Below are 71,916 nucleotides of genomic sequence, written 5' to 3'. Positions count from 1 at the left end.
CTTCAAAAACAAGCAAACCCACTGGACTTAAAACAAAACATCTACTGCTCCAGAATGCCTGTCTTTCCCTGAACAGTGTGTTCTCTGGGAAGGAGTGACTCCCTCTCTGTAACCCCAGTGATCATGGCTGATGATGGTGGCTGTGCACCCCACCGCTGAGGCTGGGGATGCTGAAACATGGGTGTAACGGGGACGTGTGGGGGTGAGCAGAGCTGTGTAGCTGGTGGCAGTTCCGTGGTGGGGGCTGTAGGGACCTCCTTGGGGAAGGACCGGCGCTCTCCTGGCTTTTACCCCAGCTCCATGCCCTGCGGTTTCACCCCTTGCAGGGGAAATGAGTGCAGCCCTGCCGGTCACCGCACGTCCCACCTCTCGCTGGGCACAGGTCACCCCCTTGACGAACTGGCTGCTCCAGAGTTGCTCCTGCTTTATTTATGTGGTCATTAAGCTTTAAGGCAACTAATGCTAACCACCCGCTGACCCACACTAACCCTTCAATTCATTCTTCAGTCACTTCCTCTGGCTGTGAATCAGCGTCTGAGCTCGGGCACTTTTGGAGGCATGGGGGACACTGCCTGTCCCTCTGCCCAGGTGGGACAGGGACACACAGCTTTTCACAGGGCTGGAGAAATCAGCTGAGCTGTGTGCTGCTGGTCATAGGACTTTGCCCCATGATTAGGGATCTGATTGTGCAGGCAGGGGTCGAGGCTCTGGTCCGGAGCTCAGCAAAGCCAAGGTGCTGGGGTATGGGGTGTCCCCCTCACCTGGCTGATGGCTGGGACTGAGGGCTGGGAAGCTGAAGGAGATGGCTTGTGCTGGCACCAAAGCCCCTCTCCTCTGGAGCTGTGCTTTGGGGATGGCTGTCTGCAAGGAGGATCTTTCCCTGCTGTGGTCTGGGCTGCCCAAAAAGGTCTGGCTTTAGCAGGGCCATCCCTTCTCCTCTTCCAGGCTGTCCAGTTATAAGGACTTTTGAGATTTCTCTAAGGTTTTGGAGTAGCTCTGTGTGTTTCTAAGCTATTTTTGGGTGCATGAGTAGAAAATGTGTGTCATGGACTCACACCTGTGTGCACCCATACCCTGTGGGCACAAGCGTTTAGGCAAGCAGGTTCAAAGCTCTGCAAAGGAATTTTCTTCCCTTTACTGAAGCAAAATAGGCCACAACCAAGCGCAGGGCTTTGCCTTGCGGGACTGTGGTGCCCCAAGCTGAGCACGGGTGGCGTTGGAACAGGAAAAGTCTCTCGGGAGCCGTCTGTGAGCTGTCAAAATATATTATAAGCTGCAGTTGAGGTTTAAAAAGCTTCGCACTGATGCACAATTTAGGGGAAGCATCTTGCGTTTCCATAGCTGTACAACAAGATTTTCTGAAATTGCAATGATATGAGAAAATGTCTTTTAAAGTGGCACCCAGATGGCAGGGGGAAATTGTGCTGTTTGAATTCTCTTCAGATAAATTGAAGCTAAAGGGATGTTAAATATTTTATAGGGTGTTTTTTTCCCCCCCTCCTTCCACCACCTGCTACTGAAACTATGCAAGAGTCATCAAACAGAGGAAGTGAGATCCTTACGGTGCATCGCGTAGGAAATGGCCTCATCCCAACCCTGCATTTGATGGCAATTAACACTGAGAGACCCTGAACCTGGCAGGGTCAGGTCTGGGCTCCTCGCCTGCTCCTCCACAGAGGTTGGGATGTTCATGAGGAGCAGGAGGACCTGCAGGATCTGAGTTCCTGGGGACCTTTCTGTGAGCCCGGAGCGATGGGCAGAGCCTGCTGGACCTTGTGGGTAAGGTGCTGCTCCTTGGAGCTGTATTTCTCCTTGGAAAGCCACCTGCCATGGGATGCATAGACCCCCAAATGCAAGAATGAAGCATTTGGCTACAAACCACCCTAACACCAGCCATCCCCAGAGCGGTGCTGCTTGAGGGACATGCTCTGTCCCCTGGATTCGAGATGCGCTGTGGAGCCTCCCCAGCATCGCCCTGCGGGGCAGCAGGCACTGCCCTCGCAGGTTTGGGGTTTTTTTTCTTTTTCCCCCTCCTTGGCATTCACAAGCGAGGAGCATTTTTGCTCCTGAGCTGGATATGTCACTTTGTCTTGTAGCAGTTGCCAGGTTTTAAAATGCTGGCAACTTGCAAACGCGCTGAGAGGACAAATGCCAATAGTCACACAGCCCTCTTTACTCAAGGAGGAGGAACTGGGCTTTGTGGCTTTTGGCTTTTTGTTTTTGTTTTGAAAGTAAAATTAGCATGTTTACCCGGTCGTTTACTTAAGCTGTTAGTCATGGCAAAAGAAACGTGCACCGGCTGGTTTGTCTCCTCTGACGGGTCTCGCTTCCCTGGGGTGGGCTGGGGTGCTCAAGGTGAGCAATAGCAGCAAATATGCAAGCCTTGGTGCTGTTGCTCCCTGGGAAGGTGAGCCAGGGATGATGGAAGAGCAGCCCCAGGGCTCCTGGGAAGCCTTTCCCTTGTCTGTACCTCCTTCCCCACTCGTGCCGGTGAACACCGATGGGGCGAGCAGCTGTGGTGCCCGGGCAGGATCTGCACCCAGGGTCCTCCGACCCTCTGCTGGGTCAGAAACTGCTGCTTCCAGCCCCATCCAAGCCTGGGCCGTGTGGGGCAGCTGCCCCTTCAGCCTGCCTCCGGGCAAGCTTTTTATACATACACTTTTTATTACTATTTCTAGTGTTAGGTTCATTACAGCAGATGGGTCTATCCAGCAGGACGGTGATGCTCCCAATGGGTGGTGAGATGTCTTTGTGCCTAACACGAAATGGAGGTTGCTGCTGGGGCGCGTTGCTGTTTTTTCCAGGGCAGCAGAGCACTTCCCAGCTGGGATCTGGCTTAAGTTTTGGGAGAAAAGATCCTGGGCAAGATCCCAGCAGTTATTTCAGTGGACTGAGCCCGCAGGGAGCACCTGCTCACCAGCAGCGTGGGCTTTCCGACACCCAGCAGAGCTGCAGAAAGCCATGAGGGCTGGGGCTAGGTATTTTTAAACAACCTTGGCCGGGCAGGCTTTGCCAGAGCGCTGCCTTTTCTTGTTATCTCTTCCTGCAATTACGGAAGGATTCAGTGACAGCTTTCCTGCGGTTAAATGCAAGAAGCTTCCTGCAGGTACGGTGTGTGTAACACACAGCGATGGTTTCTGCTACGACACGGCACCGTCTCGTGTTATCACAGCTTGAGATGTTCAGCAAATAATCTGAATCTTTCCTCCGAGCGCCGGGTTATTTTGGAGGGGGGTAGTCATGTTATCTATTATACCCGCGAAAACAGATAATAATAGTAATACCATTCGGTGGAGCGCTGTTAATGCAACAAGGCTGTCACTTGTCACCAAGAATGCTGTGTGTGGCAGCCTGTTAAGAAGAAAAGTCAAAACAAGGCTGGCAGCAGCCAGCCCGAGCGCATCGCCGTTGCTGCCGGGCTCTGCGAGCGCGATCGTGTTTCCCCCCACCGCGCTGGAGCCAGCCAGGATGTTCTGTACTGCTGAGCTATGCTGGCTTGGCCGCTGCAGCCCATGACGTGCTCGCCGGCAGGGCAGCGGCGACGTCCCAGCGTGCTGTGGCTTGTAGGGACACTGACAGCACTGCCCCGGGTCTCATGGTCATGACTTGTCTTGTTTTTGGCAGAGATGCTGGCCCCAAGCTGGGCTGAGCATGCCCTTGCTGCCTGCCTGCCTTGCTGCCTGAGCTCCCCCTTTCCCAAGTCCATGCGCTGCTGGTCTTGGCCAATGGACCCCCAATTTCTGTTGGGGTCAGTGGATGCTAAATCCATCCCATGGGAAGTGCAGGATGCAGGAGGAGTGGTGGGGACGTGAGCCCCTCGGCTGTTCACCCCCTGGGATGGGCAGATGCTGCATCGCCCTGATTCCTGGTCACAGACGAGCTCCCAGACCGGGTAGCATCATCTTGTGGCTGGTGGTACCAGGCACACATCTTTCTCCTCCCTCTTTCCTTTAAAAGAGTTATTTCTAATATAAAAGCAACGTGAAGACAGGCAGCTACACCTCTGGAAATGCATCACGAAAGTAATAAAGGGTGTAAGGAGGTTTCTGTAGGAATTTCTCTCCGCTGTATTTGCTCCACAGCCAGCCACAAACTTGCCAGGGTGACAAAAGTCTCTCTTATTTTTTTCTCTTGAGGAATTTCAGCACTAACTCGGTGCACACTTCCCTCAGCTGCCACCCCGTGCGTAAGCAGAGCCTGCTGCGGGCAGGAAGATGCTCGCTGCATCCCCAAGGAGAGCCACAGCAAACCTCCCCTCCCCGAGCCTCAACAACTTCAGCACTTTCTTTTCATAATGGAATAGAGAACAGAAAGCTCTGCAGAAGTGAAATGTCTCTCTCTGAAATCATCAGGTTATTTTTATGTGCATCTATATTTTCTTATGTGTGTGTAAATACCTCCCCCACACACATAGTTTTATCTCAAGAAGTGACATAAAAATAGCTGAGGATTGAAAGGGGAGCAGGCGAGGGGGTGGTTGTGCTTTTCGGAAGAATCTCTTCAAGGTTTGGAGACAGCGAAGCCGTGGTGATAACGTGATCTGACAAAACCTCAGCTTCTCCAGGCCTGCGAGGAACGGTGTTAATGAAAGAGATCTTAATGACTTCCCCCTCTACGTTTCAATTTATTCCAGCAAGCCGCAGCCAGGAGCGCAGACTCAGTGTGGCACTTGGGGAAGTTCTGACAAGCTCCAAGGAGCTGGTCGTGTACGTGCTGGGAATTGCTGCTTGGAAAAATGCCCCCCATCCCACAGACCCTGGGATGGCACTGAGGGATCCCCTGCCTCTCCGGGCTGATGGCAGTGTCCCTTTTGCCCAGTTTCCCTGTTTTCCATGCCAAGCCCTGGCCCTGCTGTGCTCTCCAGCCCTCCTGCTCTGCACACCCAGGCTGGGTGAGTGATGGGGGAGATGCTGCGTGACATCGGAGAAGAGGAACATGCTGCAGCTTGATACAGATGTTGTATAGGCTCTTATTTCCTTTTTTTTCCTCCCCCTCTAAGTAGGACAGCAGCATGGAGAGATTTCTAAGGGCTCAAGCTCTGCAAAAAGGGGAGGAAATTTCCCCAGGGAATGTGAAACGAGGAAGGTTATGTGATATAGCAAAGCTGGTGCTACATAACCGGGAGCCCTGCGTGCCCTGGCTTAGGATCATTTATTGTCATGGCTTTTCTCTCTCTCTCTTTTTTTTTTTTTTTTGTTTGTTATGATAACAAAAGGAGGATTATGAAATAGTTTGCTGCAGGAAGCCTCATGGCTGGATGGTGGCGTGTGTGGGACACGGGCTGGGCCCCTCTGACCCTCGGTACCGAAGGACCAGAGCGTGTCTGGCAGGACGGGAGGGATGTATCCCGTGCCCATTGGGGTGTCAGGGCTCAAACTGCACCAGCTGAACTTTGGCCTAAGCACTGCCCTCAAAAATAAAACCATCGTGTCTAATAATACCCGGGCTGCGACCCGCTCCTGGGGAGCCTCTGCCAGCTGCCATGGCCATGGCTGGATGGTGGCGTGTGTGGGACACGGGCTGGGCCCCTCTGACCCTCGGTACCGAAGGACCAGAGCATGTCTGGCAGGACGGGAGGGATGTATCCCGTGCCCATTGGGGTGTCAGGGCTCAAACTGCACCAGCTGAACTTTGGCCTAAGCACTGCCCTCAAAAATAAAACCATCATGTCTAATAATACCCGGGCTGTGACCTGCTCCTGGGGAGCCTCTGCCAGCTGCCATGGCCGCTGGGGTGGAGCGGCGTCACGAGTCACCAGCACACAGCGTCGTGCAAAGTCACCGTCCCTGTCCCGAGCACGGGGCACACAGGTCCCCTCTCCCAGTCGCTCCCTCAGGGGCTTTACGGGGCTGGGATTAACCAGACTGGGCACAGGCAAAGCCGCCTCCTCCTCCTCCACTTTGGGGAATTGCCTGGAGGATTTCCAAATGCCTCCCCTTGGCAGCTAATCCTCGCCGTTCCAGTAACGTGCTGGAAGCCGATCCGAAGAAAGTTCAAGGCTTGTGTCCCTATAAATTGCTGGTTGCTTTCCTTCTGTACAGCATCTCCCGGCTGCTGACGGTGCCTGATCTGTTAATTCCCAGCAAGGCTGGCACTGGATGAGGGTGGGAGATGCTGCATTGAGAACAGCTGAGTAAATTATCATTATTTCTTCCCTGTAACCTTCCCGGCTCCCATGACGCTGTGACCTGCCATGGTTGGAACAGGGACTTGGGCAACCCCCCAAATGGCCTCTGCAAATATTTGTGCCTTTGGTGCTCCTGCACGGGCCTGTGCACTGGGGCATTTTAAAGGTAACGTCTGGCAAAGGCACGTTGCTTTTTAAAGCCAGCTCCAGGAGGGTTGGCAGTGTCCCACAAACTTCTTGCTGAGCAAGTTCCTGGCAGCCACGGAGGCGGGACGGCACGGTGAGGGGCAGCGTGGCCTTTGGTAGCAGAGCATTGCTCTGCTCCGTGTTTTGGGCGCAGATTTGCTTGGTGCCGGAGCTGCTTTGGTTGCTGTTACTGGGGTCAGACCATGCCCAAGCTGCTGGGTGCAGTTTTGGTGATGGGCTCTCCCCATGGGTGGTCAGAGCCCTTCCCTCTGCAGCAAAGCTGTTGGCAGTGCAAATTTAAGCAATTTGGGTTAAAAAAAAAACAACCCTGCTTTCTCGGCAGCATGTTCTTCTGGGCAGAAAGTGAAGCCCTTGAGGGGATGGGAAGCAGGAGCTGGGCAGGTTTCGGTGGGTGGCAGCCAGCCCCTCTCCCCTCCTCACCCACGTGGCATCAGCGGCGTTAAGACACTTCTCACCGAGATGGTGCGTGCCCACAGCTCCCCTGAGTCACGCTGTTAGCAGAGAGAGCTCAGAATTCTTCACTTCTTCAAGTACAAACGTCTTTGGAAAAGGGCATTAAATACAACACTTGACTGAGGTCCCGGCGGTGACTAATTCCCGTGGTACGCCCCGCTCCAGTGTGAATCTTGCTGAGCTCACTGGTGCTTTTTTTTCATGGCTTTTCTCCCTCTTTCTTTTTTTTTTTTTTTTGTTTGTTATGATAACAAAAGGAGGATTATGAAATAGTTTGCTGCAGGAAGCCTCATGGCTGGATGGTGGCGTGTGTGGGACACGGGCTGGGCCCCTCTGACCCTCGGTACCGAAGGACCAGAGCATGTCTGGCAGGACGGGAGGGATGTATCCCGTGCCCATTGGGGTGTCAGGGCTCAAACTGCACCAGCTGAACTTTGGCCTAAGCACTGCCCTCAAAAATAAAACCATCATGTCTAATAATACCCGGGCTGTGACCTGCTCCTGGGGAGCCTCTGCCAGCTGCCATGGCCGCTGGGGTGGAGCGGCGTCACGAGTCACCAGCACACAGCGTCGTGCAAAGTCACCGTCCCTGTCCCGAGCACGGGGCACACAGGTCCCCTCTCCCAGTCGCTCCCTCAGGGGCTTTACGGGGCTGGGATTAACCAGACTGGGCACAGGCAAAGCCGCCTCCTCCTCCTCCACTTTGGGGAATTGCCTGGAGGATTTCCAAATGCCTCCCCTTGGCAGCTAATCCTCGCCGTTCCAGTAACGTGCTGGAAGCCGATCCGAAGAAAGTTCAAGGCTTGTGTCCCTATAAATTGCTGGTTGCTTTCCTTCTGTACAGCATCTCCCGGCTGCTGACGGTGCCTGATCTGTTAATTCCCAGCAAGGCTGGCACTGGATGAGGGTGGGAGATGCTGCATTGAGAACAGCTGAGTAAATTATCATTATTTCTTCCCTGTAACCTTCCCGGCTCCCATGACGCTGTGACCTGCCATGGTTGGAACAGGGACTTGGGCAACCCCCCAAATGGCCTCTGCAAATATTTGTGCCTTTGGTGCTCCTGCACGGGCCTGTGCACTGGGGCATTTTAAAGGTAACGTCTGGCAAAGGCACGTTGCTTTTTAAAGCCAGCTCCAGGAGGGTTGGCAGTGTCCCACAAACTTCTTGCTGAGCAAGTTCCTGGCAGCCACGGAGGCGGGACGGCACGGTGAGGGGCAGCGTGGCCTTTGGTAGCAGAGCATTGCTCTGCTCCGTGTTTTGGGCGCAGATTTGCTTGGTGCCGGAGCTGCTTTGGTTGCTGTTACTGGGGTCAGACCATGCCCAAGCTGCTGGGTGCAGTTTTGGTGATGGGCTCTCCCCATGGGTGGTCAGAGCCCTTCCCTCTGCAGCAAAGCTGTTGGCAGTGCAAATTTAAGCAATTTGGGTTAAAAAAAAAACAACCCTGCTTTCTCGGCAGCATGTTCTTCTGGGCAGAAGGTGAAGCCCTTGAGGGGATGGGAAGCAGGAGCTGGGCAGGTTTCGGTGGGTGGCAGCCAGCCCCTCTCCCCTCCTCACCCACGTGGCATCAGCGGCGTTAAGACACTTCTCACCGAGATGGTGCGTGCCCACAGCTCCCCTGAGTCACGCTGTTAGCAGAGAGAGCTCAGAATTCTTCACTTCTTCAAGTACAAACGTCTTTGGAAAAGGGCATTAAATACAACACTTGACTGAGGTCCCGGCGGTGACTAATTCCCGTGGTACGCCCCGCTCCAGTGTGAATCTTGCTGAGCTCACTGGTGCTGGGGGGGCTCACACGGATCCTTGCAGACAGTGGAGCAAAGAAAAAGCTGAAAGTTGCAAGAAAACAGCTCAAATTAGGGGCAGGCACGGGCTGTGGTGATGGCACGGTGGGGACAAACCCCAGTGTGTTCCCTCTGGGTGTCAGCGTTCCCTGGGGTCACTTCAGTGTGAGCCCTGCCCTTGGTCCAAAGCAGGGATACAGCCCAAAGCGTATCAAAACCTAAAGCTTCTGCCCCGAAGTTGCTGGAAGGGTTTGAGGAGGATCACTTTCCATGGAAGAGCTGGGAGGAGATTTTTTTTCTGCCCTAGCTGGGGTGTTCCCTATTGAGGAGGTGGCAGCTCGGAGGACTCAAACAAGGCGACTGTGAATCTGTGTATTTGTAAACATGCTGCCTCCCACCAAGTAAAAGCTGGCAAAGCCAGAGCTCTGCTGAAGGATTAACCCCCCAAGCACACCTCCCAGGCACACTGGGAATACTGTACACCCAAACCATGTGAAACCCCTGGGATGTGGCAGCAATGCTGGGGAGAACCCATACCCCCCCACCCCAGGACCACAGCCCCCAGAAAACCTTCCCCATGAGTCCCTCTGGGCTTGGAGGAGATGGATAAGTGCTAAGTCGGTCTCTTCTCCCAAGTAACAAGCGATAGGAGAAGAGGAAATAGCTTCATGTTGAACCAGGTTTAGGATGGATATTAGGAAAAATTTCTACACTGAAAGAGTTATCAAGCATTGGAACAGGCTGCCCAGGGAAGTGATGGAATTGCCATCCCTGGAGGTATCTAAAAGCTGGGTAGACCTGGTGCTGAGGGACATGGTTTAGCAATGGGTTTTTGTCAGTGTTGGATTGACAGTTGGACTTGATGATTGGAAAGGTCCCTTCCACCTAGAAAATTCTATGATTCTATGATGTCCCCAGGACTAGAACGGGACACCGACCTTGCCGTGCAGCCGGTGCTGAGCTCTGTGCTGGATGGTTCTGCCACAAACAACCCCAATGGCTTTGTTTGCTGCTTTGTTGTGCTGGAGCAGATGCAGAGGAGGGCAACGAAGCTGGTGAAGGGCCTGGAAAGAAGACGGTTGAAGGAGCTGGGACTGTTTAGTTTGAGGAAGAGGAGGCTGAGGGGAGACCTCATCACTCTCTACAACTACTTGAAAGGACACTGTAGAGAGGTTGGTGCTGGTCTCTTCTCACAGGTACTTATGACAGAACGAGAGGGAACGGCTTCAAGCTCCAACGGGGCAGGTTTAGACTGAACATTAGGAAAGAATTTTTCACAGAGAGAGTGGTCGGGCATTGGAATAGGCTGCCCAGGGAGGGGGTTGAGTCACCATCCCTGGATGCGTTTAAGGGACGTTTAGATGTGGTGTTGGGGGATATGGTGTACGGGAGAACTTTGTAGAGTAGGGTAGATGGTTGGACTCAATGATCCCAAGGGTCTCTTCCAACCTAGACGATTCTATGCTTGGGTACCCCTGAAAACATGACCCTTGGAGGGGACTTTTGCGAGATAAAGCCTCTCTTGCCACCAGCTTTGCTCTCCCCTTCTTTACCTCAAAAGCCCCCGGAGCTGCGGAGCAGGAGGCAGCCTGTGTGCAGCGCCGACGGGAACGGCTGCAGGACTGGGCACAACTAATTAGCGCCTCTACAAAATGACATCTATTTCCGCAGATGGGAAGCTGCTTCCCCCTTTTATGGCTGCTTCAGTTAATTAGTTATCTCGGAGGTTGCATTTGCATTCCCGGCTTGGTTGAAATACCCTTTTGTTAAGTACTTTTCATATACTTTTATGAAGTCGGCCACTGAAACGGGCTCATTTACCTCACCGGTGACAGGCTGAGAGGCTTGCCCAGAGCTGCGTGCCAGATGCTGGGATTGTAAAATAATGTTTGGCTTGTCTGGTGTTTGGAAAGGAGACAGAAGGTGCGGGGCTGCGAGAGGAAAAGTCCCAGGCTGCTAAAGCCAAGGTCTGGATCTCGACAACTTCTCCCCAAAACGTCCAATCTGTTGCTTTTTGGGCAGCTTGCAGGAGCGGGGAGGAGGGGGGAAAGGGTGATGTTCTTGTCGCCATCCTCATCTGATGGGAGCAGGGTGTGAACATCTGATTTTCTGGAGTTTTATCTTCTGCATCCACCCTCCAGAAGTGCTGGGAGGAGTGTGTGTGTCCTTGTGGGCAGGGAGGGCTCCTGGGGACCCCCCCGCTGCGCCAGCCGGCGCAGCGGGGGGGTCCCCAGGAGTCCTCCCTGCCCATGGGAAGCCTGAGGACACCCCAAAGCCACTGCTCCAGCTGAGCCTCCTCCAGCCACGTCGCACATTTCCCCTCCATTAGCCAGATCGTGAGCAACAGCAGCAACAATCGATCGCCGGCGTTACTGCTAGGAAATGTTTGCCAAAATCAATGTTTCCTCTGTCGCATAAGCCAGCAGGGCTTTTGTCGGTCGGCTGTTTGTCAGGCACCATAAAGAGTGGAAAACGCTGGGTAACGGCAAAATAGGATGCAAGAGATTTTTTTTTTCCTTCCTGGTGGCGCCGATGCCTTCTCTCCGTGCAAAGCTTTGCAAAAACTCGAAGTAACTTGGCACATTTTGGGGGGGAAACCTTCTCGGGCCACCTGCATGTGTTTAAGGACCGTGTGAGATGCCCTCGGGTCTAACTACAGGTGGTATTTCCATTTGTCTTCCCTTTGCATCCTTGCTCGGGGCGCCACTCGCCTCCAGGTTGCATCTGCAATGCATAAATGTTGGTAAATGCCCCTAAAATGGGGTAGGGGAATCAGGTGTGCTTTGCCAGATTTGTGCTTTCAGCAGGTTTTGGTCCTTTATGCACTGCAGTGAGCACACTGAGACCACAAAGCCCTGTGCTGGGGGGCTTAGCTGCCCCGGGGCATTTTCCAGGGACCCCAAGGGATGCTACATTGAAAAAGGGGAATCCTGCCATCGGTTCAGCCATCCCTTTGTTCCAGGAGAGGGTTTTTTGGTGATAGGAAACCATAAATTTAAACTCAAATGTTGAAAATTCAGAGCGCAGCCCAATTATTGGGGGGAGGGAGAGAAGAAAGCCCAAAAATACGTAAATCTCTTTATTTTCTGCACCAGTGAGTCTGTATTGGCCTGTTAGTTGACGCCGCTGAAGGTATCCGCTGGGATGCAACTATTATACATCCAAACTGTCACAAATGGAAACGTCGCTTTGAAAGACAAAGGGTAATTTATTGAGAAAAGGGTGTCATTTAGGTGGAAGGATGGAAGGAAGAGAGACAGTCGGTGCAGAACTGCCAAGAGAGAATACCTGATCCACTGATAGTCAGGGAACAGCTTTGAATTTCCAAGGCTGCCCTTGAGGGATAAGAAAATAAAAGCTAAGGACAAAAAAAAAAAAAAAAAAAGAAAAAAAGTCTTAAATAGAGTGACAGCAGAAACTTGAAGGATCGCAGTGAAAAATGGGGCTTTCTCCTCTGTAACAATAACTGAGAAAAAGATAGGAATGTAATTTGTAAAAGCTGTTAAATTGCCACCAAAAATTGTAAGCTGGATGGAGGAATGACACAGAAAGAAAAAAGAAACAAATGCATACTTGTCATTCGTGGAGTATTTGTTGAAAATGGGACTAGGCGATGAAGAGGGTGGAGGAGAAATGGAGCTGAGGAAGGGGACTGGAGCTGGTCACCATAAAAACTTAACCCAGGAACCACTGTGGGTTGAGGAAGGAAAATGGTTTTGTGCATCTCCAAAACCACAAGCCTGTAGATCCATCTTTTTTTGTTTGTTTCTGAATAATACATCCTCCCCTGGTTTGGGGGGAGCCTATTTACATGGAGATGGCAGTAAGGAGCCAGGCACAGGCAGCTTGCACATCTCCAGGCTGGTGGCTTGTTACTCACCACGGCTCTGGAGGGAACTTCTTGCCAGGGAGGAGTTTGTAGGGTGGGCTCCCAGTGACAAACTTTGGGAGAAACAAATTGCAAAAAGCCTGGAGAAAGGCGTGATCATCTCTGCAAAACCTTGCTTGAGGCTGGTGCCCGTGGGGTGCGGGTGCCCGTGCTGGTGAGACAGGGGACCTGGGCACGGACTGCAGGGTAGGGAGATCAGGAGAGATGGGGTAGCTCCAGCAGCAGCAGGACATCACCCCACGCGTGACCTCGTTGCCCTCTACAACTACCTGAAAGGAGGTTGTAGAGAGGTTGGTGTTGGCCTGTTCTCTCAAGTGAATGATGACAGGAGCAGAGGAAATGGTCTGGAGTTGGGACAGGGGAGGTTAGGAAGAATTACTTTCCTGAGAGGGTGGTCAGGCACTGGAACAGCCTGCCCAGGGAGGTGGTGGAGTCACCATCCCTGGAGGTACTTAAGAAACGTGTAGACGTGGCACTTCAGGACATGCTCTAGTACCTGAGATTGTTGGATTTTGTCAGGTCTAGTGCCTGAGATTGTTGGGTTGTGTCTGTCTGTGGGTGGGTGTGAGGTGTGTGTTGGTTTGGTTTGGTTTTGTGTGGGTTTTTTTGGTTTGGATTGGGGGGTTTTTTTGTTTGTTTTTGGGGTGGGTGGTGTGTGTGTGTGTTGGTTTGGGTTGGTTTTGTGGGGGTTTTTTTTTGGTTTGCGTTGGGGGTTTTTTGGGTTTTTGGGGTTTTTTTTTTGTGGTTGGACTCGATGATCTCAAAGGTCCCTTCCAACCACGAATATTCTGTGATTCTATGTCCCCTCCAGGTCCTTCCCAGCCGCGCTGGCCCCTGAGCATCCTGATGAAGCCACGCTTTACTTCGTTTATTTCAGGGCCATTAAAAAATGGATCCGCTGGGGAAGCAGAGTGTGTTTTGGGCACAACTCCAAAGCGTTACAGCATTAAAGCCTGCGGGGTGTGGGTGCGGGACGGCTCTCACGTGCCCACCCCCGTCCCCAGCAGCACTTTGCAGCATCTGGATTCCCTCATGTTAAATAAACTGGGGGTGACGTGGCTCAGCCGGGGTCCTCCCCCTCCAGGACCTGAAGCCCCCGGCGGGTCACAACCTGCGGCAGCTGAAGGTTGAGCTGAGGCTTCTTCCATTGCAAACCAAACAGCAAAACCAACCCAGCACCTTCTTCTGGTGCAAAAGCATCACTCTGTGGATGTAGAAGCACATTTTAGGCTGCTTCAAAATGCCACTTTTATATTTTTCACGTGGTGATTGTTTAGCAGATATTTCCCTTAAGTCCCCCCGGGGCTGAAATCCTGGTGCTAGATGAGATGTCACCATTTCTATTAGGGAAGTCATTGAAACCTGTTCTTTCTCAAATGTTTTAGTTGAAAACACGCTCGTACAGCCAGGTACAACAAAAGCAGGTGCTCAGAGGGTCATCATTACCAAATCATGGTATTTCTCATGGCTGTCTCAAACACTGGGTGTGGGAATATTCCTTTCCAGCTGGATTATTCTATGATTAAGCTGCAGCCAATGAGAAAAGTAGCAGAAATTGCATTTCCATCTCCACAATTCGGCAGATCCGCGTGTGAGGACCTCTGGCCTGGATCAGCACATGGGTGGGAAGTTTTTCCTGGAAACCAAAGCAGTGCAAGACACCAGGTGTGGGGAGCAATTCAGAATATCTGCAGAAGATATAAAGATATAAAGCCAGGAAGGAAAATGAGGTCCCCCGCATCCTCCTGCAGCCTCGGGGCTGTGAAGCCCCACAGCTCCGCTCCTCGGGCCATGGCTCATCGCTTCTGCCCTCTCATGTCTGGTCACGTCACTCTAAATCAAAAGTTGTAACAGCAAAGAAGTGCTGGACAGATTAAAATGCAAGGAAATAATACCAAGAGGGAGGAGGTGTTCCTAGATACCCCATCTCTTTAGAGAGCTCACAGGATTCAAATGGTTGGACAGATCTTGACAGGCTAAAAACGCAATCTGCTGGAAATCATATGCCTCAAATAACGTGCTATTGCTGCTGGTCACCCCTGTATTTTAGGGCTGAATAGATACAGTATTAAATTCATCTTGAGTTCTCATTTGCCACCAGTTACTGCTTGTTTGACAAGGTTTGAGTGAAGTTTGAAAGGCTTTTACTGAAAACAGTTGTAGGAGGAGTGAGACTTGATGGGTTTTCTCCAGGGCTGAACAGCATCTGCCTGCGGCACCTGGACTGGGCACAGGGGGGATGTGTCCCAAAATGCCACCCAGAACAGAAGCCAAGGATTGCACGTCATTAATTGAAATATTGATAAGCATTTAACCACCGAGCCTTCTAACAATTTTGCGAAGCACCAGAGTTTTGTTTACCTGAGGCAAAACACGTTTACAGCCCTGTCCTCCCTCAGCCACAAGTTGTGGTGGCCCTAAGCCTGGGGGGGACACCTTAGCTTGTCCTTCGGTTGGAAGAATGGTGAAAAAATCCAGCTCCATTGGTAACTTCACGCTTGGAGGAACCCTCCCCTACCTGCTGCCTGCTGGTGATCCCCGGGGGCCAGAGGGAGTCACACTCCCCCCGTGGCCAGAGGAACGCTCGTGGGGCACAGACACACAGCCCAGGGCTGAGTAAGGTGCCGTGGGGAGCACACCCCACACAAGGCTCCACAGCCACCTCAAGGGCTCAGTGCTCAGCCCCTTGTGCACAGCCCTGTGCAAGGCCTGGTGATCAGCCCTTGTGTACAGCCCCATGCAAGGCCTCCTGCTCAGCCCTTGTGCACGGCCCCATGCAAGGCCTGGTGCTCAAACACTTGTGCACAGTCCCTGGTGCAAGGCCCAGTGCTCAGCACCTCTGAACACGGCCCTGGTGCTCTGCTCTTGTACATGGCCCTGTGCAAAGCCCAGTGAGCAGCCCTCGTGTACAGCCTCATGCAAGGTCCTGTGCTCAGGCCCTTGTACACGGCGCCGTGCAAGGCCCGGTGCTCAGCACCCTGAACACGGCCCAGTGCTCAGGCCCTTTATGCATGGCCTGGTGCTTAAGCCCTTGTGCAAGGCTCAGTGAGCAGCCCTTGTGTACAGCCCCATGCTGTGTATGGTGCTGTGCAAAGCCTGGTGCTCAGGCCCTTGTGTACAGACCCATGCAGGGCCCTGCACTCAGGCTCTTTTGCACGGCCCCGTGCTCAGGCCCTCGTGGGTACAGCCTCATGCAAGGTCCTGTGCTCAGGCCCTTGTACACGGCGCCGTGCAAGGCCCGGTGCTCAGCACCCTGAACACGGCCCAGTGCTCAGGCCCTTTATGCATGGCCTGGTGCTTAAGCCCTTGTGCAAGGCTCAGTGAGCAGCCCTTGTGTACAGCCCCATGCTGTGTATGGTGCTGTGCAAAGCCTGGTGCTCAGGCCCTTGTGTACAGACCCATGCAGGGCCCTGCACTCAGGCTCTTTTGCATGGCCCCGTGCTCAGGCCCTCGTGGAAGGCTCAGTGAGCAGCCCTTGTGTACAGCCCCATGTGGGGCCCTGTGCTCAGGCCCTTGTGTATGGTGTTGTGCAAGGCCTGGTGCTCAGGCCCTTGCGTACAGCCCCATGCAAGGTCCTGTGCTCAGGCCCTTTTGCACGGCACCGTACTCAGGCCCTTGTGCAAGGCCCTGCACAGGGCCCAGTGCTCAGGACCGTTATGTACAGCCCCATGCAAAGCCTGGTGCTCAGCCCTTGTGCACAGCCCCGTGCAAAACCCATTCCTCAGGCCCTTTATGCACGGCCCAGTGCACAAGCCCTCGTGCAAGGCTCAGTGAGCAGCCCTTGTGTACAGCCCCATGCGGGGCCCCGTGCTCAGGCCCTTGTGCAAGGCCCTGCACAGGCCCCAGTGCTCAGCACCGTTATGTACAGCCCCGTGCAAGACCCGTTCCTCAGGCCCCGATGCGCGGCACCCCCGCGCCACTCCGCTTCCCCCCCCCCCAACTCCCTGCCCCGCGCAGGCGCGCGGAGGGCGGCGCACGTGCGCGGCGCCGCGCGAGGCGGCGGGGGGGGGAGTAGGGGGTGGTTTCCCGGGCAACCGTTAGCCGTTAACGGTCGCGCGGAGCCGCGCGCGCCGTCCTGTGAGGCGGCTGAGGAGAGGGGTCGGTCCTCGCCCCCCGCGGCGCCCTGAGGAAGGAGGTTGGGGGGAGTTTTGGCTTGTCCACAGGGATTTGTTTTATTTTATTTATTTATTTTATTTATTTATTTATTTTTTTTCTGGCTGGTCCCTAGAGTTTGGGAGACGGGAGGACCGTGGGGAGGGGAGGTTGTGCTGTGGTGTAAAGGAAGTTTTGTTTGTAGTAAAACCCCTCGGGGGGCGGGTGGAATGTGTAAGGGGGAGTGGTGGTATTATGGCTCTGAGTGTTCCCCTGGAGACTGGTTAGGTTTTCGCCCCTCAGGATTTATTTCTATTGTTTGGGAGGAGTGAGACTTAACATAGTGTTGGTTTGCAGCAGATTCTTCTGCTGGGCTACCCTTTAGAAAATTAAAAAGACTTGCTGCAGAGTTTGGGCAGCAGTTGTGTGTTTTTATGACTGGAAAACTAGAGTTTTTAATAACTTAGGGAGCAGAAACACCATGGAACAATGCCAGCACCGGGTGCATCTAAAAACCACGGAGTTGAGACACCTGTGGTAGCAGGTGCACGTAGAAGCAGCAGCCTCAAGACACCTGTGGTACCAAGCACACGTAGAAGCAGCAGCCTCAAGACACCTGTGGTACCAAACACACGTAGAAGCAGCAGCCTCAAGACACCTGTGGTACCAAACACACGTAGAAGCAGCAGCCTCAAGACACCTGTGGTACCAAACACACGTAGAAGCAGCAGCCTCAAGACACCTGTGGTACCAAACACACGTAGGAGCAGCAGCCTCAAGACACCTGTGGTACCAAACACACGTAGGAGCAGCAGCCTCAAGACACCTGTGGTACCAAACACACGTAGGAGCAGCAGCCTCAAGACACCTGTGGTACCAAACACACGTAGGAGCAGCAGCCTCAAGACACCTGTGGTACCAAACACACGTAGGAGCAGCAGCCTCAAGACACCTGTGGTACCAAACACACGTAGGAGCAGCAGCCTCAAGGCACCTGTGGTACTAAATACACGTAGAAGCAGCAGACTGAAGGCATTTGTGGTACCAAACACACGTAGAAGCAGCAGACGCAAGGTGCTGGCAGCCACTGAAGTGTTGTATCCTCCAGATTTTGTGTGCATTCAGGCTTTGCCTGTCTTTGCTCAGATGGCAGAAAAGGTCTTGGCCAGAAACAGAACGATTTACAGAAGCAGTGAACCTCCAAGAGATCAAGTGTTCTGGGAGAACTACCATAGGAGGCAAAAGCAAATCACCCAGGGACACTTCAGCCCCAATTGGGAGCCTTATCAGGAGCTTAGAGAGGTTCTTTACAAAGACCTGAAGAAACTCACCCTCTATGCCCTGGGGCGGCTTGCACAGGTAGGCCTGACTTTCCTGGTTCTCCTTTAAATAGAAAAGCAGGGAGGTTTTTCTTCTAAGTAAATTGGAAGCCCCTGTTTCTGGGGAAAAGAATTGTTATTTTTGTTTAAGTAAATGTTTGAAAAAATATTCCATGACTTTCTGTGAATAATCACAATCTGATATGGTAATTTATGATGGTACAGAGTATTTGTAAATAAAGCGGGACTGTTTTGATGTATATATTGTGATTTGGGATCTGGCTTTTGGACTGGTCTTTAAAGTTCTTAATGAGAGCAATTAAAATGGAGCAGAGACAATAGCAGGATAATGAATGAAAATGAATACATGAGATAATGAGAATGTACTTAAGGGAAAATATTGAGGGAAAAGTAACAAGCTCTGAAAGTGGATTGAGATGAACCATACTGAGGGCATGGGGGTAAAGGATGGGTTCAAAAGCAGGAGTGGTAAATGGTGGCAGTTGAGGGGTGGGTAAAAAGCTCAAAAGTTGGTAACAAGAATGGTATAAAAAGTGTTTGTAGTACAACCTACGTAGGTAGGGATGGCTTTGGAGGTAGTGGATTAATTATTTTTTATTTCACTTTGCATCTGTATTTGGGTTTCAGGAAGGTGTAAGAGGATTAGCCAGCTGTGTCTGTGATGTTTTGATTGCTTGTGTGGTTGTTACCTCCTGGTCTCCTTCCTGCTGCATACGCACCAGCATCGGGGGTCTTGTAGTGTCTCAAGTCACTTTTAAGTCAAGCTTGAATCATTAAACCACAGGGACAAGAACTCAGTCACTGGTGCTTGAGATAAGCTTGCAGTCTTCTGCCATTTGTTTTCTTTTCCTCAATGCTGTTGGCTCACACAAGGAGATCTGAAGCTCTCTGAGTTTTCTGTGCTGTTTTTTGTGCAGAGAGCAGTTTTCTTTGTGGAAACAGAGTGAAGTCTCTCCAGCCTACTGTTGTATGTGACTTTGAGCCTACACTTTGCTATGTGCTTTCTAATGGAGTGCCCAAGGGATAGTCTCTGACAGCTGTGGCAGAAGCAGCGTAGTTATTATTCAGGGTAGGCAGAAAAGATTCTGTCCACCCACTACTTAATTTTCTGCTCTTGATTGTGTGTGTTGCATTCAGAGCTTAAAGTTTTAGGTCAAGTGTGTTAGGCTTTAAATGGACAATGGGTGGCATTCGCTTTATTTTTACATTCTACCTAAAGCAGCATCTTGCTGGCTGTTTTCTTTCAGAATCTTTTTTCCATAAATTAGTGAACATCCAGCAAGTGTTGCTAGTGTTCTTGTTTTAACCCTTAACTTCTAAAACATCTTTCCTTCTGAATATTAGAAGTTGCTTTAAAGATTTTTCAATTGCAGATAAACTCTTTAAAATTCTGATAATGCTGAATTCTTAGTTAATTTGTGGTAGGTTGTTGTTGTTTTGGTATTGACAATTAATGTCACGATTTGATCCTTAAGGGTACTCTGAAACCCAGTTGGTACTCAGCTACTTAACTTGACCAAATTAGTATGGTAAAACTATACAATTTGTACAGAAAATAAACTATATGTAGGTCACTAAATGTGTGGTTGTGGCTTATGCTTTAGATTTATGAAGGTATCAGAGGGGATATAGTCATACCCATTGTTCCTTTTTGTGCAGAGCACAGTTAAAAGCACTAGATAGTCTTGAAAATCTCTGACTAGTCTTTCCCCCCCAGCCCTTTTCCAACAAGGTAATCGTTACTAAGTTGAAAAACTACATAAAAATTTCCTGGCAGTGAATCTGACCCCCTGCTTCCCTCCATCCACAATTGGGAAAGACCCAGGAATTCATGATGCTCATGCACCAACTCTCACTATTTAAGCTGCCAGTGTGCTCTGCAAAAATCTATTTATGGTTTTTTTCAGAGATACTAAAACGGAAATGTATTTCCATTACCTAATTTAAAGAATACTTTGTATTACCTGTATTTTTGCTTTATATGAGTTATTTATCCCCATTTCCACCCAGACCTAGCAGTCCTCATAATATTGGATAACTGAGAAGATGATAGATACTGTGTATGTCTAATTACAGGTGTTGTGAGAGCGTAACATTCCTGGTAGGAAAAATCATGATCTCTGATTAATGCATTTGCACTCATCTCTACCTTCTGAGTTACCATTTTTTCAGCCACAAGTACATCTGATGATTTGCAATGATGAATGGCAGTAAAATTTGTAAACAACAAGATGATAAAAGCCCTGTGAATTCAACAGGACTGGAGTCTGCTAATATCTGTTGGCAAACGCTACTTGTATGTGCATGGGTGCTTTTTATATATTTATTAAGTAGATTTGGTATCTGAAAATGTAGAGCTGATGTTTGACTATTCTAACTGGTGCATTGGAAACTCCACTGTTCTGTAGTCACACAGAGAATGTGGCGTCTGGCTAACAGTGAAAACACTAAGTGAAGCTGGATCAATGCAGTGGAAGGATTGCATTCCACTGCAACCCATGGGAGCAAAATAAACCCCTTCCAAACTACTAGCAATACTGGTGAGGGAAGCTTAGGAAGTGTGGCATTTGTGTTTAAAAAAAAAAAACCACCTGCCAACCAAACAATTCCCTCCCACCCCAAACCCTACAAAAAAAACAAAACACAAAACTCCACAACAAGGAGGCTTATTTTACCCATTCTGTATGGTGTTAACCAAATATAATTGAGTGGCCAGCTTTCACAATGAGGTGGATTTTGCAACCCTTATGGCTTTAGATTGCCAGTTATCCCAACTTTTATCCCCAGTAGTGTCTCAGTGTTCTCAGATGTGCTTTATATGTGGTTGCTTTCTATATGTGCTGTCTGCTCCCTGCCACTGTCTTTACATAGAATGGTTAGAGTTGAACAGGACATTAAGGATCATCTGGTTCCAACCCCCCTGCCCTGGGCAGGGACACCTCCCACTAGACCAGGTTGTTCAAAGCCCCATTGGGAAGTTCAGAAGAATCCTGATACGTTGAATGGGCCATGTATTTTAACCAGGGCGGCTACACCAATCTTCTTTCCAATGGATTTCAAGCTCTTGCCTTTTCAAAATATGTTGGGGGAGCAGGGGAGGAGTCTGCCTGTGGGGCTGCCTGATTCTGCATTGTGTTAATATGAGTCCATACCCATAATGTGAGTTGGAACTCTTTGAGCTTCCATTACAAATAATTGGAAGCTACTTCATTTGGTTTGAGGTTTTTTCCCCCTTCTCTCACAGGTCAGGTGCGTGTTGCAGACAGCACTGATTCATTGAAAGTCAAAGAATGTAGCTATCCAGACAGTATTTTTGATTTCCTAAGTGTTCAGAGCAATGTGTTAAAGGTCTCTTTCTTATTGCTTAATGTAACGGTGCATAGTGATGTTAGTCACCTTTTATCATGTTTATATAGCTTCTTTCCCTTAATTGCTATGACAAATTCATTTGCAAAACCTTGGAGGTGGCTTGTTGACTTTTTACATGAAAGAAAGGTGGCCTTTCTGACCAAGCCCTAAAAACAATTCAGGTCTACAAAATCTTGAGTAGTATTAGTGTCAAAGCCTGCTCCGTACTCTTCAAATTCCGATCAGTAATTCTGTGCTTGAGGTCACTAGATAAGATTGACAACAGCATCAGCAATGAAAGGTTTTAAGCTCAAAACTGGAGAAGAATAGGGAGCAATTTCTTTCAAGAGAAATTACACTGATATTATTTGTTATTGCTGCAGTTAAAGATATGTCAGGGTTTCCAATTTAAAACCTTGTTTTCCAGAAAGCTAAAAACATGTATTTCAAGGCAGAACTTACAATGCAAAGAACCACTTTGCTGCCAACTCTCAGATGTGAAGGTCAGTCATAATTCCTTATTGCTCTGGGAAGAGCAGGAAAATGTTAGTGGTGGGTTGTCTTCCCAGTATCTCCAAAATGGAGAAACTGGTCAGGCCATACTATACTGGTGTGTGACGTTCCTAAAGCTTTCCCAATTTAGCAATCAATATTGATCAACCCCATTCTCATAGCTGCATCTAAGAAGTGCTATGCCTGAGTAATTTTTTGAAAAAGAAAAATAAAACAAACAAAAAACCTGAGTAATTTTTTGAAAAAGAAAAATAAACAAAAACCCCCAACAAAACAAATCCCCCTTTATTATAGATTTAGAAGAAGCTTCAGAAGTACTTTGAAACTTCCTATTTGAAGAATGTGAAATTTCAACAAAATGCTAGTAAGAAAGAGGATAGCATAAACCAGAGTTGGAAAACTGCCCTTTATCAGTTGACTCTGGTTTATCACCTTGCTATTGACAAAACATTTATTAAGTATTATAGATTAAGATGTTAAGTACAGATAATGTAAAGCACAAAAAGCAGGTGTGAGCCCAGTGACACTGTGATTACAGTTTCAAAGTTCATTGTGTCGTACTGTAAGAAGGATTCTACTGCTTGTTATGGAAACGAAAGGGTGCATCATTTTATCCTCTGAGAGACTTGGCTCCGTGTACATTAAGGAATGTCTGAAAGACTTTGTCATCAGCATGTGATGCTTCCATTTGAAAGCCTACCCTGCAGTGGGTGTACAGGTATGCCTGACTTGGGTTTCCATGGAGACTTCTTGTACCTAATTAACATAGGTGGATTTCGCAGATAGTTTTTCTGGGGCTAACCTTCTCTAGTTTCTTTTCCTTGTTTTTAATAAGTAAAAGGGTGTGGCTTGTTGTGTTTTTTTTTTTCTTCTTTGGTGTTAACCAGATACAATTTGTGAGATGGTTTTGATTGAAGCTTTTTTCTCTTCTTTCTGGAGCGAACATACAGGGAAGTAGCAGTTCTGGCTGTGTGTGGGGCAGAACTATGGGTGTTAACCCAAAGACTTTCCTACAAGCTTCGTAACCTCTGTCAATAACTCAGCTGTGCAAGCTCTCAGAATGGCAGTCATTAGGCAGGACAGAATTCATGCATGTTATCCATCCGAGGTGACATCTTTGCTTCACTTATCATGATGAAAGCTGATGTACATTTCCAGCTTTCTCCAGGGTCACTGCTAGCAATGAGCAGGTGATACTCTAGTTGTACATGTCTTGTGGATAATGTAAATTTCCAGTAAATAGAATGAGGTGCTCAGGTGTTTTTTAATGGTCTTTTCTTCTATGATCTTTAACTATGTTAGCAAGCATAACACTACACTACTTTTCCTTTTTAAAAATAGTAACAGATGCATTTCTTGTTGCAATAGACAAACTTGGAGAATGTTTGGAAATGAACAGCCTAATGGTGTCTTTCTGTCTCATATATGACTTTCTTCTTACCTGTCTGAGGAGGCATTGACCCACCAGACATTTGCAATGTAATGATAATGTACCATTATATTGCTGCTTTTATGTACACGTTATTAAATGTTAGTAAGCCTGAATGCATAAGATTTCAGGGCATATTAGAAAGTGGTGAATAAGCAGACTGTGCATAATTTGGCTATCGAATAACAGAGAAGGGTATAACTTTAGGTGACTGAATTAGTGGTCTGAAGCAGTTTGGGTATGTGAGAGTGATACTAAAAGGAGAGGTGGAATGAAAGGTAAGCAGAAGCTGTGAGGTGATAGACAATGGTGTTCTCAATGACAGAACCAGAACAGAGCAAATGTTGTAAGAAGGAAAGTTCAATTTTAGACATATTTTATCAAATTTGCATATATGCCTAAATTGCAATAGCAGATAGTTTTCTGCCTTTTTCAACATGTCACATCATATTAGGCTATTAGACTGTACACTGGCTGCTGTTGGTTTTATTAATTAAGCTCATCCTCCTCTGTTAGCCTGAGCCATAAATACGTTTTCTTTAACTTGGATTTAATTCTTAAGAACCCATACTAAAAAGTTGGAAGATGTCAGTTACACCGTTTTTGAGGAAATTAAATTCTTATTTGTTCATGTCCATGGACAAAATGGGGAAATATTGCATCATATTGCAGTAGTTCTAATAAGTGTCTAATGACACTGCCAACCAAGGGTTTGAGAATATTTAGCAGACTTAATGAAGCTGTTGTTGATGCAGAATTTCTGAATTATTTTTTTTTTATCTTGACTTTGATATCTTGACAATGTAGTCACATATCTGTTAGAAATTCTTGGCTATTTTAGAAGAGAAGCAGTCCTTCAGAGGTGAAGTAGTTGGTTTTATTACTGTTAACCGTAACACTTAAGCACTTGTGTGCTGAGAGTTTTGTTGAAATGGTTTTCTTCATGGCCTTATGAGACTGACAGTCATTACCTTTCTTGTACCTTTGGAGAATGTGACATAGAAAAATGAATTATCTTAGCTAATTGCATATGGAAAGTATAAACCCGGTGTTATAGTGAAGAACATTCTGATGCTGAGCTTTTGTTTTTTCCTGCAACTGTTCTTGCTTTGTCTTTTAGAGTGTGAAACAAAAACGGGGATACAGATTAGACTAGAGATAGGGCATAAGCTTATGGAACTATGTTTTTAAGATTGGACTTCTTTTATTTGGTTGAGTGATAGTTTTACTTTCTAACATGAATATTAAACGTTAGGTTGTACTCCTGACCTGATCCTAACTACATGAAAACGTTATGTTCTATAGAAATAAAGGCTTTATCATCACTAAATTAGTTTGACATGTCTCTGGAACAGCAGCTAACTGGTAAGGTCCACACAATCTCCATGCTATTAAGTTCAAAACAGTCTAATCAATTTCAAAAGTTCAATTTCTGTTCCTAAAGGCTGCTTCCATAATGAATTAAGGGAAGCATATCAAATGTAATAATGCATTGTTATTAAGGTTTTCGTAAACTTGCCAAATGTCAGGCTGCTGGTACAGTCATGGTGCATTACACTGCTGTGATTACAGCTCCAGTTGTCATTATAGCGAATTGCATTGCTCACCTAGGTTTGGGAATTGATCTGCGATATCATGCCTGGGGGCAGGAGAGAAGTGCATTACAAAGGTTACATTTTATAGTAAATATTCAAAACATAAGATTTTTAACAGGTTTAATGTCTGCTTCTCTTAAATGGTGCATTCAAATACTGTCTGGGTCACATAATGAAAGAAGTAGACTATTCCTTGTATTTGAAGAACCAGGTGCTCCCCTGGTGGGGAGCAGTGTGGTGGTTAAAAATTACTTTTGATAACTGAAAACGTTTTGTTAAATGGCTACTTTTGGGAGAGAATAGGAAAAAGCATGTTGATATTTGACTAGAATTGCTAGTTAATAAGGAAATGGTTGTTACTGGTTAGGAGTACGATCAGTTTAGAACTTGCACTGGACATGAGTGCTTTTGCAATTCATGGATGAGTTTCTGGTTCCTATTCCTTTGTGTCACTCTGGTGGCACAAAGGAACATTAATGCTGATCTTACCAGTCAGTGGTGGATTTCTCTACTGTCATGTTCAGTGGATTTATGTCAGAAATGAATGTATGCGTACCAGAAATGTAAGAACATGTTTCAGGTGGGAAAGCTGAGCTCTTTTGTGTACATGGAACTTAAGAACCTCTCTGTGAATGCACTTGCTAGTAGAAAGTGGTAGGTGTTTAATTAGGGGCAGGCAAACACGATCAATGTGGAGATTTTTATATTCAGGAGGGGAAAAAAATTAATCAGAACTGATGTAGAAATGCAGGACTAGATTTGTAGATAGGTTGGGTTGTGCTTGTTTCTAGGAAGGATAATATATTTATAGATCAGCTTCGCTTCGATGCCAAAAGCACTTTGCAGACTGAATGTAGAGGTCCTATCAGCCATCCCTGATTTACTGTGGTCAACAGAGCAGGGCAATACTCCCTGAAAGTCAGGATGGAAAGCAATGAGGAATAATGTATCCAGTTGAAAAAGGAGAGGTGAACTTAAGTGAGCAGACAGCAGTTTGAGCAAGCTGAAGTTTAGCCAGGACACCTTGCTAATAACAGTTTCAGGGTAAGTTGATCTGAATGCAAGAATTTTAAAAACAGTTCTTAAATTGGAATATTTCCCTGTACAGGCAAAGTGAATGAAGGCATTCAGCAGTAAGGAGGGAAAGCATAATAATTAAAGCTTGACTTTGGCTTGCAGAGGAAAAACCATTTGTGTAAAATCAGATTGGTGGTGTTTTGATTTCCTTGAGACTGCAGAATGATGTCTCTTAAATTGCAAGTAGTGGAAGGCAGCATTTTCCATGTCTAGAGTACCTTCTCATTATTCATGAAATGCCCATAGAAAAAGTGTTGAATGCACAACAGCAATGGGGGGGGACTGTACGCAGGGAGAGAGGGACATAATGGAATGTCACTACATTCCTTGTAGTATAATGTGACCTTTCCATTAAATTAACATTATGTTATTTGCACAGAAGGAGAGCTAAGATAGAGAGTATTTTTAGGGGACAATAGTCAAGTTAATTAGGCAGCTATATAACTGTCAGTCTTTACATTAAGAGCACTAAAGCAGAGTGTGGGGAATGGAGGTAGTAGCTATAATGTTCCTTTGGATTCTGTTCATTTGGAGAAAGGAGTTACTTTGTGTTATTTGTGAAAACGAGGCTGTGACATTGAGGTATAGTAGACTGGAACCTTTTTTTTCCCTGTGTATTAAGAGGAAGGTTTTAACTTAATTCCTCAATGACTTAGTGCTAAAAGGTTTATGTGTCCTCTCTGCTAATCTAAGCAGGTACAAGAGACAGATTCCACAGTCCTTATTGATGTGGGTGGAATACTTATATTTCATATGCCTGTCTGTCAACCTCAGTGGAGTAATCATGGAGTAAGGCACAGGTCTTCAAGTGAAACACTGCCAGATTTCAGTCTGCAAGCTTACTTTGTATACACCTAAACAATTTCATTTAAGGATCAAAAGATGCTTCATGAAGCTGTTGTGACGTATCTGAATTTGTAGTTGCTCTGCATCTATTACAAATCTTCCCTGTTTAAGAATGACTTTGACTTTTTAGTAAGTTTCATTACTCATAAAAGATAAATTCTAGCTGTATTACATTGGGCTCCAGATAACAATCCATATGCTGAAATAACGAGACTGCAAAGCTGTTAGGGTTATTTGTAATATTTTCTCTGCTGCAATTAAAGTTAGGCTGCAGTAAATTACAGAACCCACTGAAGCCTGTGGCCAATCCCAGTTGCTGTGAGTGCACTCTACTGTGTCTTTGGCCTTGAGCTAATGCCTGTGGCACTTCTGGGAGGGTGAAATCATGTCATTCCTCATCTGTTAGAGCAGTCCTTGGACTGCAGTGCTTCAATCTGAAATATATTTATTTCACTAGTTTGGGCTTCAGTGCTTCATTTCTCTCCTGCAGGTACAGCCATTGGTTACTGGTGATCAGATAGCCTTGTTTGTCTTCCACACTGAGGATCCTGATCTGGCCAGGATTCCTAGGTGGCATCATTTGGTCCCACTGTGTATCAATGTTTCCTTCCTTCTCAGTGCTTCAGGAACCCTGTGTTTTTGAACTCTCCTCTCTCTCAGTTGATTCCTTCCTCTCCCTCTCAAAGCTGTTCTTTAACTGCTTGTACCCCTTGGATCTGTTAGCTCCCCATTCAGATAGAAGAAGACTTACAACAAATGATCCTCATAGTTAACTGTTTGCCCTGCTGTTTGAGGAGCTGTTTAAGAATATATAAAATTAGCTCATAACTATGGCCTAAAAATAAAGGACAAACACTATCTTTTTCACTGGTGAAGTCATGGCAGAAAGTCAAACCTGTCACGTCTGACAGTTTTAGAATAAGACACATATGGTTGAATTCTCTCATGACTAGACTGATACCTTGTGTATTTGTGGTACTGTCTGACCCCAGCTGCCAGGTGCTACTGGTCATCTTGATCTGTGGTCTACTAACTGGCTGTGTTGCATATGGCAGAGAGGCTGTAACAGAGGATTGCATTAAAAAATATTATTGTATGGAGCCAACATGCAAAACATTCCCCACTAAAAATCACACGTGAGATCCCAGCAGAAATGTTCCTCTCCTCTCACCTAACCTCCTGCCAGACACATACACGCCTGAATACGGGGGAATAGGAAATAGTAAAGGTCTGGAAGTCTGGTCATCTGTAACTCTTAGGACTAGTACATTCTTGCAGGTGTAATAATATTGATAAGTTTGTTGGCCGGTGAGGAATGGTGTGACTGCCATTGGTTCACAGTGGTCAAGTGCGACAACCTTAAGCCACAACATAGTGGTGTGCTCAGAATGGACTGAAATGGATTGTGACTCATCTGCAGTGTCATGACAGCATAGTATTAGGACTGAATTTAAAGAGAGTTTATATTCCCCTTGCTAAATGTTTTCTAAAGCTGGTATTTACTGCTCTAATTAGCGTTGATCAGTTATGTCAGAGGCAGAAGTATTTATGACTTTCATACAGTGCATTTATTACATTGACAAAATAATTGAAAATCTATAGCAATTATTTTGTAATTAAAACCCAGACATATTCCAGTCTAATTCCATTGCGATGGTTTTAAAAACTTTAAACGGATCTCCCTCTAGTTCTAAACCTGTTTTCCAAAGTGGGCAGATTGTTCAAATAAAGTATCTGTTCAGTTGTACAAAGAAAACCTTTTCTCTAAGGAGGTTTCTCAAATACATAGGATCAACACAGTATTAGCTTAGTGCAGATGGTTTAAATATTGTCCTTTATGCTGCTTTACCTTGTTGATACTTCATATCTTAGGGTTATGTATCTATGCATTCAAGAAACTGAGAACCTTTGTACTATAACAGAAATACATTTAACTTTTCTGTTAACACCTGCAGAAGGCGATATGTAATCTACAGATATATACCACACACTACTTCAGTTTATTATTTTTTTTATTAGGTTACCCTGAAATGTTAGAAATTAATTCCTGGAGTCAGTGTCAGCTAAACTGACAGTGGATCAAAGCTGTGAGACAAATTGCTCATTACAGTTCAGGGAGTTGAATCCTCTGTGCAGACAGCTGTACTGTCGCTGGAGGGTTCTCGGGCACTTCACCCGCAAGCTCTGCCTCGACAAATGCTGCCATTGTTGGTGAATCTTATAGGTGGATTTCTGTAAAATAAGCTCATTTTAAACACCCATCAGAGGCATTGCTGTGTCTTGGAATTGTTATTTGTTTGGTTGGGTTTGTTTCTTGTCACCCTGTTTAGAGCTTGTGTCACTATGCAACAGCCTGAACTATAAACAATGATGTTAATCCATGAAAAATGAGAAATTAAATCTTGGCAGGATCCTAGTGATCCCTATCCAGGTTCATCAGATGAAAGCTTTATTTTTTACTTTTTTCTCGGTCTTTTTCTAAAAGCTCAGCAGTATGGAATCCATTCAACTTTGCTGTCTGGCAGTCAGAAATTACTCTTGCTGATGGTGAACTCACTTCATCTTTTGGTGAAAGCAGATAAAATCAAATTTTTTAAAAAAACCCCAAACCAACAAACCTTTTCCAAATAGTCACTTTGCCATTTCCATTAGCTCATCAGAAATGTTTGAATCCTTCCCTTTTAAGAAAGCTGCTTTGGTAAAATATTGTGCATGTAAATTTTTTTTCCCTTCAGCTAGTCCACTTTCAACTGTACTCCTGAATTAATATTAGTTTATATTATCTATGTGAGATCTGAATTGGTGCACGGCAATAATTGGTAAGTCACAGCAAGTTAGCTATGTCAGATTGAGGCTTTGGGGTAAGGCTTTCCAGCACCTTTTGGTTGTAACAGCAAGTTCTATCAATGTAAGTCTTTGTGCTTTTTTGCTCTGAGGTCAGCTGGAAGACAATATTGCTTGAAAACAGTGATTTAATGGCAGTATGACATCCAGCCTTAAAACTAATGGAATACAAAATAAGATATCAAAACAAAGACAATGCTTAAGGAGAATGGGCCACAGATGTAATGCAGTCTGTGTGTGCAGCTGGCACAGCTATCACAAAATGCTTCTCAAAATAGCCGTCCTTCGGAAAGTCAAGTTCTGGCGGTTTAGCTGTGGTTTATTCCCTTATTTATGTGTCAGATGTTAGCAGTTTGGACTGAATTTTTCTTATAAGAAGTGTAGAGTTGTTCCTAAATACTAACACTTTTTTTTTAAGTCACAGATAAAATGATATAGGAATTTATTTGCAGATAACTTAGTCAAAGCTATGCCAGAACACTTGTGAACCTGATCTGATGATCCAGCCTATGCTAGGTACGAAAAAGGGGGGGGTATGTGTGCGTGCTTAAGTTTTAGTACAAATTACAAATCGATAATAAAGACAAGGCATTATTAGTTCAGTATGTTACATCTAAAACTCGCACAGAGCTGTTTGCTAGGATCTTAGTATAGATTGAAAGGGTGTTTTAAGGATTAAAGGCTGCTCTGTGATCTTGCATAAAACATAGCTACTAAGATCCTTTTTTTGACATGTTCATCTGTCTCATGTTTATCATGGATGGAGTTGGTGCCAGCCAGTCTGTGGATACATATTCATTCTGCTGTTGCAGTATGGACCATATTTATCCCTGTCAAAATATGGATTGAGTTAGGATCTTTATTCCAGCAGAGAATTTGACCCTTTGACAAAAACATGCTTGAGTGAAATTAAACAGTGGTTCAGAATTTGTTTGGGTTTTTTTGTTTGTAAACTTTGTGTTTTCAGTTTACCCAGGGAGAATGTGCATTTCTATATCAACCATTGTATACTCTTTATTTATTCTCTGTAAAGTGTTACTGGAAAAATATTTTAAGAAATATTTAAACATTTTAATAATCATGGTCTTCAACTTGCATCAAAAAATGCATGTTTGTTTTAGGGAAGCAACAGGAGTGGCTGCCTGGAAAAATAACAATGGAACTGTCAGTCCCATATTGTGACATGCCTGTGGTGAAAAGATGAGGTTTTTTAGGGCTGGCAGATGTACTCAGTTCATTTTACAGGTCATTAAATTTCTCATTATACAAACTCAATCATCTGAGTTTTTAAAATATGATTTAGAATATAAAAAAATTTGACAGTGTGCAAGATAAATGTAGAAGTTTGTTTTGGAAAAAAAAAAGCGTAACTTGAAAGAAAACGGATAAATTCCATAATGATCCTACTGTATTATTCTCACTGTGTAGCTACTCCATGTGGAAGGTTACATTCTGAACTTAGGTATATCACTGCATGCTGAGTAAACCAAACAAAAATTTTGCATTTGCCAATCTGGTTAGAGATTCTGATTAATTGGTCAGCTTTCTTAGAGGAGAGAATCTGTAGCAGTAATTTGTGCGTCAGGATATTATTTATCTTGATGTGGCTAGAAAACAGCATTCCTTTAAAAATACTTTAAAGTGCTGTGATGATGGAAGAGAATTACTATTAGTAAATTTCTCTAACATTCCTTTGCAGGATTTTGTGATTCCTAGTCACTGAGTCTTAGCTGTGTTCAGAAAAAAAAAAAAAAAAAAAACACCTTTTTTCCTTCTCCACCCCCCCCAGGAGGAGCATGGCAGCGGTGCAAAAACAGTGAGGCCTGTTTTCCCGTGCAAGATTTTTCCTCTAGGAACACAGAAGTTTCACAGATTGGTACCTGAAGAGGGTTGTTATTACATGTCTTCCCCTCACTGGGAAGGGCAGGGAGCCACTTCTGATGAGAAGACTCCAATCAGTGCTGCCACTGCTCTGGCTGAGACCCAGCAGGGTCCCAAATGGAGCCACCTGCATCAAGGGCCATCACCTCCCACAGCTGCGAGTTACCACCCCCGATAGAGTGGATACGGTGATTAAAAGTCCCCCAAAATGAATAGATCAAGAGAAATCTGCCATACCCCTGCAGCAAGGGTGAAGTGCTTTTTAATTAAGGACAAAGAGATGCAAATGTCCTGAATCATCACAAGCAAATAGCAAAATAGCACCTGTCAGAATATTAAAAAACAAGCACTCAGCGTTCCCCGTGTGATCAGCTCGAAGGAGGCCTTGAGTTAAAAAAAAAAAAAAAAAAAAAAAAATCACCTTTGTTCCTTCCTCACCCCTCTCTGAACTTGATGTAATGTTTGTTTGCCAAAAGCTCGGGATCTACAGATATCAGCTACCACTTTGGGAAAAAAAAGCAGTGGCTTTTGGTAACTATTTGGCCTAAGTAATAACTCACTTAGATTTCTTACTTGGAAAGCAATCTGTTACAGCTCTCCTCCACACAAGTTTTCTTAGGAAAGCTATAGATGGGAGAAAGCGATGTTTAATCAGCTGAGCTTTCTGTTAATGTTGCCTTTCCATTATTTTCTTCCACAGAAACATGAGTCACTGTGATTTCAGAATAACAACATTTACAGTGCCACTAACGAGCTGGGAAGAATCAAGTGAAACAATTGCTCTAACAAACTCAGGCTTAACCTTTCCCTATACATTTGACATTTTCTTCTCCAGCCACAGTATTGCTGGTCCAGCCTTTCCAACATCTTCAGGCTGCTGTTACATAAGGTTTAGATATTACTCAGCAAAAAACAGAGTGAAATGAAACAGAACACATTAGCTTAAGCATTTATCTAAGACACTGCTATTTCACTAGAATGTGTCCTAGTCCCACAGCTAATCTAAACTATCAATACAGATTGTCCAGAAATTAGACTCTTGACATATCCCTAAGGCTTCCCAGACCTTTAAATAAAGTAAATACAATCTTTCACACTGAATACGACTATGTTAGACTTTATAGCTTCTTATCAAGCTAGGTATGTGGACCAAATAAATTGTATACTGCAAAAGGGCTTTGGTAAGTATGTGTGGTTTTCTTAGCATAGTACTCCAATTATAGATTGTTTGATTTACTCAGAAGTTCAAGATGGATTTCTTCTGCATAATCTTGAATAGGACACTCTCAGTCTTCAGCACAGGAAGAAAGTTCATTACTAAGAGACCTTTTAAAGTTTTACTGTGAAAGGAGTTCAGTAATGTCCAGTCTTTTTATTATGCTAAGGCCAAAGTAAAGCCTCGGATAGAGATGAAGATTATGGGCTTATTTTTGTGTTCTGTGAGTGTACATATGCAAGCAAAAATCACCCTGGCTAATCCAGTTATTCATAGATTTTCTCTGGAAGAATCATTTTAGCATATTCTTTGCAAGCAAATAGGGTCATGCAATCTGAAATGACAATCCCTTGCAGTGTTTTAGATCTCTGGTTATTGTAGTTCTAGCTCTTCAGTTGCCCACACACACCTAAACTTACTCCTCTGTCATCTGAGACTAACCAATTTTAGTTGTGGAAATGACTATGTTTTGTACCACTTTTACTTTGGTATTTCGTAGCAAAATAAATGTTAGTTTGACTGTAAATTTTAAAGTTTTGCAGATGCTGTCTGTGAGCAACCAGTGTCATAAAGCTCTGGAAGCTGAAGCGTTTAAACAAATAAACTTGTGGTTTTCCATGGCATTGCTGTTCCCAGCTTCTGTTGGTCCTGCCCATCCTGGTTAAGACAATGTTTCTGAAAGTCGCCTTGTCCTTAAACACAGGTGTGAACCACTTCTGGGTCTGGCTGCCCAGAGATCAGAGCTTAGCTCACTATAAGGCTTCTGACAAATCATTGTTCCCATTAGAAGGCTTTTAGGCTTTGGCTGACTTACTCTTTGTGAGAAAAAATAAGTATACCTCATCAGATATTCTCGAAATAAGTGCTAGGTAGGCACAAAGCTAGCTCATATAATTAGGAACTCAGCATCCAGTATTTGACTCCTAAGTACCAGGAAAATTCTCTAAGCCCTTTCTCCTTCCCTTTTTTAAATTCAAATACAGGTGGATACAATGAATTCTAATAAACCTTACTAACATAAACTATCAGGTGTTCTGAGACATCAGTAAAGCAAAATCACCCACATAAAGCCGGCAACTTTCAACTCAACTTTCTTGCATGAAAGAGGTTTTTCTAAAAGAAGTTTTGAAAGTAACTGTCTCAGAAGTTGAGACAGAAGTTCTTGGGACTGATGCACTGTGTGTTCTGTTTACAAGGCAAAGCTGACCTTGCTTATGCATCCCCAATTCCTTCCAGAGGTAAATGTATCCATAATTAGTTGTTCTTCTACCAATAGTTTTCCTGTCTCTATGCTAACTGAAAAGACTTCTCTTTCAGAGTTCTGAGATCTAGTTTGTTTGAAATAATGTCCTTTAGAAAACACAGCCAGCTTTTTCTTTCTTGTGAGTCTGGCATACTTGGCCAGATGTTGTTTGAGAAAATTGTGCCAGGAAGCCTGTCATATTGTATTTTTTAATGTGTTTTTCTTTGTTGCTGGCCTTTAAAATTATTTTATATCTTATGAAAAATGCTCGCTTAACAGTCTTTGCAGAATGAGATTTTCTATTTATCGACAAAACCAGCAGAAGTGGTGCATGTTTGCTCCCAGGACCTCTCAGAGAATGCATTTTGGTGGGAATGGATGCAGTGATGATAATGGTTTTGGCCTCAAATCCATTTATTTGCTGTGTGGGCTACAGTAACTTGCAAGAAAAAAAAGACTCCAAAGCCAGTTTCTTTTACCTCGGGCTATATAGCACATCTCACTGCATTGTCTGCATTATGTTGTCACTTGAAATTTTTTTCCATTATAGTTCTGACAGTGTAATAGGAAATAGCTCATCTTCCTGAGATTTTTTTTTTCTAGGCCAATGATAGTACCTTTAGGAGAAGTCAAATCTGTTCCATTGAAAAAGTAAATATCCTTTTAGGCGTGTCTGTACTTTAATCGGACTTAGTAAAAAAATTTAAGGCACATTCCTGGGAGGAAAAATTGGATTGTAATATTGAATTTTCAATAATTTTGAAATTCTAGCTAACGTGACTGTGGTTTCAGAGAACAAAGGCACTCCATTTGCTGTATTGACCCTTCTTCACCTTCCTATCTTCTCTGCTGTGTAAAGGTTGCACATAATCAGCATTGGTGGGACTGGAATGACATACTACTCCTGTGTGAAGGGCTTAGTCTATGCATGAGTTTAAGGTATAAGCTGGGCAGAAAAGGGAGGAGGAATTAGTTACTACTAGGGAAAGAGTATATCTCAAAGAGTTTACTATTTAAACATCAGTGAGATATCGCCATCGTCCTAAACTGCCTAATTTCTTTACCTTTTTTGATTATTTGTTTTTAAGGCCTCTATTTTTGCTAATTCTAGTTTTACTTCTGTGAAACGTTTATTTAAGCTCTTCAGAGAGCACAGGGTAGTGTGAAGATTATTACACAGCAGTGTACTTTGTCTCAGGCTCCTGAGCCAGTTTAGCACTTCACAGCCCTTTGCCATTGCTAGCTGAACTCCTCACTGTAAGGGCCTGTAAGAAAGAAGCAGAGGAACATCCTAGAAAAATCACTGCTTAGCTACAGGCCATCTTGGTGCTGTGAAATTTAGCTTCTTTTAAACAATAGACTTTCATGTCAAGTTAAACTAGCTCTGCTGTAGAGCAGGAGAAAGCAGACGATCACTGTCAGGGACTTTGGGAAGAGTTCGCTAACATGTCAGTTGAGCCAGTCATCTCAGCATATTTGCTATGAATCTAGATGCAGAATTTTGGAGATGGAAAATGGCCGCTCTGCTTCCTTCCAAGAACAAATCCAAGTAAAGGTTGTATCAGAGTGAAATCTCTTTTACTCATCCCATAAAATAAACAGGTTATCTTGTTTGCATGAAAATGCCAAGACTGTTAAAGGAACTGAAACTCTGCCGATCTTAAGGTCCGTGAGGAGTTACAATAAGACAGAAAAAAAGGCAGAGGGCAGGGTGTCAACAGCACATCTGAAATCCACTTTAACTTCAGTGCTCAGCATCCACATGAAGAACAGTTGTGGAATGTTAAACATGATGGAGAAGAAAGGAGGAGGTTCACAAATTCCCCTCCTTTAATGTTCCTCAGTGACAGTGACAAATGCTGTAAGATTAGTCAGACTGTGGGAGGGAACCTGGGGCTTCACAGGCTAAGATGTATGCTTTCAATACCTCCCTTTTCCTGTATATATTATATGTGACCAGGGACAAGTCACTTATCTTGTTCTACCTTCATTCTTCATATATACAAAGAGGATAATACCACTCTCCTACTTGACAAGAATGTTGTGAGGATTAATGTCTTAAAGGTGGTGAACTGCTAAACTACTATAATAACGAGGGCCATGTAAGTAGTGTAGATAAGCTTTGGAGTCTTCACTGCTACTGGATGCCATTGTAGCCCCTATAGTCCCTCCATCTCTGCCTAGCCAGAAGACTATGTCCCATCCATCACACTCAGAGCGACCCGTGCTTAGCTACACATTTGTGACCTCCAGGTGTGAGTATTGCTATTCATATCTGGGAGTGAAGCCAAAGAAGAGGCAAGATTTTGCTCTGTTTTATTGACACACTGACAAGAGTAAGTGCTGTGCCTTAAACTTAAATAATATATAATTCCTACATTGGTGTTTAAGTAAAAGCCAGCATGGGAGATACCTTGGAAGTTCATAAGGAAACAGGAAGTGTTGGGGTTTTTTGGTTGGTTTTATGTCTGATCCCTGAGTCGGACAATTCAAAATTCAAGTGACATAGTAAAGAGTTAACAATCTTCACAGCAGAGAACAGTGAGCAGTGGCAAAAAACAACCATTAATTTCTTCATGCAGTGCTTGTTTATTGGACTAATATCCTTCACCCTCTTTTTTTTTTTTTTTCCTTTTTCTTCTGTAAGAGAAGTGCTTTCATTGTTCTTAACGCTGCTGTGTTTTAGTTTTGTGGTAATTTTCAACTTTTGGTGTTCTTTGTCCTCTACCAGGTGGCAGTCATCATGCTTTTTATTCCATGGTTTTTATTGATTTGGTCAAAAGTAATTAAAGAGATAATTTGTTCTCAATTACATTTCCTTGAATTTCCTGAGGCTGGTAACTCTGCTCTCCAGCTGTGTCTTCCCCCAACGCCTTCTCAAATTAACTTTGTTCTCACTATGAAATAAAACAGAATAGCATGTTCTTTTTTTGTTTGTTGCCTTTGGATTGAATAGAGACTCTGTGCTGTAGCAGATATCGATCTGATAATTTTGTTAGGTACTCCTGCCTTGGTTCATGAACTTTCATGTTTTTAGCATAGCATTCCAATAAGAAATCCTGTGTTAGAGTAGCAGAAGAAAGAAACTAATTTTTAAGAGAGGTTTATAGATGTTTCTGCTTTCTGAGTGTCCTTTGTCTAAAGGGTTCTTTTCAGCACTTTTGTAATCTATTTTAAACCCTACTAAAAGCAAGAAGGAAGTGAGCACTACTGTGGTGCAAAAAGGTGGGTTTTTTCAGTTTAAGACTCATTACATTCATGTGTAGTAGAATGGGTTTTTGGTGATCCACATTGTCTTAGGGACATTTGGTCTTCTGGAAGAAGATTTGGAAAGAACACTTGTAATTCTGACTTCAGTAGGGGAAAACATTAGCTAAGACTCAGTAATATTATTGTTGCCAGTGTGCAACCAAAAATGTTGCACAAATAAAACGGCTTTGGGAGTGTTGCCTGTGCCTAAATTACTGGCATGTTGCCCAGAGGCCATGTAAATGACAGAAATCTAAACAGTATAGAGAGATGTCATAGTTGGGGTTTTTTTTGCTTGTTTATTTGCATTGACTTCCAAGGACACATTAAAAAGAATTCAGATTGTCCTAATGAAAAGAGTTATGGGGACTATAAAGATGGCAGCTCAAATGATGCAATTGCTTAAGGGATTAAAAGTAGAGTAGGGATTACTGTAGAGTAAATGTAGTGACAGCAATGCAACTGACATTAATTTGGTCTAATTATTTTTACAAAACTTACCAAACTTCTCAGAATTAGGTAAATATTCTTTGGAGACAAGGGGATGGAAAGAGAATTTCCTCAAGGAATGTGAGAGACAGGGGGAAATCAATGGAATATACAATACCAAGCTATTCAAGCTGGTTTTATTATGAAAACAACAGTTTTTCTGTACATAGCCTTTCCATCACTATAATAGCTGAATACTTCATAGATAGATGTTAATGAAAGGGAAGTGTTATTTTTCCTATTTCAGACATGGGGAGTAGAGGCACAATGAGCTGTAGAGTTTGTACAAAAATTCATTGTAGTCAAAAAAGAAAAAAGGCTCCTGCTAGCTGGGATATGGTGTTAAATGTTTTATTTAGGATGTCAGAGGTGAAATTGAATCTACTTATTCCAAATTTCATTCTCATGCTTTCACTAGCAGACAACCTTCCTCTCCCTTTTCAGCTGCCTCTTTCCATTTTCCTGATACATCTATATTGACAGCAATGTGTTCATTGGAGTGCAGCAGGAGACCTGGCAGGACTGGAACTCCCTCACTCATTAAAACTACCCACGGTAAAACAGTGGGATGAGTGCCCCTTTCCATCGATATCAGGACCATTTCTGATCAGGCACCAAGGAATGGAAGCTGCTGCAATAGCTCTTATCAAGTGCTCCCCTTGGCAACAGATTCTCAACTGCGAAGTGCTTTGCATTATTGATATGGTACAGCACAACCTTAACAAATCAGGTGTCTCTTCTGTGATGCTGATTTATATTTCTATCTGCCGATTTAGTTGTGGCTTGGTTTTTTAAGCTGAAGCACTAAAATAGCATAACTTTTAAAGCGATCTTAATTTTCTGCAATGTATTCTTCATGAAGCCCTTTGTCTCTGAGCTTCTTGTGTTCAATTGAAAATTCTCTTTTAGTCCCGATGTCTGTTCTGTGTTCCCACATTCTAGTGAAGGGGCAGAAAGGGTCAGTATTGAGCAGCAGCAGTAAAAGAAAAAATAGGAAAGAAAAAAAAATCCTGAGTGCTCGGCTAGAATACTGCCTTTAAAATTTAACATTTAGAATCCCTCTTGCACAACAGCAGTAGCCAGCTCTGTATGTAGTGCTTCACAAAAGCTTTCCAAATATTTTTGTAAAATTAAAAAATATATTTCACCAGGTCAGTCTTGCATTTCAGTGGCTAAACGTTGGCTGATTCATTTTCATCAAATCACGCTCACAGTTTGCAAATGTAATCATAATGCTCCCATTCAAGGGATATATTAGAAGGAAGAAGAGTGCAATAGGTGTCTCAGTCTGCTATTTTTGACAGTAACATATAAACGTAATGAGTTGCCCAGAATGAAAAAACTATAGAAATTGCCAAGGAAACAGGTTCTTTCATCAGCTTAAACAAAAAATTTGAAAGCATACAACCTAAAAGCATGTTGATTGCACCTCGACTCTCCATCTATAGATGGTATATGCACCACCAACTCAGACTATTTCCACAGTAAGATTTGGACAAGAAAGTTGGAAGTTCTCAAAACTTACTACATAGATGACAGGTTTATGAAATTGAGAAAATCTTTAATAAAAGGAAGGATTTGAACAATTTTTAATCTCTAGAGTTATTTAGAAAAGAAAGTGGAAGTATTTGGGAATTGTTAGGATAAAATCTAGAGTGTCTGCAGGCAGTGGTTTGTGAACTGAAACAAGCTATTCAAAAGTATTTGTTAGTCCAAAACCACTAAAAGCCTTCAATTTTCTTTCTAAAGATGAGGAGAACTCAGAAGGAGCTGTCTAAGGCAGTAAGGCCAGGACTTCCTGTGTGCCATTAGCCACCTGTGGTAGCACTGAAAGGGGTCACCTCCAGGTGCACAGGAGTGGAGCTATAGATCATCAGATGGCATCGAGCTCCACCTGCTGCAGGATTGCTGTAGTTCATTTCGCCAGAGCTGCTGGATGTGAGCTCAAGAAAAATGACCATAACCCCTTCCACGGAAAACTTTTGGGTCATTTCCTCATGTAGCATCACTTTAACATGATGTTTCATTTATTACTTTATGATTTTTTTTTTAGTTTGGTTTTTTAAATTATTGTTTCTTGCATATGGAATTGTATGAGATTTTGTTACTTCACTATAATGAAAGCAGGAAATGATCACTTAAACAGGTCTTTTGATGGCTTAAAAACAAATTAGATGAACTATGATGAAAGTCTTCATAAGTTGGAAACACTAAAAAAGAAAAAAATCCCAACACCCAAACCCCAAAGATTGTTCATATAGTCATGATAATATATTGTTGAGTTTAACAAATTAGACGTACCAGTATTGTTTTCTCTGTTTTTTATATCTGCACTGCAAATTAAAAAGATAGAGTTCCTGCTGTTCTATAATTATGTACTGTTACTGTTTTAAGCTCAGATTGCACCTTTTCAATACATGACATAGTAATGAAAGATAATGTTGTGGAAAAGGAAGCTATTCCCGTCTGTTTTCTGTGACAAGGCTGATTGAATCACATCATCAGTGCCTGGGTGGGGGTAGTGTCTGCTAGTTCCTCCCTCAGCAACTGTGCAAAGGTGAGGTAGGTTCCCAGCTCTTTTCCCTTTCTTCATGTGCTGGTGGAACTGGTTGGGCAGAGGTTGTGTGCAGGGAAATGTTGTACCTGAGGAAACTTTTCTTCAGTCCACTGTGACATTAGACACTTGCAATGAATATAGCAAAATGGCTCTAGTCCCTCTACTAGTGCTCAGTGTACTGGTGCCTTGAAGCCATTGAAACCTTAGGGCTACTTAGGGTTGTTTGGGCTTTTTCCCTCAGTTTTGTGTTTGTTTGTAGGCTGGCTCAGTCATTAGAACGTTGGTGTTTGCAGTTCTCCAGTGAGTGTAGATACTGTTCCTTACACTTTGAACCTTTGTTCCGCTGAAACGTTACACAGGAACATAAATTTGGAAAGAATTTTCTGCCTTCTCAAGTCAAGATTCTAACAAGCAAAATGCTCTGCTCTTATTATTTTTTTTAAATACTTGAATATGTCCAGGCTTTGCTGTATTGGGCAACAGTTGTACAGCATGGCAAGTATTTCATCTGTGGCTCTGAGTCTGCTGGGTAGTCTTTCAGCCTCTTTTCTGTATCAGCTTTTGTGTATCAGCACCCTTCCTAAATGGATGCAGCTTGCTAAGGTCTCCAGCTTTGCTTTGCTTTGCTTGGATTCAATATATGAGCTCTTTGATCTAAGACTAGTGCAGGAAGGAATTACTGTTTTTACATCCTTTTTGCCTGTGCACCATACACTGCTGAGTGATCTAAAGTCTTTTATTAATCTACCTATATAACTTTTCTAATAGGAGGGAATAAGTCTTCCTTCTGCTTGAATAATTGATAGTTGAAGGAGGACTAGAAGTGTGCTTGTGTCTGACTTCAGGCCTTTTCATGAGTCTGTGCCTTCCTTGTGGGTGAAAGCACAGATCCAAGAATAGTGGTCTATCACAGTGTGTATCTTCAGGGAAGAGCAATTACAGGTAAGTAATTTCCTATTCCTGGTTTTGGAAATTGGATTTTTCTTTTTATGTTAGACACAGCAGTCTATATAAGAGTTTTCAAAGAGAAAAGTTACATTTTCTAGGAATTTAAGCATAGTAATTTAGGAAGCGTGTATGCATTTTGCACAGTCGGCAGGTACTTCGTATGAGAACCTATTTGTGCATCAAAGATCCTTAGTGACATTTTAAGTTTTTCTACAGTAGACTAGCCATTATTTTTGCTTTAGTTTCCATCTCTGTAGAAAAGTTTATTTGCACCACTTAATTTTGAAAATTATGACCTGCTACAGCATGGATAACTAGCAGTATTTCAAATATGGTTACATGGGTTTGTTCATTTTTTAGGAACCAGTGAAAAAAGATGTACAGGAAAAAACACCCAAAGAAGTGGCTGAGGTTACTACTAACAAGAACTCTTTCAGTCCAGAGGTGAGACTGTTGGTGAAGCTTTGATTCAAGATGGAGTTAAAGAAGGCAATAGACAAACGTCACGTTTTAGTTATTCAAGTAGATATCTGTATGCTGAATTCAGTGTTTAAAGCCTTATTCTACATAAGAAACCATTTGCTGACTGATGAATGTTTCATAGGTTTTATCTAGTAAAACTCATCCTAAAGGTATCAGAAAAAAAATTGCTGATGAGTGAGATGCAGGATTCCATTGTAACTAGGTAAAATAGTGTTCTGAAAATTCAGTTTAGATGTGTTAGTTATTCCATGTGTCAGTTCTAGAAGACTGACCTTTAAACCATGTTGCAGTTTAGCACAGAAATTGCTAATGCATTCAAAATTACTTTTTATTTCAAAAATTAATATTAAAGTACATAGGTAAATATTGCACATTCTTAGATCTCAAAACCCCACAGCTAAAAGAGCTGTTCTTTCGGGTGTTATATAGAGCTGCACTAATTAACAGTTGTTGAAGATCTAGTCTATACCTGGGTTTTACAGCCTTTGCCTGGTGTGACCTTAAACCTACAATTTTAAATATTGAATGGCCTGGAGATAATTTTACTGAAATGCCACTTCTTGGTGAGCACAGAACAGCTGCTATGGTGAGTCTGTTCTAATTCATCTAAGACCACCCAAGTGTATGTTGCATTTGATGTGTACTTAGGCCTGTTGTACTGCAGCACAGAGTTACAGTGTAGTCTGTGGCTATCTATCCCAAAGCAATTTAAATATAGATATATGTTGGAATTAAAACACATTTTAATTTCCCTGTATGCATTTAACAATTTGCCTGAATTCTACTTGACAATCCAAGAAAAAGATTTGATTTTTTGTCATATCTTGCCTTTGATAGCTTATTTCAAATCTGATCCATCCCTTTTCTCTTTAAAACAAAACTGAATGTTAGACAGCTGATTTGATCATTATTTTTTTTTTTTAGAAAAGAAAAGAATAAAATGTAAACAATAGAGAAAGGATGGTACATTTGCAATTATATGAAAACTGACAACGCTAACATTTTTTTTAATTCTTTTTTGAAAGTATTTCTTTAAGGAAGAAAGCCAGTGTTAGTCTGACTTCAGCATCCAGTAATATCTCACCTATCACAGCACAATATTTAATTTCCTTTTTTATCTAAGTCAAATCAGCCAGTGAGGTATTTCAGATTTGTTGGAAGCTGACCAAGTTGAAAAGTGGGATGTAGCTGTGTAAGCCTTGCTAAAAGGGTCAGCTGTGCCAGTTGTTTTCCTGGCAGAAGCACTCTGGCTTGAATGTCAGAAACATTCCACCAACACATTCATTTACTGTTTTTCTCTTTTCAGTTCTTATTTGCAATTATAATTTTTATCTAGACACCTCATTAATAAGAAGTCTTTTGTTTGCACTTTAAGAGAGCTTTCTGGAAAGTTAAAAACATAGGAAGAAAGGGTGAAGAATGGAGCTCAGTCTTCTCACAGAAGCTGTTGTGCCTACAGAGCATCGGTTGGTTCAGTGATCAAAAACAATACACTCAGATATGCATAAAGATTTGAAGTGAGAGTTGCAGCCTCTCTGGAGCAGGCGAGCATTTTCTCTACAGATCCAACCAAGATCTGCGATATCCTGTCGCATACTTTCCCAGGTGCATAATAAAGGATCTTCTTGATTTCCTTTACCAAGAATTTATTTTTTCTGGACATCTTAGGATGCTTATGAAACGCATGGAACACTTTCAGCTGTACCTCAGTCCCTGCACACCAGCACTATGTCTCCCGATGGATAGCAATTTAGCCCAGCACTTTTTGCACATTGAGCACTGCCTCAGTTGCATATTTTATTACCTGACACATGCAAAAGCACTGCATATGCACAGCATGCAATCATAATTCTTTGAAATTGATGCAGATGTTCTCTGGAAACCCCAAGGGTACTTCTAAGCCAGGGCTAGTTCAACAACAAATAGAAGCTTTCATCTCCCATGTATTTTAGTTCTATAGCAGCTCAGAAGAAAAAATATTGCAGGCATTTTGAACAGTATACTAAGTAGGTGATTTTAATTCCCTTATGTAAAATTGCTGACCTGGTTTGTACACCCTTAAAAAATAAAGGAGAGAAAGAAAATAACAAAACCATTATGCTCTGTGTGCCAGAATCAACTCTATCTGTGGAGCTTTTCTTATTGTTTAGTTTTTTTTAAAAGTGTCAATCTCCCTGGTTTGAGTCTGATTGAAGATTTTTCTGGGTTGCAACTTCTAAAAGGTTTCTCTCCCGTGCATGCTTTTGTAGTTTGTTAATGCATAAGCGCTCGCAGCAGTCATTCCTTAAGTCTAGGCCATTGAACAACCTCCTCTTCCTGTCTTGTAGTTTAATGAAGCTCATGGGTGCTTAACTGCCTGTAAAGACCTCTGTCAAACTTGAAGTCAGCCAATGAGTTAAAAGCTGTTGGAACACACATATACATGGGCATGCACAGCAGTATCATGTACAGCTTGTTTACATGCTTGTCAGATGACACAACGCTGTCCCAGATGATGACCATCTCAGAAAATATTTGATGAGTAAAACTGAACCCTGAGATTGCACATACCTTCTCTATGCTAAACTCTCTTAATGCTGTAATAATCCTTTTCAATTTGATCATTTTCAGTCTGATCCACCAAAACCAGTGAAGGAGCGCTCCCGTATTAGAGAAACAGGAAAGGAGCTGAGGACTCTTAGTGCAGCTCTAGCTCGCTCGAGGTAAGGAAATCCAGAGCACGGTGAAATGGGCCAGTCAAGGCTAAAGGAGTCTCTGGTTCTGCAGTGGCAGCAGTTGGATTATAGGTGAAATAATAAATGGTACTAACAGCTTAGAAAAGATGGTTTATAAATCTTCCTTTATAGGCTTTATGTATGCTCAAAATGTTGTCAATGCTGTATAAGGAATGATTGATAGCTGTCTATATCAATACTATGTTGTCTTAGTGTTCTTTATATAAACACTTGTTAATTCTTTGCAGTCTTTTGCATGACACAGTGCTGTGCCTAGATTTGGTAATAAAGTAGTCAAAAATGAGGGATGTCAGGACATATAATGTCCACTATGTGATGGAAAATCGTAATGAAAATATCTACCACTATTACAGTAGTATCTGCATGGAGTCATGCGGAATTTACCAACTTAAGTCGAGAGGATACTGACACTGAACGAATAGATTCTTGTGCCTGTTATAACAGGACATGGGGATCCTATATACCTTATGCTAGCCAAGTTTGGACAGCAACCATTATTTTATGGGGTTGACCACAAAAAGTAGCTGGGTGTGCATGCCTTTGCTACCCTTCTACCTTCTATTGCCACTAGACACAATAAACACAATGAACTTCTCTCCCAGCAGGGTGTTTCTTAAAAGCCAAAGTAAAAACCGGGGAGGCTTATTGGGAGTAGGCTTTAGCAAAGAGTACTTGCCCATTTAGGCACTTGTACTCTTAAATGTACTTAGGTTGTGTTGTCACCCATGTTTCACCATTGTCACTGCAGGTGGTGCTTAAGTTGACAAGATTGAGGCTTCAATATGCTTTTCTGTTGCAATCACACATTCTGATTGCACTCCAAACTTGCCTACAGAGACCATTCACTCTATTTGCTCAGTATTATCTTAAACAGTTGCTAAACTGCATAATAAGCCTTGCAGTTGGTGACTCTAGGGTTTTCTAAATTTTCCTGGAACCTTCTAGCTTTCTTGATGTGAGTGTTAAGCTAAGAAATGAGATTCATTTGCAACTGAAACAGCAAGCAGTAGTACAAAAAGATGATTTACATCTGGCAAGGTTTAGTTACAGCCTGCTGCAAATAAAATTGACAAATTACCACTGCCAGCCCCAGCAGGGTACAGATTACACAAGTGTTTACAGGGTTCCTAGACTTTAAGTCTTTGAAGAGCATTCACTTGATAAAAGTAGTTGAATTAAAGAAAGCAGCAGTAAGACAGAAATCTGTATAAAAACTTAATAATTAGGTTAACTCTAAATAAATAGGTAGTCAAGAGAACACATGATATTGTATTAGCATAATATATTGAAGACAAGTTAGGCTCTTGCATTGTCTGGCTGAGATTGTAACTGCATAAAATGAAGGAAGTTAGAGAAAAGTAGCTTCGTCCCTTCTCACCTCCAGAAGCCAATACAGCTAAAGGGAAATACAAGATTATATTCCTCTATATACATTAGCAGCAGAATTGTCTGTTATGTCCTGATCACCTGTTGTAGCGGCACCACACCCACAGAGGATAGTAAGAAAGTACCTTTGTGGTGAAGCATCTCCAACTCTGCCATCTCCTTCTAGTCCCATAACTGTAATTCACAGTTGCATTCAGAACTAGCTTCATGTGATTTCAAATGCCTGGGTGGAAAGGGAAGATCTAATCTTGTGCTACTGCACCAATAAATGTATATTTTCTTCTTACTTTTACTGAACAGTAAATGATATATTCACACACATTTGTTTTTTGAAGGTCAGAAGTTTAGCATGGTCAAGGCCTAGTCATAGCTGCTTAGTGTGCTCAGGAGAAATGTGCTTTTTTTCCTCTTGTATAGGCAATGGTCACTCTAATACTAGTTTCTGGAAAGCATGGTTGTCTGAATAAATGCTCAAATAAAGTTTGCCTGTCATATCGTGTAATACCAGGCAATCCTCACATTGTAATCCCAGTAGTGATCCACCATTGTATGATCTTTTAACAATGAAAATGTGCTAGACATTCAGCTTGAGTGTTTGCACAATGTTACTTTGGCTAAACCTGCATGTAGGAAAAAGAACAGTAAGAACAGCAAAGAAATCAAACCCACAGATACTTTTTAACCAAATATGAAAATATAAAGTTGCGGGAAAAGATAATTTCAAGTGGGTATGACTGCGTTGCTGGTTTGGACCAAAGGACATGTCAGCAGTACTTCTTTCAGAGTATAGAAAAAGAGCTATTTTAGAAAAAAACACAGTTGAAAAAAAAAATAATCAAGCTTTCTTCTCTAGGGCAGCAACTTTTAATTTCAATTATAGCAGTCAGGCCAGCAGGGCAGCATGCTAATCCATACTACAGGGAGTCAGTGAATACAAATGACCTTTGTGGATTTAGTTTTTGCTGCTTTTCCTCCTCCTGATTGAAAAGGAACACCCAGCAGTTGTCTTACTTGGACGTTAATTGATACATATTCAGAGGAAGTAGTGTCTGTGATCTTGTAGCTTGTTTGTATGAAAGGCTATGATGGAACAAACTGTGAGGAAGTTTGTTAACGATCACAGTGACATAGCACAGTCGTATGAATTTTAAAATTATCTCAAAATGTTTGAAGAGTTATTACCAGAACAGACTCAGCTGCATTCATAAAGCTTTAATGTTCTATCTTACCCATTAAAAATATAATTAAACTGAAGATAAACCTTATAATTATGACCTCATACCTCCTCTCAGTAATATTCTTGTGTACTTTGAGTCCTCATGTTGATATAAAAGAGGATGATGACAGAACGCAGAGGTTGCTCCAACTACTCATCTTTCAAAACTATCAGTCACTGCTCCCAAGTAGGAAGTCGTACCAGCTCTTTTCTACAGATGAGTTGTACCCAGTAACTTTAGGGAGACACTTGTCAGCTCTCAGATATCATTTTACCTAAATGTAAAATTAAACACAGCATTAAAATGTAGGAAGGAATTTGCTTATCTTTGTGAAGCCTAAAATGAAAAGCTATTTGGGAAATCTGCAGATAATGATCATTCCTCTTCCTTTGTGGATCAGTACATCTTACCTCCAGTGGAGATGGCCCATGTAGACACATAGAAGCTCTGACTGACTTAAGTACTTCCCAATGTCAGATTCAGTGGGTGGAGTACAGTATGGCAGAAGAGAGAACACCTTTGTCCTTGAGCATTCAAATATCTTTAGCTTTGAGCTAAGAATTATGTTTTTATTTCTATTGCTATTCTTACTAAAACTAAATGACATTCAGCTCTGAGGGAGATCCTCTCTTATTTGCTTTGTTCCAATGACATCTGTAAATGGAATCCAGAAATAATGTTAAATAATCCACACTTGCGTGAGGATGTATTGTATGAGAACCAAGAAAGTAGAAGTCTTTGTAACTAATAAATTGTAGAAATATGTAGGAACAGTTACACAGCAAAAATGATTACCAAAGCATTGGAAGCTTGTAGTTGTTAATCCCTAATAAAAGCAGGTTGCTATAAAGCCCTTCTGTAGACTAACTGAACTCTCCAAGACCATGCGAGTGTACTGCAAATACTCGTGTTGTTAAACATCGCCACAGGAAATAGCACTTAAAAATAAGCATATTGCTTCAGAGGAGACTAGCTGAAAATACTTTGTGTAAAAAGGAGGTAGGAAAGGTGATAGAAACTGGAAACTGTGCGGTGGCAGTCATAGGTGTCAATGTAAAAATGACAGTTTGTGGTCATCCTCAGCCAATGATGCCTAGGAAGTGACAGCTTTGAGCTGCAAGCTCAAAGGGGAAGTGTCCATGCCATCCCCTGAGCCAGTCAAGCCTTTCCTTGCAAAAAGGGCGAGGGAGACCTCTGCATTGCATCTCCCCTTGAAGAAAGTGGCTCCTGTGCATCTGTTTCACTGTGCTGTGCTAGTTAAATAAAACTAAATGTCAAACTGCTGGCAGTTTAACAATATTTAACTGGCTGCTTTTTATGTTTTAAATTAGAAACTGGATGGCTCTTTAAAATGGTTCAAGTTTCCTGAAGGCAGGTCTCTAAAAGTCACTCTGCATGCAGAAAGCCCTGCCTCTACTAAGGCATTCTTTATGCCTGCAACAACAGTTAGACTGTAACTCAAAAAGCTGTTTCTCCTACTTTTCCTGCTACTAGTGCCTGTGTAGCTGACTTTAATACAAAACTATTTCATTTTTGTGATTGAAATGGCAGCTACTACTGAAAGATTTTTTTTTTAATGGTGAGAAATGTGTTATTTTTGGAGTTCTGGTTATGACCTTGTCTGTCTTTACCTGTGAATCTGTACCAGTCCTATCCGAATATATGCAGACAAAAAAGATATTAGTGTTTAGAGATTATGATAAGTTGGCATTCCTTAATGCATACGGATTCCTGGAAGATACAGTAGAGTGTGTAAGAGCAGGCAGGAGAGACAACATAGAGTTAAGAAGCAGAAAGTGAAGGTGAAATGTTTATCTGCAAATTTTAGTTTCCAATGTATTTAATACTTCATAATGTCAGTTGCTTGGAAACCACTATTTTGTGCCCTTTTGCTGCTTGGCAGAAATCACTCTAATTGGCATGTTTCTGGCACTGTCACTGCTGGCAGTTTGTAGCATTTTTTTTCCAGAAGCAAAAATTTTCTTTTACATGAATGATGGCTCACATTAATTAGACAGCAGTCATGGGCAAAGACAGCCATTTAAGGGTATGGATGTATGAATCATTATCTCTATCATCAATCATTGGAAAGACTGCTGTTCCCATCAACATTTCTGCCTTTCCAAGCTGTTCTTTTGAGTCTCAATCTCCTTTCCTTTTGTGCAAAAATATGTTTGTTTACGTTTGAAATTCCATAAGTGGAAATAGTTCACTGCTTCTTAGATTTTACTATCTATCTAAACACAACAATCTAAGCCTATATATTATGCAAAATGATACATTGTCACTGAACGTTTGAACAAAGCTAACACTTAAAATACGTTTTCCATTATTTAGTAATAAAATGTCCTTGCTCTGTAAATGCCTTTATGTGGTAAGGCAAGACGCTAGATCATGAGGATTGGTTTCTACTTTCACATGAAAATCCTGAACTAGCAGTATTTCCTGGTAGAAGATCAGGGACCTCCGTGAAGTTCCACTTAATATGCAGTGAGTTTTTCTCAGTAATGTGAACATAAAGTTACTATCATACATTCTCACAGCAAGAAAATGGAAAGCCCAGATGATTTTGTCCTTTTAAGTTTTAGTAGTAGTTCCCCCACAGCTTTTTGGAAAATAATTTAAAGCAAAACCTTGACATCGCACAGATTTATTTTTCTGCCTATTTTCAGTACAAAGCTGTCTTCTCTCTGCTGCTCTGGAAGTACTTTCCCCACTCACCTTTGATTGTGCACTTCTCCAAAGACACCAAGAGCTGGAAATCTAAATGTGCCTAATCTGCAAAGAAAACTTTTATACTAAGACAAACAGAAATGGGAGTTACAGCATGGCACAAGTGGAGGAAGGGGTGTGTGTGTGTGCATGTTCTTGTGTTCTGGGACTTCTTAAAAGAGAAATTGCTGCCCTCCATTCTTTCTAGGTTGAGAAAAACACATTTCCAACTGAAAATAGCCAGGTTTTTGGTAGGTTGGTTTTGGTACCTCCAGGTAGCCAAATATGTTTGTGCTTCTCAATGTTAGAGAACCTCCTCTTATTTTCAAAAGAGAGGCTCTCCCTCATTTCTGAATTAAAACATCGTCTTCTGTATTTTAATGTCTTTGTAGCTAATTGAAAACCAATCTGAGACATCTTTAATTATGCAGTAATACATTAATACATTCACCTGGTGACATATTTTATGTGTGGGATGATGTTTTGACTGTTGAAGATCCTTATTCCTTGCTGCATAACCTTCTGTGAATTTACCACAAATTCACTTATGTCTTATTTTAGTTTTACTTGTTTCATGACTTATTTCACGGTCAGATTTTCATGTGATAATATGGCTCTTTCCCATTATGCAGATCCTGGGTTTGTTTTTTAAACAGAGACATTTGAGTATCATACACATCTGCAGGAGAATAAAATGGGAGCCCACGTTTGAAATAATCTGGGTATTCCAGATTGTTTGTCTTTAACTACACAAGAGGATGTTGATGTGGTGTTACTTTAGTTCCTTGCCAGAATGGTTAATGGTTCAGTATGGTATGTGATCACTTATGTCTGAGTTTCTGTGGGTTAGTAACTGCATTTAATAGATTTAACATCTATCATCTGGTGTTCACTGAATATAAGATGACTAGATGTATGAATATTTAACCATTTGGTCCTTACTGTGTAATTAATTACTTAGCCATTGAATAGGACTAGTAACCAGTGTGTTCCTGATTCTCCATTGCCTCATGTGGATACGTTTGCATCTCTAACTTGGCTGTAAACACTACCAAAACAGAATTCATAATTAGTAAATGTTAGTATTTACATATTAATTGTGAATAGTTGCAAGCTTTTTCTGTCCACGTGATGTTTTCAGGATATGACCTGAACGCAGAGCTCAATAGTAGGATTTCCTAGCTCAGGCTCACCACCGTGTAAACTTCACTCCAGGGCTTTTGGTAATTTCAGAAGCTGGGTAGTGTATGCACCCTGGAATACTTTGCTGAGTGTATTTTAAGTGCGCAATGCACTAATTCTCATTTACAATGAGACTGCCTTACATCACTTAGGAAATGTGTGAAGCAGTCTTAATGTAAATAAATTTGGGATATACTGGCATAGATATACATTACAATACTGAATGTAAAACACTAAAGAACCAAGTGCAATGATCAGCAGCTCCAGTATTTACTGGTACAAGTATGGAACAGATTCTCCACTGGTATAAATCAGTATTGCTGTTGACAATTTACAGGAAATGCAGAGTTTTCTCTCCTATTGTTCTGTGTGTGCTTTGTGAACAAGAAAAGCACTGTGTGGATATGGATTTTCTTTTATCTTGGCATTTCCTGCTGTTCTGTAATTATTAGCTATTAGGTGTTGCAGCACCTTGTCAGAAAGTTAGGGGACGTAAGATTACTTCAGCTATTAGAATGCAGCAACAGCTCAAATGGAGTCTGATGTGTGTTAATGCACATATACATAACATAGTATTTTGGGTGACTGGAATGATTAAAAGTTTCCTATTCCAGTTGAAACAGCAGTGAGGACAGTAACATTTAGTTGAAATCTGATTAGAATGGAGATGTTAATGCTTGTGCTCCTGCAGAGATCACCGTAGGATCTTTAATAACTTCAGGTTATCAGAACTTCCATTTTATTGTATGTTCAAAAAGACAGACCCTCCAGTACCACAGTGCCCCTAAAACTAGGGAGGGGCATAGATTTCCAGTTTAATCCATGTGAAGCAAGTTTCCTGCTCTCACTGCTTCCTTCAGTGGATATTTCTTTGAATTCTTCAGGATCCAAATACTCACCAGCCTAATTTGAGATTTGTGATGGGCTCACAGCTCATGATGGCATGGATACAAATAATGCTAAGTGTTTATTTAAAAGAATTATACTGGAGGTTTTTTGATCCACAGGTTTAGTCTGTAGTGTTCAGAATACATTTTTAGCTATATTTTCTGTAGTTTCAAAGTTATTGCCTCCTGTGCTTTCTGTTTTATGCAGGAATTGACTGTTGTATTACTTTTTCTGCTGTAGAAAATATGTATTCAGAATGCTTTTAAGTAGCAGTGTGCATAAAATTGCACTTGCTTTTCACCTGAGAAGCCTTAGCTCATTATTCAGTTTGTCACTAGTGCAAGAAGTTAGGCAGTACCCAACTGATATTCACCTGGCAGGATGAATGTACCTCAGCAGGGTCTGGCCTTGTGCCCAAAGAGGAGCTTTTACTTGTCTAGTAGGGAGCTGTTGCAGACACAGATTGAAATGCTATTATGAAAATATAGGAAACGACATTTAGAAAGCCTGTGCTCTCAGTGGCTTTCAGAGCAGTGCCGCGTTAGTTTCATTTATATTTACAGTTGGCTGTAAGGCTCTGGAAAAGGCTAAAGCCTTTCTGTATAGCATGTGGAGCAGGAGATGTTCTGTCATTAGCTTTATTGATATAAAGGCTGTATCCATTAAGATGAGAAAATTGAATATGCTATTTTATGGAACAATTTCTATGACCAGAGAAGTATCTATGTAGTTAAACTGTTTCATAGATACATAGTTATTTTACTTGCAGCTCGCAGTATTTTTTTCACTATGATCATAAAATAATATTTGGCCTTAGAGAGAGAGAATCAAGCTGGTATAAATGACTGCAACTTCTGTGCACCTCAGGGAATGGGACAGAGGGAGATTAGCAGGAAGAGCTGATGAGACTGAAGCACCCACTGCATTGAACACGGTTGCTTATTAGAGGGACAGCCACATGTGGCTGCCTTCTGCCCATCTTTTCAGCAGTTCTGTTCCTGCTGGAGTTATACCGACTTAGATGTGCAAGGATTTGGCATCACATGTTCAGGAGCACATGTTATTTAGTAAACCATCTCCCACTGAATTTATTTGCACACACGGTAGGTTGTCACGGAATTGTCAGAGTTGGAAGGGATCTCTAGAGATCATCAAGTCCAACTCTCCTCCTAAAGCAGGGTTGCCCAGAGCACATCCCTCAGGAGCATCCAGGTGGGTCTTGAAGATCTCCAGAGAAGGGGACTCCACCCTGGGCAGCCTGTTCCAGTTGTGGCCTCCCCAGTGCAGAGCAGAGGGGGGAGCATGACCTCCCTAGACCTATTGGCCACACTCTTCCCTATGCAGCCCAGGTTCCCATTGGCCCTCTTGATGACAAAGGCACACTCCTGGCTCGTGGATAATTTACTATCTACCAGGATCCCCACATCCTTCTCCTCAGAACTGCATCCTTAGAATGATTCCTCTGAGTTTAGTGAAAATGGCCCAGTGTACTTAAACATGGTATATTTAAACAGGATGTAAAAAAAAAAAAGTAAATATCTAGCTTGTCTTTACCCTGATGGAAAAGTTTCTGGCATTATTATTATAGCTTCCTAATGTTTTTCTAGCACCTAAATTCTAATTAAGACGAATTTATTATTTCCTTTTGTTTTTGTGAGTCATTTCTTACTCAAAGGCACCGAGAATCCCAAATCTTAGCAGTAAAAGTTCAATTCGTCAATATTTAATGGCCTTGTATTACAATTAACCGATGACCTTGAGTTCCTAAAGAGTAATTTAGTAAGTATGTGGTTACATCAAGCGCTGAAAAGATGCTTGCAACTGATTTTCTGTATGTGTAGTACACTGTTGGGTCACTCCCTTGTGCGTGGCATTGACCCTTATCTGTACTAATATACTCTGGTAGAAAAAACTTGAAATATTCCATGGTACATCATGACTGCTGAGGAAACTCTTTTAATTTTCATGCTGATAAAGATATTAACTTAGAAAAATAAGACAAATCCTTTTGTCTGAACAGCAGTTGAAAATCTGTGTTGTGACTACAGTTGACTGAGGCTCAATTACTTTAATAAATGTATTCCAAATTTCATCTCGATTACATTTGCATTTTAATGAATGATTCTCACCTACTTGTCAAATAGGCAGCCCAGGTAAATTTATTAAGTTATTGTATAAACAGAGTATTGTGATGCCAGAATTTAAATAGAGAAATATTTGATGTCCTATTCCAGCAATATACTGTAAAGCTATAGTGTAGAAAAGTATGTTGGTCACCTCTGTGTTTCAAGTTTGCATTTATTTTACTGTCTTCCTGACAGGAGTTCATGAACCTTTAGGGTCATTAATGAAATCCCAGAAATAAGTCTATGGAATTCTGAGAGGAATTGGGGGGTGGGGGAGGGAAGGGCCGGGAGGCGGTTTGTTGTGTGTTTTTTTGGTTGTTTTTTTAAACCTCTGTTGTCATCATAGAGGGAGTGCATTACAGTTTCTTCTTTATGTTCTTCTTTTGCATTAATATCCTGCCCGTTATCTTCAACTCACTCACAGGCTTCACTGGCAGCTTCCCAGTTACTAATAATACAGCCTTCTGACAGCAAGTGGAATTCAGCAGCTAACAGGTAGCTTCAGGGCAGTGCCTGTCAGGCTGTGACAACTGAGTTAAGACAGTGAGGGGCCCAGTGGTCAATTGGCTGCTATAAATTAGAATTTAGCAGGGAGTTTTTAAACCAAGTAGTAGACAAAGTGATACTGGGTTCAAGACATCCAATAGTTAACCTGGGCAGTGCTGAATGACATAAGGGAAAGATCTCCCAGTTCATATTGGGGAATGGGGAACTGTTGTCCTTCATTATCATATTGCAGAAGGAAATAACTCATGTTGAACTCTTGAATATAAAATAATGTGAAATCTCTATTAAAATTAAATTGGTGGCCACGAGAGGAATTAATCAACTTGATAGTTTATCTTTAGTACACTGACCAACTTGGGATGATTTTTGGCAGGCATCATATGAATTCTGTGAAGCGAGGTGGAGAATACTTTCATATACTTCACCAAGAAGCACTGGAGAGGAAGAACACACTGGAAGCAGCCCAGCAGGCTCAGGGCCCGAGATGGAGAACTGAGTTCGAGCCACCCAAGTTCTCCTCTGATTCAGAGGAAGAAATAAACACGTGAGTCAAGTCAGAGGGCTTTTGGTGGTCTGAGGGCAATGGTTTTAAAAAGCGACAATTTCCAGTTTCTGTTATTACTTGGTATTGAGGCAGAATATTACTACTTGTGTGAACTAGAAAAAGAAAATGCTTAAAATCTGAGCAGGTGTAAACATAGCAAGCATGGGGAAAAAAGTGCTTGAGGTGCTGTTTAACAGGGAGGAAGTTTAATCAGCACGAGGTTATTGAAGTCAGAAGAGGTTTCATAGCCAACTCAGGACTGACTGAGGAGAAAAGGAGGTGGCCTGGTGGGTTTGTGCCATGCTTTTGTTCCCACAAAACAAGTGTGATGGACTGTAAGCAGTATCTCAGCATCTCTTCTCAGACAAAACAGTCACCTTTTTGCATCTGCCCAAAGATTTGATTTCATGTAAATACTTAATTGTGAATAATAAGTAGTAGTATAGATATGTAAATACTATACTTATAGTTCATGAAGTGCCATAAACATATTAGAAATAACAATTCTATATCTTTGTAAACTTAAATATCAGGTTTGTAATATTAATAAATGATAATAAATGCAGTAATTCACAATTTACAAATACACCTGAGTATTTTTTTACATGTAAGGAGAAGAGGGAGTGTGGTGATGTAAACACCAGGAACAGTTTTATTGGCTCTGCTTTCATTTCACGTACTCTTTGTTAACTTCAGCCTTGTCCTTTCCCACAGCTGCTCTCTGAGGAAGTCTGGGAAGAAGAAAACAATTACCTTACACTCTTTCGCTCCTGTTTATACCAGTGTCTTGATTCCAAGCCTCCCTGGAGCAAAAAGGTATATTTGAAAGCAGATTTATCTTGCACTCCTTAATAGCATATAAACAGAATTCGAAGCAACACAAATTCATAACACATTCCTAGAGTCTCTGTTGATCTGGTAGACACATATCCAGAGAATTGCAGGAGTTTACAGTGAAATAGTCTGTCTTTACTAATAGCAACTGGCAATTTCTAACTTTAGAGGATTGAATCCTATGTGTTACAGAAAACTCTGTATGTGTGCATGTACACAAACTCATAATTTGCCTTGCTGATCTTGACTCAGCAAATTCAAAGTTGCATAAAATTTGATTATGTGGTGAGGCTTTCAAGACTAGGCTCATTTTAAGGAAAGGCTGTAAAAATTAAAATTTAATTTGCCTAGTTTAAAAAAAAAAAAGTAGGCCTATGAAAGGGGAGAAGACAGTGTGTGTACCATGAATACTTCTATATATTTTGTGTTAGTGACTAACACAAAATATCTGTTCTGTTCAAAGTTCACTGACCCAATTGCTCACCGGAAGTATCTTTATGTATTTACATTTGCACATGGAATAAGCTAAAATGCCAAGGATAATCTTTGTTCGGAAAAAGATCGATCCAACATTATAGACTCACACACTGCTTTTGCTTAAATGCAAAACTTAGAAGATACTGTAGAATTCAAAAGCCATAAGAATCCATATCTTAGCGGAGTAAATGCTGGAATCCTCATAGGTGTGAAGGCACTGAGCACATCACTACGAGAACTCCATTGAAAATTTCCTATCCAAAAATACGCTTTCAGGATTCAGAGTTATGTATCAATATTACAAAAATCTTGAGACGTGTCTAGAATTCACTGGGACGATGAAAAAAGATCTGCCACAGGAATGCTTAGATTTATCTGTTTCAGCCAACACAATGTCAGTTTGACTCTTTCCCTGACTGTACAGTACAAGACATTTGTTTCTCTTCTTTGCAGTGAACATCTTTTCCGACAGCTGTGCGCCATTCACTGGCTTTTGGAAGCTTTGACTCGTGAATCCAACAGTTCGATGCGTTCTATATTCACCTGCTGGAATCCAACGTACGTGCACAATGCATGATAGTAGATGGAACGAGGATTTGGGGATCTTTTGCCCTTTATATGCTGCTGTTTCTCTTCTTTGAAGTAATAACTATTTGAGTAAAAACTTATTAATTCTGTGCCATTCAACATAAACAAATTTTATATTGACTTTGCCTCCGTGCAGTCAGCAGGAAGTTGTACAGTCAAATCAGTAGCACAGCATGGTCCTCTGTTACTGCAAGTTGTAGAATCAGGAGAAAACACTGAGCTATCCCAGCCAAATTTAGTTGTATTTTCTTTCCTTTTTTCCCTTCTGGTTAATAATTATGCAAATTAAATACATGCAGTAATATGTAGATATGTAGTATATATGCCCATAGTCTTTCTGTGGAGGGTTATCCTGGTGAACACAACAGGAGTTCCAGATGCATTATAATTACAGAACATAGCCAGCTATTGTGATATTTAGTAGCTGGTTTTAGTCTATCAATTATGTATGATAGTGATGGGTACTTGTAAAAGATGCATTGCTTCTGAACTTTTATACTGTTAAAAGTAAATATTAATTTAAGTTCTCAACCTTTTTAGTCAATTAATCGCATTGACATAACATGTATTTAAATTATTCATGAGTGTTTGGAAAAACTGTGAACAGTTTATATTCTGATTTGCAGGGCAAAGCTTCTGCAAAGCTGTTCTGTTTTCTCTGTGTGATCTCAGTCAAGACAAATGGTGCCTGTGTGTAACAGAGGTGGCAGAGAAGCATTGCATAGAATTACCTGATAAACTGGAGAGGAGAATGAGTCCAGTGTGTATTGTGGATGGGTGTTTCACCCCTTTACGTATGAGGACGAGGGATAAGAGAAACAGTTTGTCAGCAGTTCTCACAGGTTGAGAGCAGAGTATAAATGCATAAGCCTCTGGATTAATTTCCAGGTTCATCAGTAGCACAGTCTCTTGTTGTGCACTTCCTTCTGCTGTCTCTAACCACCGCTCCTCTCCCTCGCTGTCATCTGAATTGATCTGCACACACACATACTTCATTACACAGTAACTATGAAAAATTGGGCTTACATTTAGATTATATAGTCTCTGTTAGCACAAAGAGATATATTTTTTTTTTAAATGAGTGATAAATGAGACTGCCTCAGCAGTGACGCGTTATACCACAGCTGGAACCTTTGTCAACATGATTTAACGTTTGAATTTTTTGATGAATAAGGTCTTCATTTAGCCAATATTTAAAAAAATCAAACTTGTATGAACCTGTTATAATTTTTGTCCATGAAATCTTGCTATACTGGACAAAATTCTTCAGAACTTGCACAGAGGAAATTGAGAGCATAGTCTGTCCCAGGACATGCATGATGGTTTGTGGAACGACTGTGCTTTGTTTAGGTCATTCTTCACTTGTGACTACAACTTACTCATGGCTTATACATCTTGTCTTGTGTTTCCATTTCTGATAAGCAGAGATATAGTAGCGGTTACCCACCATTCACTCTCTGATTATTATATTTCTTAGAAGAACTCTCGGAATGCAAGACTCTCAAAATGGAAAACTAATTAAATTGCTTTCACTTAGGGACCCTGGTGGCTGTAAAAAAACAGCAAAAGAAATCGAAGAGGAAAAGTCAGCAAAGTACATGTGGGAACTCTGTATTACAAACACAAAGGTAACTTCATTGTTAATTTCTTCCTTGGGATCTAAACCAACTTTTCAAGCATTTGTTTTGGTGCTTAATTGAACTCCCTGATACCACATTTTATGCTCTGGGCTTTATGACTGCAGAGTACTTGTCTCTCTAGGTTTTGAAGAATAACAATTTGATACTAGGTAACAGGACGAGCAGTATGGAGCTGATTGAAGCTGTGATTGGTCTTGGTGATAAGTACTGATGTGGGAAGAATGAAAAATTCAGCTAAAACATAACTAGCCTCTTGTTTGTATTTGCCCCCTTTTTATCACCCAGAGTTATATAGAAGTACTTGTTCACACAAATACGTCTTTTTCAGTGAAATGGCCATTTCAGACTGGTATCCTGGAGGCCTTATTCTAGTAAGTTGTAGTCATGATGTGTTTGGTTGCGTTTCTACACAGAATTTAAAGCTAAATTTGGAAACAAATTCCAAATGTTGAGGCATTTAAAGAAAGCAGGATTCACTTGCCACATTCAAAGCAAAGGCAAGGAAAGGTTAAAAAAAGCGATTCAGATGAAAGCCTTTTAAAAGAGAAAGAAAGTTAATACTTGAGAGGAAATTAAACGCTAGAAAATTGCCTGTAACTCTTGGTAACTGTTTTACGATCTTTCTGAAATCACAGAAAGACTTTCTTTTTGAAACCGCTGAGGTGACTGGAGGAAAATGAAGGGGGAATAACTGATGCTCAGGAGTGTAACTAGAAGAACTCAATAAAGAACCAGTGGGTTTCTCACTCTGTAGCACATCTTACATTTTGATCTTCAGCAGTTTGCTTAAGCTTTTAGTTTCTTTCTCTGCCCCCTATAAGGCTAAATTAAACAAGTTTTGTGAAGTGCTTTTAGAACCCCAGGTGAGGCACTCTTAGAAATATGAGCTGTTGTTACATGCAGGCTATTTGATCTTGTTGTTTTTCAACACCTGCAGCTTGTACCTTCATGACATAATAATTAAAATGATTCCATACAAGATTGTGATCTCTGTTGGGGAATAAGCAGCAAAAGTTGTGAAACTTCTAAAAGACAAAAACTGTGTTTTTATGCAAGTATTCTTCCTGCTGTTAGCAAACAAAGAGGGAAAGTCAGCAAGTCACATGAATAACAGAGTTGGTTCTAAATAGGAGGCTTTCTAATTTTTCCATACAGTCTTACCAGTTCTCTGAAGTCAGGTCCAAATGAATATGAGCAGAAAGAAGTGCATGTCAGTCTTTTAGCATTTGAATTGATGAGGCTTTTTTTTTTTTCCCTCCCTGAATTAATGGCAATTTCCTATCTGTTATTTACGGTAATATTACTTGAAGACTACTTTTTGTATTTGATATGAAACTTCTAGTGGACACATTCAGGGGCACTTGCTTTATAATAGCTATTGTTCTCATTATCAAGCTTGTGGAATTCAGTCTGCTTACAAAATTCAGTTTCACATTCCTGACACAGGATACTCATTTGCCAGGTTATTGGGTGCTGGGAGGAGCCCTGAACATTTATCAAACCCTTTGACCCATTTTTCTATGTATGTGAGAAAGTTGCTCTATTACCAACTGTCTCTTCAGCTGCACTGTTACTCGTTTACAAATTAGCTTAATATGTTGGCATTAATGCTGTAGCAGAGGAGAATTGAAGAAAGATAACAAAATGTAGAAGGTCCTACTCAAGATATCATTAGTTTGTTTGAAGTCACTGGAGAAAAATCTATGAGGTTACAGGAGGACCAGAAGAATCTAATATTGGAAATAGTTATAGAAGTGTGATTCTTCTTGTCAACATGCTATAGAAATACCCTTCTTCCTATTCATTTTTTCTTCTATGCACAGAAATACAACTGGAAATCACGAATCAATGTACTTAGCAGGAAGATAAACAAGACGTGTATTCCAGGCCTCATACAGCTTAGCCGTCAGTCATCTCCCTGCAGTCAGATCACTGCTGGCAGTGAACGTTCCTCTGTATCTTGCTCTGAAGACAACATCAAGATTAATGTAGCTTCATCTGATGTTATGAGTGAGTCAGCACAAGCTAAAGAACAACAAACTCTTTTCCCCTGTAAGTTACTTTTCTTGACTACCGCTATCAAATGGATTTGCTTTCAGTGTTACAAAGGAGAACCTATGTTCAAAGAGCCTGCCAGATGTACCAATGTATTTCTCTTCAGGCACATGGAGTTTTGTACAAGTCTGTGCCCTCCCCATTAGCAAATTAGGCTTCATGGGCAAATCAGAAATGGATTACAAGTACGGCTGCCCTTTAGCCTTACACCCTAAATTCACAAAGTTTCATGTAACTCATACAGAAATCATTTTTGAGAGCACATGTAACCCTAACCCACACATATGCATATATATATATATATATATATATTTCAAAAGTGGGATATTTCTTAGTAGGCAGCTAATCAGTAAATACAGCTGAGTGTGACTCTTACTGAAAGATTTCTTTCAAGGGAAAAATGCATAACTTAATATAAAGCCTTTTGTACAACTGTAATTTAGATGCTGTTGTTTAGACAGCGCTGCTGTAGGTTGCTTATACAAATTTGATTTTCCAGTGCTGTTGGCTGAGTGAGAACCTGTACTACTGCCAGTTTAAATGTCACATCATGTTGACAAAGGTACATGTGGAAGCTGCAGTCCTTGCAGCTGTGGTATAACAACAGGTCACTGCTGAGGTAGTGTCATTCATCATTCAGTCCACATCTAAGCAGTCAAAGGTTTTACAAAGCTGATTAGTGTTCTAGGCTTTTTCCCTTCACCACATTTAAAAAAAAAAAACAAAACAACACTCTTTGTGTGCAGGCAGAGACTATTATGATCTAAATGTAAGCCTAATTTTTCATAGTTACTGTGTAATGAAATATGTGTGTATGCAGTTCAGGTCAAATGACATACATTTTCGTCACACTGAGAAGTAAAACATGAGACTTGTAACAGAGAGATTAAGCACTAATTCAATTTTACCCCCAAAGCTTTCCAGCCAACAGTTGAGCTTTGAGCTCTCAGTCAATAATACATTTTTTAAAGAGGAAGTATAGATATTTGTGCAAATGATCTTCATTATAAAACTTATACCTGAATTTTGGCCTTTTCTTTGGGACTGATCAATGTATTTTCAATTGATTTATCATTGTTAGATCCCTGCAAAACAGGTAAATATTAGTGCCCCATTTCATAAATAATTAACTAAGGCATAGAAATCGAGGTCAAGTGGAATGACTACCTTTTTTTTTTTTGCTGGTTTTCCCTTTTCTAATTAATACCTGACTGGAGGTACTAATACCTGACTTCACTGGCTATAGAGATTAATATTTCAAAAGTATTATGAATATAGACAAGCTTGAATATTTGTTTTCCCAATTTCTCCAGATGGGGAATTGGCACAGGTTCTAAAGCTACAAAACGGAGACCGGAAAGGGGTTGTGTCCTCTCTTTCCATTGATCAGCCAAAAAGAGAAGCTGTATCTTTGTGGTACTAGCCCTGGTTTGCTTTCTGTCGTCTTCCTCCTAAATCTGCCAACAGGACTGCTGCTTTCAGACAGGCTTTAGATATCTCAACTGATCTTGGAACATCAAATACAGCCACTGCTTAGTATAGCCCTCTTCCCCCAAAGCACCGTGATCTGAAGAGCAGATGGGTTTCAGATATCCAGCTACTCAATCTGCCCAAATGGTAACCATAAATAGAATAGTTCTTCTAAGAAGGGCTCTGACACTGCCTGCCAAGAACAGATGAGATTTGTGTGCGGCCGTAGCTCAGTTTGAGCAGAGACTCCCTGCTTGTACCAGTGTTGGGTTCCAGACTCTGTGGGGGTCAGCCTTTGCATTCAAACGGCTCTAGAAGGTCCAGTGGTGTAGCCAGCATCTGACAGGCTTACAATTTGAGACTAGTAAGGGTCACAGTGGAACCATCACTAGAACTAGTCAGTGTTAGAGTTTAGGAGTTTCTGACTGGGATCTTGGAAGTCTTGAAACTCACCTAGCTACAGCTAATAGAGCATCTTCATTATCAGCATGGTTCTTACAATTTTAGCCCATTAGCTGGTGCCCAGCAGCTTGTTCCATCCATGTCTTACATTTATAAATTCACAGTGTAACATTCTGTACTTCTAACAAGTATAAATAGTTTGTGCTGTATTTAACAGTCAACATTCAGCAGTCATTTTCTATTATATTATATGTGGTGCTTCACAAAAGTGTTGAAAAGAGGACCTTTTGAATTTGGGGATTACAACTTCAAGGTGTTGAGTGCTCAGTCAGTTATTACCATGCAGGACATAGCGAGCACCTCAAAGGATGACTTAGAATTTGACAGCTAATACCAGCATTTTTAATAACAAGTATGACAGTTGTGTTTTTTACTGCCTGAGTGATTAGAGGGAATAGCGCAGAGAAGATGGCCCTCTCAATGTCTCTCGAGGGCTTTGGCATCTAAGCAGGAATGAAACAGCAGTGGGAAAGAAAACAAAGATGTCAGTTTGAAGGAAAAACACTGAGATAAATTGGCTTTCCAGGTATTCAAGGGAGCGGAGAATATAAGCATTCACATTACAGTTGGAAGGCAGAAAGAGTAAATAAAGAGTGTTATTAGTGAGAGGGATCTGCTCAATGGAATGGTAGATAATCTGGAAACTATAGCTAGTGAGGGGCTACTTGAGGATGTGTCTTAAGTTTGAGTGGATGCTGAGAAGGAGACGCAGAGAGGTAATTAGATACCTGTTGATGTTAAACATTAAATTCCATATAACATTTAAAAGAAAAATGGCAAATTATAGGGTAGACTTAGAAATCCCGAAGACCTGACAGTTGTGCCAGTAGAATGCTAACAGCACAGTACAGGAACTGAAAACAGATATTATTTTTTTTGCATGTTTTTTTCAAATCTTTTTCTAATATGCTAGTTTTATAAGCATCTAATGTAATATCTTCTACTTGATGGGGTTTTTTTTCACAGCTGAAAGACCAAAGCTTATGTTTTAAAAAGTGATTAGTGAATTGGGTGTGTTTATATTTGGTACCTATCTTAAAATCTCTTTAAAAATCTGCTTATTTTTGAAGAAACTTTAATTTTTAGAAGTACTAAATAGCAGCTTTTTTTAGGATGTCTCATTCAGGCCCGTGTATATGGCATCCTCTCTGCAAGGAAGAGAGGAATGCACTGTTAAGTTGGCATGATTTACAGATTATTGTTTTTTTATCAGCCCTACAGAAAGTCAACCTGGTAACACGTGAAGAAGGATCAAAAGATGTCCATAAACAAGATGATCTGGTTAAGAAGACTGGAGTGCAGCGGTACGTTACCTGAATGACTAGGAGAAGCAACTCATCAGGACAGAGCTTATGCTTTTTATTTCTCTATTATTCTTTTTCCCCCTGAGCAACTGGATCCAGCATTCAGTGAATTCAGATGACATTTACATTTTGGCACAGGTGGCAGAATAGCCCATTTTACGGTTGTGCAAGCACTATGTATTTTCTGGAAAATACCCCATGAATCTTGCCTTTGCAAACAGAACAGAACTTATGCTCCAGCAACTTTGGAGAAAAAGCAATGTTCTGTCTTATTCCTGTAGAATTGTTTCTGTTTCTACCATTACATTTTTCAGTAGTCTCTCTGTAACTTTTCAACTAAGCTTTTATTAGATGCATTCCCTCATTACTCAGTTCTGTGGTGGTTTCCACAGCTGTAAAATCAGCATGACAAACCGTTTTTACAATTAGACTTTGCTGAAGCATTTATTTTCCCTTGAGTTGAGGTCAAGAGAAATAAATCTTGTACCTGGGTAACTCCAGCGAGTCTGTAACATTAAGAATGTTTTATCAGCACCTGTAGAACTGTACGCTATTTTAAACCTTGTTGTGTCTTACAGTTTGTTGCCAGTGGCTCAGAAGAATTACGGGGTAAAAATGCCATTCATTAAGGACCAAGAGAGTTTAATATCAAGGAAGCAGAGACCCGGAAGGCAGAGGTAAGGGTACAAACCTGTTTTTAAGCACATTATGTGCTTTATAAACTCAGCTCTGTACGTGGAAAGCATTTGGCATGCAAATGTCAGCATTTCATTACACGAGGCCTGAGCAGGCCAGTGAAACCTTGCAGCACATTTAGTACATGTCAATGCAATGCAAAGGCACTTTCCTGGAAGGATGTGACTGGAATGAAAGATCATACAAATCCAAACTTAATATAATTTATAATTTTTTTTATTCATAAAATTCTTTCATAAATTCCATGAATTAAAAAGCCCATGTAAAGTATATTAAATTTGGATTTTTACTGAGAATAAGATCTCAAAATTTAATGTGGGCTCACGTTGTTGAATGTTCTGAGCAACAGTGGTGCTTACCATAAAATGGTTGCCACAAGATGTTAATTTGAGTTTTCTGTGTTGTTTTACTTGCAGCTGCCATATCAGCACTTTCATTAAAAGCAAATCTAACTTGGGTGCTGATATGAAGCAAAAATTCACAGCAGTACGTGAAGAAGCAGCCTACTGTTTACATGATACTCTAGAGCACCTTGAGAGGTAGGAAAAGACTGTTTTCTGTATACTCTTAAAATACTACACACCTTGCTCCTGACCAAATTTAGGACTTGTCTTCAAGCCTTTTAAAGATGTGCTTACATGGATTCATATTAAAATAAGAATATAGGATGATGATAGCTTTATGACTGTGCACAAAACATATATTATAGGTTAAATATTCACAGCACTGCTTTGGGATATTTCTGAATTACTTTTCTGGAAATAGTTTTGCTAAAAACATTGGATGTATTTACTCTGGACATCATAGTCCTTTGCACCCAAAGACAGAATAATAAATTCGGTCACATACGATCTTTATCGCCGTCTTGTGTTTTCAGTTCAGAGATCACTGTATTGTTTTTCAGTGTTACTTTGACTTTTTTCATAGTAACAGTTGCAATGTCCTTTCTCAAGGCCTTTTCCCAGATCAGTGACATTTCTACCTTGTTGACCAGCTGAAGCCTGTCATTCTTTTCCTTTCACCCAGAAACATTCATCTGTGATGTCTGTGCATATTCTTTTGTCTCAGTAGGCATCAGACCGGAGATCCTTCTCTACATTGCTGTTCTGAAGGGTGTTACAGGCATGGTTTTCTTTCCCCTCTCTCACTTCTTCCTTTTATCCATTCTTCTGTTCCATTTTGTACTTTAATCTTTTATCCCCAGATCTTTCCGTATCTGGAGCTGGGTCCTTGTTGTCCCTGAGTAGCTGCTGTGACTGCGTAAGGAACTAGTCCTTCCACACTGCAGGGTGCTGGAATGATAAGTCAGATGGAAACTTACTATTTGCAGCTATTTTACCATTCTCCATGCAAGTGTGTTCTGTTTGACCAGCATTTGGAGATTAAACCTCGGTTTGGCAGGATATAGTAATTTATTGGAAAATAAAACAGAAGTTTATTTTTTATAACACAGTAATATTTTTTTAAGGAGTGCATATGAGCGCGATCTCTGGGTCAAGGTTCTAGCTCGGGTCACTCTATTCTACCCCTCTTCCGTTGTGTTTTAAATAATATTTTACCTTAAATCACTGTACAGTATTCTATTTGTTTTCAAGCAGTGGATATCTGATAGAAAGCAGAGGTTGAATTTCAGTTTAAATTTTTTGATTCTGAAATTTGTTTCTTACCTACAGCCTGGAGGTGATATAAAACATTAAACACTTTTTAATATGTCTGTGGAAATATGAATGTGCACAGAACATTGTGGGAGCAAGAATTGTTATTATTGTCCACTGACTGAAGCTGCAATGTGTTCTTCACATTCATTGTTTTCTGCCTTACGTAGTATCTTCCCAGTTAACTATGCAGAAGTATGATTGTGTTTAAAACACAGCTTTAACCTTTAAGGTTTGGGTTTTTTTGGTAGGAGGCAGGAAGAGCGATGTCGTCAAAAATACCATGCTTTGAAACAATTGACGTATTTCAGAAGAGACATGGAAAGAATAAGGCAGCTGGGCATGAGAGCCAGAAGAGAACGTGATGAAGATAGACTAAACTGGTAAGGAGGCACAGAAACCCTCAGGTAAATTGAGGGTCCCCTGACTCTGGCCAGGGTCCCAGAGTTCTGTCCTTAGTACAAAAAACTTTTTTTCTTTTCGTTTTTTCTCCCCAAAGCAAAGTGTCACTAGAAACCATTAAACCAGTTGCTGGAAATGCAGGCTTTTCAAACTGGTAGCAACAAAAATACAGATACGATCCCTGCTCAGCAAATAGTTTAACCGGAAACAGTAAGAAAGGGGATAATGAAGAGTTTCTTTCTAGTGATACTGGGTGAAAAGCACCCAATCCTTGCATTCAAACACACACACCCCCCAGTGTGCAGCTTTATAGGAGACTTCTTCCACCAGGAAGCATATAAAACATGCTGTACCTAGAAGATGAGAGAGGTTGTATAAATGTACATTCACAACTTCTTACTGAACTGTACATTCACAGTACTAAAACTGATGGCAAAGGCGACTTTGACTCTAGCTGTCCATCCATATTAAAAAGATAAATGTTTCCCTACCAGTGAATAATACTGCAGCACTTACAAGGGCAAGTAGAGTAATCACCTGAAGATTCCCATTGCAGCAATTCTGCAGATTACTAGTATTTTATGTTTGAAGGGATATTAGCTGTATCCAGTGATCAGCTTCCAGATACACACTAGAAATAGCCTACCAGAATACCTCAGCAAGCTCACAGCTTGTTCCCTGCTGCCCTGTCCACGAGATCTCCTTCGACATGGGAATACGGAGTATGCAAACTGCACGGAATGGGGTTTTTTTTCAGCCTGCCCTGTTTCACTCTCCTTGCTAGTAAGCCTTCTGTCCTTCATAATTTGAAATAACAAAGAGTCCATTTCTAATTTCAGGTCCAGGACAGATTAGGAACACATGCATTAATGAATAAACCTGGTCTTAGCCTATCTAGCAGAACTCTGGTTTGAATTGTCAAACATACATGCTCCAGCAGTCCCCCAAATTTAAGAACTAGCATGTACGTAAACCCTGAAAACTGGAGTGGATGGGGTTTTGCTTTTATACTTACAGTTCTGCTAGAAGAAGCCTTAATTTGGACAAAGTTCCACTAGTATGAAGGATACGATACCAATATGGCTTTTTACTTTTCCTCCATGCAAGAATAATACTACATGTTCACTGTTGCTTCATATGATGATGGTGCTTCCATGGTGAGAAGGATTTCTAGCTTTGACTACACCAGCAGAGTTAGAGAAGTAAAGCTTTCTATGCCAGGCCTCTTCTGCAAAGCGCTGTCCATGAAGGGTCTGAAGAGTGAAATCTCTGACAAGGCTGGGCAACCCCCTTGTGGAGGCACAAGTCATGACAGAGAAACAGCTTTCACCATATCGTGTTTCATTTATAATAGGGCTGCTTTTTCCCATTCTCTTGCAAACACTGCCTTGCCCAGAAAGCTGAATCACAGCAGGAACGCTTTACTAGTATATGCTGTCAGTGTAGTTGTCTTATATCTCTCATGAAGTGAGGAAAAAAACAAAAATAGTATCAAATATGAACAGTGCAATAGACTACACTAAACATAGCTTCCTTTCTCAAAAAAATATCTTAATGCGTAGATGGGTTATAAAAGGCCTGTGTGACATGATTATGGTAGCCTGGGTAATCTAACAAGGGATAATAAGGAGTTGGCTATGCCAGCAGTGTACTACTTAGTGTAGAACTGGCCCCAGTGAAGATGAAAACCTACATGTTTCTTTTTTTTACTGGTTTAAGGAGGAAATTCCTCACCCCTCTCCTGCTGTCCCAGTAACATGTATCCTAAACTGGTGGGAGGCAGCACTTCCTGCTGATGTGTTGCCAAATCCTCAGCCCTTTGCAATGAAAGCTGCAGCACACCCCAGTCATGCACAGGCTAGAAAGGTTTGGAGCATCAGTCTCCAGGACTGTCAAAGCAGCACTGCAGAATTTATGCAGAACATTAAAAAAAAAAAAAAGCAGTCTTTTCACAAGAGTTTTATTTTTATTGTAATGTGTAATTCTCCTTCTGAATCTCTATATTCAGAGTGAAATAGTAAAGACTGCATGTTACAATGCACTTAGATCATGAGTTTATGACAGCACAGAGAAAGAGGAGAATGATGGTAGCATAGGGAAAAAGGATAGTAAAGAGAATCAGCAAGTGTGTCAGATCAGGCACTGATTGCACTGGAAAATCCACAGAGGCTAAACAAAATAGAGAAAAGATGAAGAGGACAAATCTGTAGTAAAATGGAAACATTTGTTAGGATTTTATTATTTTCTTACATACGCAAGTTTGTCATCCAAAATTTAAATTAACAATGAAGAAGCATCTATTTCAGTGCCCTGCAAAGGGAATTGGTGTGCAAGTCCAATAAAGTAAAGCTCTTTCACATTATTCACTCAGAGTTACGCTGAGTATTGTATTCCCCAAAGAGCCATTTTTTTCTGTGGAAGTTATGGAGGCGGTGAAGTGGCAGAAATGCCAGGCAAACCTGGAGTTATTAATCAGATGTGCATTTGTTCCCATGGCTTCTCTTTTATTGCTCTTCTCCTTTCTGCTAAAGGTTTCCTGTATTGCTTGCCAGACTCCCAGAGTCTGTGAAGAGTGACCGTAATGTACAGAAAATCTTAAAGAAACTGGAAAAATATGGCAAGATTCCTGACTTGAAAATTCATCCAGACACCTTTCTTAAGGCTCTGGCTGATCTACAGGTGTGGGAGCTGTGTTCTCCAGAAATTGCTGCAGCTGTGGAGGTGAGATAAGTCGGGTCGTTGCTTCTCTGTGTGATGAGTGTGGGAAGAGCAGGCACCCATGGGTGAAATTCATGCAGTGGAAAGTTGCCAGATGAAATCATTTAGGACCTCACTAAACGAAGATGCTACTATTCACCTTTTACAAGGCACTTTGAACTCCTCAGAAGAAAGATGTTATGACAAGCATTGGATTATTAATCAGTATCATCCTAATATGATGTCATTGTTGATTTATTTACCAGCACAGTGAAAGTGACATCTGTCATAAATTGTTAGGATACTTGAAGAGAAATATAACTTCTTGTGCCCTGAAAATGCCTGTCATTCCCAGTAGTTACATCCATGAGCTATTCAAGTAACGTGTTACGTCACTGATCCAAGATCTCAGCAGATACCTTTGTTTTGCTTCAGCAACATTAAAAAAAAATCTGCTTCTCAAGATGTTAAATTGGGCTCAGTTCTTGTAGTTCTAGAAGCAATTGGCAGAAGAGGAAGGACACAAGAAAGGGAAGAGAATACATTTAGAATGTATATCGCTATGTAGTCTAACCAGGTAACTAACTTAAAAAAATGGCAATGATGCCACCTTGTGTTTCTTGTTCTCATCACAGTTATTTCCCCTAATTACAAGGCCAACAGAAATCTCTGAGAGGCAGCAGGTTATTGTGCATCTTACATATATCGAGTGTTATCACACCTTAAAAAGGCAAAGATTTAGCACCCAACATGTCGAGATCAGACTACCTTTATTTTCTTGATGTCTTATAAAAATAACAATTTTGTCTTGTACCCTAATTTGCATAGTCACTAACCAGAGGGGCAGCCTTGCCTTGTTGTTCAATACATAAGCCTCTCTTGCTTGCTGTTTCAGATCTGTTTCTTTGCTGTTTCCATTCTGTTTTCTTTGTGTTTTGATCCCTCATATTAGTGCAGTGGTAATAGAGCAAGACGTGAGCATAGCTGAATCTCCTATCTATTTATTCATACGTCTTTCAAAAATTAGCCGCAGAGGAAGTAGGATCCTGGTGCTCCTTCTGACTGGAATAAAGCAAACTCATATTTTAGGGGCAAGAAGAGCATCACTGAATATGACCTGGCTAACACTGACAAAGATTCCAGATGAAGTTCTTACTTAACTTCAAGTTGCTTTAATGTATGTACTGCAATAGTAGGTAGAAGATAGTTGCAAGTTTAAAACACAAAAACTTGACATGGAAGGATTCAGGATATAAATTGCAATGGAGATTGTAGAGTTTTCTTTTTAATTTGTTTTAGAGCATATCCAGCTGTTCTGAAAGTTGCATTAAGATGTTTTGGTGATATGAAACACTATACTAACTGTTTGCAAGAAGCCATTACATTCGTTCTGTTGTCACAATGGTCATATTTTCCCACATTATCTCTCTTACACATAAATTGAAAGCTCAGGAAAGAATCTTTTTCTGTTTCAGTTTGTGCGTGAAAATATTGTGCAGATGCCAGAAGAGGATTTCAGCGAGTGGCTTCAGGCAAGAGTAGACCCCCGCAGTGCACAGTCCTCCACTTCTTAATCAAACAGATGCAATGGTTTTCCAGCTACAGCTGTCTTTAAGCAGAACACTACTGCCTGTTCTTCTTCAAGGAAGACTAGGGAAGGGGAGGGAGCTTCAGGAAGTCCCACTGACCACTCTTGCACACATGAAATTTGTCCCTCTACTTTGCTCTGCTAGCTGCACTTGGCCATAGAAAATAAAAGCTAAATACTGGTGCTCCTTCCTGTAGGATGCCTTGGGCTCACCATCAAATGTCAATCTCATCTAATCACATAGGGTGAAAACTGAGTTTCTTATCACAAGTTGGGTCATTTCTTCAGACGTTCCTCTGACAATACCTACAGTATAACAAGCATCTATTCAGTGTAGATATAGAGCTTGCCATAAGTAACATTATCTCTGTTAGTTCTTCATTTTAGCTCTCCTTTATAAAAATATCTCAAGCACAGGGTAGTTGTGACCTTTAATACAATTGAGGTTTTTTGCCATTAGTTCTTTTTTTGTAATTCAGCTTATTTTTCTAGTTATTTTATTCTGTAGTTATTCTGTGACTATGGATTAATTCTTGCCTTATTAAAACCGATATTAAAAAACCAAACATTCTTAGATGCATTTCCCAAATTTCTTCACCTGAAGATAACATTTTCCTCCGATTACCTTATTTGTCATCTCTCTGCTGGGTAAGACAGTAGAATGACACCCCTGAACTCACAGACAGTGATAAATACGTGACCTTTGTGAACCTGTCTGGGCTTAACTGTGTGTTTCATGGTGGGTGACAACTGCTGGGTGATGGAGTCAGTGACCCAGTGACCTTTTAAGCTGATGATCTTAATGAGATGCTTTACCTGCCTGTCAAAGCTTCCAGAGAACCCACTGGGGTGAAATGCTATTGATCCTTCAGCTGCAATAAGGGGAAACAAGGCCAATTTAGGGTCCAGGTGAGTACAGTGACTACTGATATGTAATATATTATTGATTAATGGCTTTATTTTGTCCCCTCTTCATTATCAAAAGAGAAATGTTTTTCAGCAAAAGAGCCAAGAACACAGATTTCTTTGACTTAGAGCCATCAGAGAAAAGTAAGCTGAGGTACCTGAGCCATCCTGCCAAAATCAAAACTTTACCAACTGACTGTGTGACCTAATGTGTCTGTCTGCATGTAAGATGAGA

The 71,916-nt window shown here is 41.9% G+C and overlaps 1 protein-coding gene across 2 annotated transcripts; it reads left to right on the top strand.

Moving 5' to 3' along the window:
- The first annotated feature begins 16,527 nt into the window (after positions 1-16,527).
- CCDC60 (coiled-coil domain containing 60) lies at positions 16,528-71,341 on the top strand. 2 transcript variants are annotated; one of them, XM_014961564.1, is made up of 15 exons: positions 16,528-16,595; positions 17,020-17,911; positions 41,488-41,571; positions 44,221-44,312; positions 54,737-54,907; positions 55,622-55,723; positions 56,672-56,776; positions 58,344-58,434; positions 60,270-60,498; positions 63,647-63,737; positions 64,316-64,414; positions 64,850-64,972; positions 66,340-66,471; positions 69,022-69,211; positions 70,663-71,341. In XM_014961564.1, exons 2-15 carry the CDS (start codon positions 17,042-17,044, stop codon positions 70,759-70,761), a joined length of 2,478 nt encoding a protein of 825 aa, XP_014817050.1. In that variant the 5' UTR covers positions 16,528-16,595; positions 17,020-17,041; the 3' UTR covers positions 70,762-71,341. The 2 variants fall into 2 exon arrangements, with proteins under 2 accessions (XP_014817050.1, XP_014817060.1); XM_014961574.1 differs by lacking the exon at positions 16,528-16,595 and having other exon boundaries at positions 16,974-17,911.
- Positions 71,342-71,916: the final 575 nt, after the last annotated feature.

The sequence above is a fragment of the Calidris pugnax genome, unplaced genomic scaffold, assembly GCF_001431845.1.
Source record: "Calidris pugnax isolate Ruff unplaced genomic scaffold, ASM143184v1 scaffold32, whole genome shotgun sequence".
In the NCBI taxonomy this organism is placed as follows: domain Eukaryota; kingdom Metazoa; phylum Chordata; class Aves; order Charadriiformes; family Scolopacidae; genus Calidris; species Calidris pugnax.
This window is presented reverse-complemented; position numbering and strand designations above follow the sequence as displayed.

Bases quoted from the DNA above. Each gene is read 5' to 3' on its own strand.
- CCDC60 (XM_014961564.1), top strand. From the start codon at position 17,042: ATGCCAGCACCGGGTGCATCTAAAAACCACGGAGTTGAGACACCTGTG. The intron at 58,435-60,269 runs GTAACTTCATTG...TTCTATGCACAG, and splicing joins TCTGTATTACAAACACAAAG to AAATACAACTGGAAATCACG. The intron at 66,472-69,021 runs GTAAGGAGGCAC...TTTCTGCTAAAG, and splicing joins GATGAAGATAGACTAAACTG to GTTTCCTGTATTGCTTGCCA.